At 40.8% G+C, this 58,242-nt stretch overlaps 1 protein-coding gene across 1 annotated transcript; it reads right to left on the reverse strand.

Annotated features, from left to right (window-relative positions):
* Positions 1-868: 868 nt before the first annotated feature.
* On the reverse strand, positions 869-44,202 carry plcb2 (phospholipase C, beta 2). Its single transcript, XM_066654180.1, has 32 exons — positions 44,119-44,202; positions 43,172-43,249; positions 41,582-41,650; positions 39,978-40,118; positions 36,550-36,629; positions 36,246-36,299; positions 36,072-36,147; positions 34,396-34,496; positions 34,077-34,234; positions 33,355-33,501; positions 32,090-32,247; positions 30,663-30,745; positions 30,465-30,549; positions 29,759-29,975; positions 29,541-29,617; positions 29,287-29,383; positions 28,474-28,558; positions 28,114-28,238; positions 26,949-27,100; positions 25,589-25,753; positions 25,095-25,194; positions 23,845-23,949; positions 23,682-23,737; positions 23,150-23,222; positions 22,555-23,046; positions 20,914-21,097; positions 19,724-19,865; positions 13,658-13,722; positions 12,990-13,046; positions 7,092-7,140; positions 2,318-2,410; positions 869-1,449 (listed from the first exon to the last, which is right to left on the reverse strand). Exons 1-32 carry the CDS (start codon positions 44,200-44,202, stop codon positions 1,270-1,272), a joined length of 3,828 nt encoding a protein of 1,275 aa, XP_066510277.1. The 3' UTR covers positions 869-1,269.
* Between the last annotated feature and the right edge of the window lie 14,040 nt (positions 44,203-58,242).

Below are 58,242 nucleotides of genomic sequence, written 5' to 3' on the forward strand. Positions count from 1 at the left end.
GAACGCCATATATTAACTTTGGGCAGAAATACCAGCGAGTTATCCAGTCCTGACATCATCCGAGCTGGACCCAATGGCAGTGTGTGGTCAGACAAGTCCACGTTTCAGCTTGTTTATGAAAACAAAAAACAGCATTGAGGTCTGCATGCCAACGACAGATATAATAGACCATCCAGACTGTTACCATCGACGAGTGCAAAAACCAGCATCTGTGAAGGCACGGGCTCGCATCAGTGCCCACAGCAGGGGTGATCTGCATATACATGAACGTACCATTGATGTGGAGGCTTGAAACGGTATTGCTGTTGTCAGGATGACGTGTTTTCAGCAGAAAAATGCCAGGCCTCATTCATCAGGAATTACAACAGCATGGCTTTATAAACGTAGAGTCTATTATTTAAAATGATATAAAATTCCACTTAGAAAACTGCAACAACTATCAGCTTCAATTTTGAAATGATTACCAAAAGGTAATTAATGAAAAGGTGAGTGGCTGGCATACGTTTTTACATATTTTTGATAAAGTTTGAGTGAATTAAAAATTTGAGATAGATTGCATATTTAGTAGGTGTCCCAACTTTTTGGAAATGGGATTTGTATTAAACTGAAAAGAATAATGAATTATAAAATTTGCCAAAACTTAAGTTCAGGCCACACTTAATATTTCATTTTTATTTCATGCTCCTTTGTGTCTTTCATATTTATTTTGTGAAATTTATAATGTGCCACAGAAAAATATATATATATGTTTTTTTCCCAAATGTCTTACTTTTTATTACATTGGAAAGAAATATGAAAAAACATATTTAAGAAAAATATAAAATGTGGCCTGTACCAAAGTTGTGATTTTATTTTTCATATTTCTTCCAATATAATTTAAAAATTGTGCACTGAAATAAACAGAAACACAATATTTGACTTTGTTCTCTGTAGTAGATAAGGTGGCTTATTTTGTCACTTGACTGGCAGGCTCCAGACTTTTTATACGTCAGCAAGATTACCTGAGATTACTAAACTCATAATTTGCTTTAGAAGAATAAAGGAAGATGCTAAACAGAATGCTAATGCTTCCAATACTTGCTAGCTACAGTCTAAATGCATACAAACGCATGACTGGATTTTGATTAAGGGGTAAAACTGTGTACATTTCTGTCCAGATCATTATTTCAACATAATTATTTCACACCAGGAACAGTTTGAGGTTCTGGAGAATTTCTTTCATTGAGCACCTACTACCTGCACAATCCCATCTAGCAGAGACAGCAGATATCAGCCCAGGAAAACATGTCCATAGTGTCCTCCCTGTCCAGCATGTTCAGGTCTGGCATCTCCGGCCTTGTCCACTTGCTCGGGAAAGTGAGGGCTAATGCAGGCGTTGACAGCCTCCCGGAGATCACAGGGCAGTGACCACATCTTCTTAGCATGATCCGACATGGCTGCCTGATGCAGCTAAAGGAGAAAAGAGGTGACACAGACAGATGTTAAAGACAGTGTCCACTTCCCCTATGTCCTAATGCCCACTTTGGAGTGCACACATTTGTAATGTCATCTTAACGTAAGGCAGTCGTGGCCTAATAGTCAGAGAAGAGGGCTTAGGACTGAAATGTGGTGGTGGGAGTGAAAGAACAGGACAGGGCTACTCCCTCAATCCATGGCTGAATTGCCCTTGAGCAAGCTGCCAAACCCACAACTGTTTCATTCATTCAATCATTCTCTGTAAGCGCTTAACCAATTCAGGGTCGCGGTGGGTCCGGAGCCTACCCTGAATCATTGGGCACAAGGCAGGAATACACCCTGGAGGGGGCACCAGTCCTTCACAGGGCAACACACACATTCACTCACACACTCACACCTACGGACACTTTTGAGTCGCCAATCCACCTACCAACTTGTGTTTTTGGACTGTGGGAGGAAACCGGAGCACCCGGAGGAAACCCACGCAGACACGGGGAGAACACACCACACTACTCACAGATAGTCACCCGGAGTGGGACTCAAATCCACAACCTCCAGGTTCCTGGAGCTGTGTGACTGCGACACTACCTGCTGCACCACCGTACCGCCATTTAAATAATATTGCAGATTAATATTTAACATCTTTATCATACCATAGATTTGCCCACTCTTTTATCTCAATTCAAATACATATATAACCAGTGAGTCAACATGTGCTGTTTCAACCTTATTGTGCTTGTTTTATATGATGCAAGTCTGTTATGTATGGATTTTGAGGCTTTTAAATAAGGTTGTGCTTCTTCAGGCCCCCATAATGTTATAACCCAGCCCAGGCTTTGTGGATGTGCTGTTTAGCGATTACCTGACCACTCAATGCTCTGATATCAGCCAGAGTGGAGACCTGTTTCTTCCTCAGCTTTTGCTCCTGCTCTCTATTCCCACTGCTTCCTGTGGACTGGAGAATGAAGCAGCATCACGTAAAATATTGCCACAAGATTCATACCTGATGCGTGTTTGTCTCATTGGTGTAAATGTAAATTATTCCTCTTCACATACAAGTTGGATTTAATCTGATTTTTGCAGGTTCAGCAGGGAATGTAGCATGTGTGTGTTTCGGGAACATAGGAGAGTGACTTATGCCATGTTTGTGGGTATCATAACTTAGAAAGAGAATATTCTACCTGTGTACAGTGAAAAAAGTCAAAGATTACCCAAGAGATAGCTTTTGCAGTTTTGCAACAAACATAAACTTTAAGGACTGTACACAATCACATAAAAAGGTACTGTACAGGTGCATCACTGATCACTCGAGGTAGAGACTGTGTAATATCCATGTGTGTTCACTAATCTTACATTACATTCTCTTCTCCACAACAATGAATATATGTAAGCTTTCATTACAGAACGGTGTAAAATAATATAATAAAATATACATCCTAATATCGAACAGAATAAAACCAACCCAACTTAAAAATGTACAATTAACATTAAATAATATTGAATATCTGTGAGGAGTTGGGGTGTTCTCCCCGTGTCCGCGTGGGTTTCCTCCGGGTGCTCCGGTTTCCTCCCACGGTCCCAAAACACACGTTGGTAGGTGGATTGGCGACTCAAAAGTGTCCGTAGGTGTGAGTATGTGAGGGAATGTGTGTGTTGCCCTGAGAAGGACTGGCGCCCCCTCCAGGGCTCCAGGGTGTGTTCCCGCCTTGCACCCAGTGATTCCACATAGGCTCTGGACCCACTGCGACCCTGAATTGGATAAGCGCTTACAGATAATGAATGAATTAATGAATAATATTCAATATTTTCCTTAACCAAAATGACTGAATATGTCCCACTTAAGAAGCCACCACAGGTACAGATTCTGAGAGTGTACGGTAATGAGTACAAAGCTCTAACAAAAAAGTTTCATACATTTATAAAAGGTTATAATTACACTAAACTGTTATAAGATAATACTGAACTGAAATACATTTGTCAAGTAAAACTCCCTTTAGAACTAGAAAACCCGAATCCAAGCTAACAAACTGTCGTTTGTATTATGCAAGTGTTTTTCTTCCAGTTAGTCAAGGGAATCTACGAGCTGTGAATTCAATGTCAGTGCATCTCCAATATCTTCAAGCACAAACCCAGAAGCAGCCTCCTCCACATACACACAACTCCACCACACTGCCATTCCCACATGCCTGCAAATAAACACATCAGTGCAAATGCAAGCAAGCAAGCTTGATCTACTGCTGAATTCAGGTACAGCATGGGTACAACACTCATGTGATTAAGTGAATAAGAGAGAGAGAGAGAGAGAGAGAGAGAGAAAGAGAGGAAAAACAGAGTTTGCTATCCAAGTGCTTTAGGGTCGCTTTGGGGCTGGAGCATACCGTAAATCACTGGGCGCAAGGCAGGAACACACCCTGGACAGGGCGCTAGTCCAGCACAGCATCCCACACACACACACACACACACACACAAAGCTATGGACATTTTTGAACAGCCAGTCCACCTACAAACACGTCTTTGGACTGTGGGCAGAAACTGGACCTGTAGGAAACCCATGCCGACGCAGGGAGAACACACTATAAAGTACACGTAAGGGTTGGATTGTAACTGGTTAAAAATGAATCATCCACTGTCACTAGCACTTAATTTTTCATTTAAATATTTGTATTACAGTATTCTTAATGCATTTTACCTCTCATAAGTTCTATATCTTAATGTTAGCCTAGGCTTTATCAACTCTCTGGGCGTTAAGCATTGATATCCCAAGGATTGATTAACAGCTTACAGGATGGTGTTCTTCACTCAGGGTGCAGGAAAACTGCAGACTCGAGTATAATCGATCATTCATTATCTGTAACCGCTTATCCAGTTCAGGGTCGCGGTGGTTCCAGAGCCTACCTGGAATCATTGGGCGCAAGGCGGGAATACACCCTGGAAAGGGCGCCAGTCCTGCACAGGGCAACACACACACTCACTCACACACTCACACCTACGGACACTTTTTGAGTCGCCAATCCACCTACCAACGTGTGTTTTTGGACTGTGGGAGGAAACCGGAGCACCCGGAGGAAACCCACGCAGACACGAGGAGAACACACCAACTCCTCACAGACAGTCACCCGGAGGGGAATCGAACCCACAATTCTGACACTACCTGCTGCACCACCGCGCCGCCCATAATCTTTTAATTGTTTTTTTTTGGTTTATTTTATAACTTTGAATCTTTCTGAATGGTATCTTTTTTATTGCACTAATAATTTTGATTGTTACATTGATGATTTGTTTTATATTTTATAATTTTTTTGTTTTAAGAATCTCTGTAAAGCTGTTTGAGCTGCATTTTTTGTGAAAATACAAATTATCATTCATTCATCCATTCATTGTCTGTAAGTGTTTATCCAATTAAGGGTTAAAATCCCCCTCCAATCATCAATTAAGACTTTCAAACCTCTTCTCTGTTTAGAATTATAGTTGTAGACATCAATTTCAAAATAAAAGTGCCTACATGCCTTGAAGTTGGCTTAGATCCTAACTGTGCATCTACATACTGTCGCTGTCCAAAGACAAACGTTCATTCATTCATTGTCTGTAAGTGCTTATCCAGTTCAGAGTTGTGGTGGGTCAGGAGCCTACCTGCAATCACTGGGGGCAATTCAGGGACACTGGAGGGGGCGCCCATCCTTCACAGGGTGACACACACACCTATGGGACACATTAGAGAAGCCAATCCACCTACCGAATTGTTTTTGTTTTTTTTTTGACTGTGGGAGGAAACTGGAGTAACCTTAAGAAACCCACACAGACACAGGGAGAACACACCAAACTCCTCACAGACAGTCACCCAGAGCGGGGCTCGAACCTACAATGACCAGGATCCTGGAGCTGTGTGACAGCAACACTACCTGCTGTGCCACCGTGCCGCCCCTAATTAATTCTTCTTCTTCTTAATATTATTATTATTACTAGACCTCACAATGCTCTTGTGACTGAATGTTATCAAGTCCTTGCTTAAAATGTTCCAATATATGGTTCAAAGCCTTTCCAGAAGAGCAGAAAATGTTATTGCAGCAAAGATAACAGACAACCTATTGATTTCTATAAGGATCTGATGACATTCAGCCATTACAGAGAATTTTTGAGGTCAGCTACTGATGTAAAATAATTAACACTGAACCACAAATGCCACTCCAACTAGATGGTGTTTCATCGTTCCAAAGAAGTGCATTCATTGACTCTTTTTCACTCTTTTAGACCAGGCTTGGCACTGGCAATAGTAGGAAGCATTCAGGCCATAGAGAGGTTCAAAATACAAAAACTTGCGAGAGGAAATGGAGAAAAAAAAAAAAAAAGAAAAACACGTCACGGAAAACAGGCGAGTGACTTGATCCACAAATGCAGATTCAACACTTTATAAATGAATTTCACATTTGAGATTGTGACTTTACAAATATATGCAATGTAAATGTAAACAAAGGAATTTATTTTCACATAAAATAATTTATCTATGAAAACCAAAAACAAATATTTTGGAAGACACAGATTGGGATGTATTTATTTGTGAATACTGAAACATATTTGTGACTTGTGTTTAATTTATGGATTAATATTTACACATTTGTCAAGTATTTTGAGACCAATGTCTCTCCATATCAGGGTGTCTAATTTTAGTTCTTGCCTTGAACTTATGCAACTCGTACATTATACAACATTTGTGTCCGCAATGGGTGCACCTTCTAGTAACTGACTGGGTATAGAGTGGCCATATGTATGGCCATATGGTTTATACATGGTGTTCCAGAGCAGTATATGTGGAAAAGTATAGGTTCTATTAAAGCTATTAAAAATATTGACCCCCCCCCCCTTAGAAGTCCACTGGGCCTATTTTCACACTCATGAGTGTTTGAAATGCTTTTAAACTTTCTTCAGTGAGAGTGCACAAGCCATATTGCTCCAACCTGCCAGAGTTCCAAGTGATGGGCTGGTGACACAAAAACACTGAATGAATTTTGATGAGCCAATATGTGAAAGAGAATTAGTCACATCCCACATGCTCAGAGTCCACACCAGCTGAAAACAGCATGACTAAGAGAGAAGCACTCTTTAGTCAGGGTGTCCTGATGTCGCTGTTTTTTTGTGTGTGTGTGTGTGTGTGTGTGTGTAATTGCGTTTGAACAGATCTGAGGCTTTTTTGACTATAAGCTCTCTACAGTAGCCATGGTTACTGGCACTTGTTAGCTAGATTGCTTTCTCTCTAGCTCCACTACCCTCTCTCTTTCTTCTGTGAATCATTCCCTCTCTCTTTGTCAGTCACTCACTTGTTCATTTATTCATTCATTCATTGTCTGTAACCACTACCCAGAGCCTACCCAGAATCACTGGGCGCAAGGCAGGAACACACCCTGGAGGGGGCGCCAGTCTTTCGCAGGGTGACTCACACACACATTCACACCTATGGACACTTTTGAGTGGGAGCACCTGGAGGAAACCCACGTGGACACAGGGAGAACACATCAAATATCCTCAGTGACAGTCACCCAAAGTGGGCTTGAACCCACAACCTCCAGGTCCCTGGAGCTGTGTAACTGCGACACTACCTGCTGCTCTACTGTGCCGCTCTCACTTGAATTTGCACGGCTTACCTGTGTGTCGTCCCTGTCAAGCTGATCACAACTCTTACTCTTTTTCAGCCTGAAAGAAAAGAAGGTTCATCATAATCAGAAACACTTTTCTGGCCAAGGACATTTACATACAGGAATAATTCAATTTGTTGGAACTAGTGTTTATTCAGCTATAACTGATATATCAGCAGAAATATCAGATATTGGGATCCCGCTGACATTAAGTCTGAGTCTGTCTCCTCTTTGCTAAAGTAGCCATTTCATAAAGGGCTTTATAATTGATATTTGAACTTTATTGTGAGTTTCAGTGACAAGAGCATTAGTGAAGCCTGTTATTCGGGCTGTATGGTTAGTTTTGAATTTACAAATGACACATAAATAATTATTCATTCGTTCATTTATTTTCCTCATCAGTGTCATGGTGGGCGCATGGCCTACTTTGTGCACCTTGAGTGCAATTAGGAACGTATGCTGGACAGGGCCCCAGATCATCACAGGGCATCGCACACTCACCCAGTCACTCACACACTCAGAACTTTCAAACACTCTCCCAGTCACTTACACCTGTGGACAATTTCACACACTCACTCAGTCACTCACACTAATACCAGTGGATAATTCCACACACTCACCCAGTCACTCACACTCTCACCTGTGGACAATTTCACACATACACCCAGTCACTCACACCTGTGGACAATTTCACACACTCACTCAGTCACTCACACTAATACCAGTGGATAATTCCACACACTCACCCAGTCACTCACACTCTCACCTGTGGACAATTTTAAACACGCACGCAGTCACTCACACACTCACACCTGTGGACAATTTCACACACACCTGTGGACTATTTAAAACACTCACCCAGTCACTCACACCTGTGGACTATTTCACACATTCACCCAGTCACTCACTCACTCACATCTGTGGACAGTTTCACACACTCAGGTGTAAATGTGTGAGTGACTGGGGGAGTGTGTGAACTATTTAAAACACTCACCCAGTCACTCACTCACACCTGTGGACATTTTCACACACTCACACCTGTGGACAATTTCACAGTCACCCAGTCACTCACACTCACACCTGTGGACAATTTCACGCAGTCACTCACACACTCACACCTGTGGACAATTTCACACACACCTGTGGACTATTTAAAACACTCACCCAGTCACTCACACCTGTGGACTATTTCACACATTCACCCAGTCACTCACTCACTCACATCTGTGGACAGTTTCACACACTCAGGTGTAAATGTGTGAGTGACTGGGGGAGTGTGTGAACTATTTAAAACACTCACCCAGTCACTCACTCACACCTGTGGACATTTTCACACACTCACACCTGTGGACAATTTCACAGTCACCCAGTCACTCACACTCACACCTGTGGACAATTTCACACACTCACCCAGTCACTCACACCTGTGGACAATTTCACACACTCACCCAGTCACTCACACATTTACACCTGTGGACAATTTCACACACTCACCCAGTCAATCACACATTTACACCTGTGGACAATTTCACACACTCACCCAGTCACTCACACCTGTGGACAATTTCACACACTCACCCAGTCAATCACACATTTACACCTGTGGACAATTTCACACACTCACCCAGTCACTCACACCTGTGGACAATTTCACACACTCACCCAGTCAATCACACATTTACACCTGTGGACAATTTCACACACTCACCCAGTCACTCACACCTGTGGACAATTTCACACACTCACCCAGTCAATCACACATTTACACCTATGGACAATTTCACACACTCGCCCAGTCACTCACACCTGTGGACAATTTCACACACTCACCCAGTCACTCACACACATTGCCAGTTTACCCACCAATGTATACACTGAGGATCAAACCAGGCACCAGAACACTGGAGGTGTGCACCAGATACATCACTTGTGACACCATGTCATCCCATAAACAAATTCACACTATGTAAACCCAGTGTAAAGCATAATACAATACACCTGCCTTTTTTTTGCACATTCTTTCAATGCAAACAAAACTGTCTGGTATTTGTTGGAAGTGGCTGCTCAAGCCGTGGATAACCAAGCACTCAGAAACTGAGCTATAATGTCTGAGCTTTTCTTGTCCCCTGGCTAATTGGTTGCATTGGCTTTCATGAATAGATGGGTCAACGCCTTGGCCCATGCATATAAGGGACTTCTTAGACTGTCACTGTGTAGTTCAGCTGCAAAATGAAGGGAAGAAATGAGAAGAATAAAAGAAAGGACTGTAGCCTGTATGACCTTGGAGTGGAGTCGACTGTGAAAGGATGAAAAGTGGGAGGAATTTTTATAAAACCTTTCCATTTGTGAGGAACAGAAGCACAAACAGATTACTTGGATTTTTTTCAATGCATGGTTCGAAATATTTTGGTCTTGTAGACTTTACAAACACAAAGGGAAAAATTGGCATATTTTTTACTATTATATTTGTGTCTTACAGTATGTTTGTTTGTTGAGTAAGGGGTTGTATAATGGGAGTGGTGCTGAATTAGGGCAATAAAAAAATACACTTTTGCATTTATTTGTGTAAAAAGTATGGCCAAAAGCTTGTGGACATTTGCTCATCCAAAATTTCTTCTGACATTACAAGAATGAATAAGGACTATGTATCATCGCTGCAGTAGTAAACGACCTCTACTTTTCTGGGATGGCTTTAGAGTAGATGTTAGAACATTGCTGAGATGATTTGATGGCATAACACTAGAACACATTAGTGAGGCAGGTACTGATGTTGGATGATGAGCTGTGTAACACAAGCACCACTCCAGCTCATCCCAGTTGTATTGGATGATCCTTAATCACACTTCAAACACTGCAGCCCAAAGCTGGGGGTGCTTTATACCCCTCTAGATGATGCTTGGCATTTTGCATGATGACCTTAGACTAAAGCAATTATAAAACTGTCAAGATAATATCAACTGATTTGAGTGAGTCTCTGTATTATGATGCATGATACTGGAAGACAACAACTAGACGATAGCATTGCTGATAATGTGTCGATAAATACCACTATGAGGGGCAGCACAGGGCAGCTCCAGTTCATCCCGAACCAGCTGGATGGCTTTAAAGTATGGAGACTGTGCTGGCCAAGCCATGGTTTAAAGCATGCTGTATTGGTCTTCTATTTATGCTTTTCCACATGGTATCTTCTCTACTTGACTCTGCTCTACTTGGCACCTGGAACCGGGATCCTTTGTTAAGCAACTGCTCATCTGTAGTTCCAAGTGAGGCAAGTAGGGACTAAACATGTTGGGTGAACTTTGCAGAGCGCTGATTGGCCAAGGAGATTTGTCAATCACAATGAAACGCAGACATCCAACACAAACTAGTCATTAGTAAAATCTCCAAGCTACTATAGGGATCACGCTTGTTTTTGTCAGACTCACAATGGCAGCTCGTAAAGTTGCACAATTTCTGTCGTCACCTCATGTAGAAATACCACCAGTAATCACTAGATTCATAAAGCTTTCTCTTTATCTACATACTGTACAGTATTTGTGGACAGCTATATCCAGGAGTTCATTATAAAGGTCTTCTTGAATAATGTTTTGCCTCTACAGAGACTGGACTGTGGTCATAAACCAATGAATTGTCATTTGGTCTCCTCTTACAAATATTTAGAAGAGAGAACAGCTTTACCATTACTCATATAACGTTCTATACAATTTTCACTCTTCAGTCTACAGATGACCTTTTATTTTAGGTGCCGGAGAGCCAGAATAAAGAGTATTGTGAAGTTTACAGTAGCCATACTGACTAGATCACTACATTCACTCTCTACACGGCTCTGGCTGCTCCAAGGCCTAATGATTAGAGAAGAGGGGTTTAGGACTGAAAGGTCAGCGGTTCGATTCCCATGACTGGCAGGAAAATTGGGGGTGGTGGGAGTGAAGGTAGGAGTGAAGGAACAATCCATGGCTGAGGGAGCCATTTGGAACACGCCTCACGTTGTGAACGACGAAAGCACATTGGCGCAAGCCCTTCCCAGAACCCATAGAGAATTAACTGAAGGCTCTGCGTCTCGGAAAAAAAAAAAAAAAAAAAAAAAAAAAAAAGGAGCCATAACGTGAGAGTCTGTGAGATGTGTCAGATGCGGTTTTCCACCATCTTAAAATTGTCCAAAAAGAGGCTTGACTGAACGGAACAAAACCTAATACTGATTGGACTGTGGTACTCAGAGGCGGGACAAATCGTCTGGCAGAGCTTGGTTAATACAGAACTGTGAGTTAATACTGTGGTAGAACGAGAGAAAACTTTTCCTCCCTTTCCCTTTTGGTGTCATATCACCAAATCAACCCAATGAACAAACCGCCCAAATTCAGTCCCAAAAAAACAACAATAAGCAAATACATGATGAGTATACAATGCTGAACGTTACCACTGCCGTTGTTATGGTTTTCAAAACTTGCAGAAGAGATGGTGTTTTGCGATGTCACCAGCTACATTTCAGCACAGGGAGATGTGCTAGTGGAAAACAATTGTGATACCACTGACCATAAAGTGAGGGGAGTGAAGTAGAGTCGAGGAGAGTAGGTACCATGCAGTGGAAAAGTGTCCCAAGTTTGTATTGACATATTAGTGCCATAAGGTAATATTCAGAATGAACCCCTGACCAACTGTGTGATGACCGAAAGCCATTGAATAGTGCTGTTAAATGCTATTGTATTCCTTGTAGTTCAGGGAGCCAGTCAAAAAGCACTAGATCATTACGCTTCCTCCACCATGTTTAACAGTTGCTGTCCAACACAAAGGAACCTTCATCTGTCCTTCTCATTGCCACAGAAAAACCCTGCATTATGAACTGAAGCTTTCAAATTTTGTTTCCTAGTTCTATAAGTCTTCCAGTCTTCCGTAGTCCATTGGTAGTGTTGCATGGCACAGGGAAGGCTGTTTCTTACTTTTCCTGATCTTAGCAACGGTTTTCTTACTGCCATTCAACCTGTAGCTCGAAATTTTCTCTTCACAGTTGAACCTGAGACTCGCCTACACTGGCTGGTGTTAAGCTGTGAAGTTGTCATCTTTTGGGCTGCCTAATACGCAAGCTGTTGACACTCCAAAACCTGTCTTCAGATACTGTAGTGGCTGTGGGTTTGCCAGAACTTCACCTGTCAGAATTATCCTCCAGTTTCCTGGTGCCCTTTTGATGGTGTATGACACTCTGGCTGTCTGCAATTTCAAGGCCTATTCGTAATGATGGGTCTTCTGTGGCATTGGAATAGCAATAGATTACACGCTATAGTTGGTAGTAACCAAATACTGCCCTAGAGGGAGTACTAACAAAACCCTGCATTGCTTTTTTATAGACATTGAGTCTGTAAGTAATCACGAAAAGCTGGGATACCTACAGTTGTTTTCATTAGGTTTTATAGATTAATTTACTCCTAGTGTTCCAGTACAGCTCTAAAGTTATTAAAGCTTCACTCCAGTCACCAACTGAAACCCTAAAAACTCACTTCTCTTTACCAAAGTTACTGACTCTTAAGTTATTTTCAAAATCCTCTAATGACTTTAAAGTGTCTGAGATGTAAACCACACCTTCATCTTCATTTTGGGCAGATCTATGAATAATTCATTAATCTCCATCTACATCCACCCATTCCTCTCCAAACAGAAATTCTGTTGTGGGGACTTGTTGTCCTTATGTGGACACAAATCATGTCCATATGATGTAAAATCATTATGATTTAAGGGGTTGGGGTTAGGGTTAGGGTTGGGGATAAGGTTAAGGTTAGGGTAGTAGTAGTAGTTAATATTAGTGTAAGTCTTCATAAAATGAATAGAAGTCTATGTAATGTCTTTTTAAACTAAGGAGTGTGTTGGTGTGTGCATGTGTGTGTGTGGGTCTGTGAGATTGTGTTGTCATCTCACCTGCTCTTCTCTGAACATGAGCGCTTTGATTCTTTCTTCTTTACCTCTTTATTCTCACTGTAAAGAGAAAAACAGCGTGACTGATAGTGGGCTTCATCAGCTGGACCTAATTTACCCTTTCTCTCTTTCGCACAGACACACAAACACATACACACACACACACAAATGGATTCTATTGGTAGCGACTTAGCATTGGCAATCATATTCACTCCCACACAAGGAGAAAAAGCAAAGCCATCAGCAACGCTTAAATGAAAACACACAAAAATAAAAAATGAACACCTCAAACTAACACAGTTCTGTTTCTGACCTCTATCACCACAACCACTGACATTACAGTAAAAACAACTAAAACTAACTGACCAATTACCTGTAGTGTGAATGTGTGTCAAATCACAGAGGAGAGATTCAGAATCAAAATATTTTCAGCACACACACAGAGACAGAGAGAATAAGAGAGAGGGAGAGAGAGAGAGCACTCTGATCCATTAGGAGAATGAGAAAACTAAATAGCCTACAACACAAGGTGACTCATCATTCATTTGTGTTTTCCCTCGCGCGCAAAAGGTCAAGGGCACACACACACACACACACACACACACACACACACACAAACACACACACACACACACACACACACACACACAGAGCCATGCATACATACAAACCTGTTCAGTGCTTTTATTTCACTACAGTGTTTTTCTGTAGCCATCTCCAGGAGCTTGGCTACACGCTGTAAGACAGGAGGCAGAAATCAGAACACAGGAAGTTGCACTCAACTCACACACACACGCAGGACACACACACAGCACACACCAGCTGCCCTGTCTGGGCACTACCTCAATGCCATACAGTAAAGAAAGAGACAATTTAATTTCCTTACAACTCTAATGCAGAGAGTGGCATTTCTACAGACACCCTTTAATATTCACTGGGATGTCCAGGGGAACGGTCAGTTTAGGTCTAATATCAGGTCAAGACATTTCTATAATGGTCAAGACATCTAAAATGTAGACCCTTCAAACTAACAGGTCACTTTAATGCATTTTAGCTTTCTTTACAAACCACTAGATCAGTTGTATTTTGGTATAATGCGAAATGTACAGTATAATGCAATCACTGTGCATTATACAGTGTTCATTAGTCTTAGACTTAATCTTTTAACTAAAATGTACATTAGTTTCAGAAATATTTTAGTTTAGTTAAATATTAGTCTATTAAATAAGAAATAAAAAGAAAAAGCATAATTTTAGTCAAATTTGGCCACAACCTCCTCTGATAATTCAAATTTTTTTACAGAACCCAGTAATGTTTCAGTGTCACTACCATTGAGTTCAGAGGGTATGATTGATTTGTGTTGAAAAACACATTAAACGTAATAAACAATTTTTAAATATAAATAAAAGCAAATTAAGAGATTCTAATATACACACACACATATATATATATATATATATACAGGAATGATTTGGATGTTGGACCATTCTCAGTGCTGCAGTGACACTGACATGGCAGTGATGTGTTAGTGTGAGTTGCACTATTATGAATGGATCAGACACATCAGGGCTGGTAGAGTTCTTATACTCCACTCTACACACCAATATTGTTGGTCCACCTTGTAGATGTAAAGTCAGAGACAATAGCTCATCCATTCACTGCATTGTGTTTGTTCTGGTTGTCCTCTAATCCTTCATCAGTGAGCACAGGACGTTGTCGGTTGGATATTTTGGTTGTGGACTATGGTCAGTCCAGCAGTGACACTGAAGGTTTAAAAAAACTCCAGCAGCACTGCTGCGTCTGAGCCACTCGTACCAGCACAACACACACTATCACACAACCAACACATCAGTGTCACTGCAGTGCTGAGAATCATCCACCAGGTGGGAAGAGGGCAAACAATGTATGCAGAACAATGGCCATCTGTAATTGTAGAACTACAAAGTGCTCCTGTCTGGTCAGTGGAGCTAAGAGAATGGACAGCAAGTGGCAAGGAGGTGGTCATTATGGTTGATTGCTGTTTTTCAGTGTGTTTATTTTTTCCTTGTGACTCAGCAATATCCTACTTCTTTCCTACATACTGTAGCTTTAAACCTTTAAAGTCCCACTAGTTCCTGTTGGGGCCTGTGTGGCAGAGACTGTGTGTGGTCGATATTAGGTTAAGTGAGTGCAATAGGCCGGGGAATTTGTGCAAACAGAAGAAGGGGCCTGCCTGACTCCCTTGATCCATGCAGATCATCTGATTAGAGAGGACAGCACAAAGAAGAACTGCCCTAATGGGGGGATCGATGGTGGGTGAAAATCTTGGCACAAAGCCAGAGAAGCTGAGAAGCAGGAGCATTGCTGTATTTGATGGAAACAATTTGGACCATGATAATACCAAATTCTGATTGATTAGCTGAAATATCTTTAAGATGTGATAACTGAACACTGTCCCTGTCATCAGGGGATCACAGGAGTTCAAGATAGCGCCTTTGGCTTTGGAAATCATAATGAATGCAGCGAGGAATCAATTCTTCTCATTTGCCATTTGCATATTAACGTGGCACGGTGGCGCAGCAGGTAGTGTCGCAGTCACACAGCTCCAGGGACCTGGAGGTTGTGGGTTCAAGTCCCGCTCCGGGTGACCGTCTGTGAGGAGTTTGGTGTGTTGTCCGTGTGGGTTTCCTCTGGGAGCTCCGGTTTCCTCCCACAGATTGGCTACTTAAACGTATTCATAGGTGTGAGTATGCCGCCCCCTCCAGGGTGTGTTCCTGCCTTGTGCTCAGTGATTCTGGGTAGGCTCCGGACCCACTGCGACCCTGAACTGGATAAGTGCTTACAGACAATGAATGAACAAGACAATTTTCATTTTTAATTCCATACAATGACAAGCGACTGAAAAAGGAAACATATCAAGGACCCTGGACTAAAGAATGGGTAGAAATCAGTTAAAAATATTTCAAGATTCCTGCTCCATGTGGAAATTGAGAAGGTGTATATCACACCCTTCAGGAGCATGAAATAAATCTGAGTCAGACTGACTACTCAGCTGAAGTAAATTAGTCATCTCAAAAGTGGTTCTAAACTCACTACCAATGGTTGCTGGATTTCCACACGTGAGACAGAAGCTGGTCTGTAGTTATGTTACATAATGTGAAAGATCTCTTATGTCCCTTGGAATAGGTGATGGACAGTCATTCTGAAGCTGCTCTCTCACGTGGCTGGCCTTCACGTGGATAACAGCTATTTCACAATTTTCCTTGGTAAAAAACTGTAGCACACAATTCTGTGCAAGGATTTATATTTGTACAGAAACATCTTCAGATGTGAAATTTGATCAGAACTCATATCAGCCAGATAACGTAGAGCCATGGTTGTGTTTGCATATTATTTGTCTCAAATGCCCAAGACTAGTGATGTTTGAATTTGGGACCGAGGCACTGAAAATGTGAAAAGTCACATGGTACTTTGTAATATATTCACTTTACTTGCTTTATATAACATGGTAAAATCAGGGTGTTTATTGATTATCACATGAACTATTATTAGTCTGTTAGTTTATGCACAATTTTAGCTTTAATATTAACAGGCTAAACTGCTTTTTCATGTAATGTGCTTAGTTTTGTGTTCTGTTTTGTATTGTTTCTTGTTTGTGCGCCCTGTGTCATGTGACTGTTCCCCCTGTCTTGTGTCTACTTCCTGCTTATTCCCAGGTCATGTGATACCCTTCCCTTATGTTTCTAGTGTCACATGACTTTATTAGTGCCCAAGTGTTTCTTGTTTGTGTTGTCTTGATATAGTCCTTGTCAGTGTTTCCTGGTTGTGGGTCATTGTTGATGTGGTTGTATGTTTGCTCTCTGTGTTCCATGTCTCTGTCTTACCGCGTTATATCTGGTTCTATGTTTAAAGCCTTGTGTTTAGTCTTCTCATTTAGCTTTCTGTGTTTAACCTTGCTCTGTGCTTAGCCCCCTTGTCCTGTATGGTCCTTGTTCAATGTTTAGAATCCTTGTTTAATGTTTAGCATTTAGCCTTGTTTAGTGTTAGCCCCTTCTTTCTGTTTAGTTCTTGTTTAGCCTCCTAGTCCTTGTGTTTCGCTTCCCTCTGTCTAGTTTCCTTTTGGTTATTGTTAATAAAGTCTCCTGCACTTACCTCCTTCCCTCGCTCCTTTACCACTCCTACACACCCCACGTTGTTACATTTCATATTCTAACACACATTATTTAATGGATGAGGGCTTTGGTAATTAACTGATAAGTAGGACCAGGTTCTTGCTCTGTTGTACTAATGAGGTCTCCAAAGTCATTATCCTAATTACTGGGTTCAGGTGTTGGACTATTAAGATGGAAGAAGTAAATGTAGAATAGGATTTCCCAAACCTGGTTTTGTTTTCTTTCTGCTCAGACACATCTGAATCTGCTATCAGCTCATTATACAGGCGGTAGAGATAGAGGTTTGGAAATCCCTGCAGCTGATGTATCTGGCCTCACTGGGTTTTGTATCCATGAATTACACACTGCTGGAGCTGGTGGTGCATGGATCATGTGGCTATGGTAATTACCCCACATGCAAAATGGTTCCTAATTCAGACAAATGTAGATTTAAACTATGTATACTGCTGTATTGTGATGTTAAAAAGGAGTGAGATTTTTAGAGGGAGATGTTTAGTTGGGAACTTCTGTAAAATGCAATAAAAAATAAACAAAAACTGGAATCTGGTTATTTAAGTGACAAAATACAAAGAAAAATTATTTCCAATGTTTTGGAAAAACACAGGTCCGAAATAACAGTAAAACATTCATAGAACATTGATGTTACACTCTTTTGAAACTTTCACCTATAAGCAGGTAAATATTAAATATTCATTTATTTGTCTGTAACCACTTATCCTGTTCAGGGTCGCGATGGCAGCAGGTGAATATAACATAAAAGCATCATCCAAGAAAGAATCAGCCTTTGCAAGTAAATATGGGTCATGGCTCACTAATCTGTGCCAAAAGTAATGAGAGAACTATGAAGCAGTTTGAAAAAGAACATTTCTCTGAACAAGACTGCAAAGAATTTAGACTTTTCACCATCTACCCAACACAATAATGTGAAAATATTCAAGAATTATGATGAAGTCTCAGTCCATGTGGGGCAAGGCCAGACAACAACTTTAAAATGTTGTGAAATTTAAGTCCTCAGATGCCAGCGCATGAGGAACCATAATACTACTATGATAAATACAGTCACAGAGCTCAGGAATACATTAGTAAACCACTGTCAATTAATACACCCTGTCACTGCATCGAGAAATGCCACCTGAAACTGTATTATGCCAAGAGGAAGCCATATATTTATATTTCGAACACATTCAGGAATGAGTTCTCTGGGCCCAAGGTCATCTGAGATGGACTGAAAGACAGAGTAAATAAGTTCTGTGGTCAGACGAGTCCAGCTTTCAGCTTCTTTTTGGGGAAAAAAACAGACATTGGGTGCTCTGGGTGTCAAAGATGAATAAGACAATCCAGACAGTTATTAATGAAAAGTGCAAAAAAAAAAAAACCCAGCATGGGTGATCTGCATATATGTGAGAGGACCACTGACACAGAGGTATGCTTTTGTATTTTGGGGAGACGTATGCTGCCACCAAAATGATGTATTTTCTCAAGAACTTCATGTCTATTTCAGCAGGACAACTCCAGGCCTCCCGCTCCGGGTGACTGTCTGTGAGGAGGTTTATTCTTCTCATGTCTATGTGGGTTTCCTCCGGGTGCTCCGGTTTTCTCCCACAGTCCAAAAACACACGTTGGTAGGTGGACTGAAAACTCAAAATTATCATTGGATTTGAGTGTGTGAGTGTGTGTTGCCCTGTAAATGACTGCTGCACCCTCCACAGTGTGTTCCCGACTTACACCCTGTGATTCCGGGTAAGCTCCGGACCCACGTGACCCTGAACTGGATAAGCGCTTACAGACAATAAATGAATAAATGAACTCCAGGCCTCGTTCTGCATAAGTTACAACGCCGTGGCTTCGTTGACATGTGTCTGCTTGACCTTTCAGCCGTCCAGATTTGTCTCCTATTTAAAATGTATCATAATGAAGAGGAGAATCTGACAACAGCCAAAGACTGCTGAGCAGCTCAAGTCTTGTAGTATACAATAAGAATGGGCAAGATTTTCACTTGTCTTCAATTCCCAAATGATTAAAAAGTGTAATTAAAAGAAAATCTGATGTGACCCAGTGGTAAACCTGCTACTGTACCAGCTTTTTCATCTGTACCATCAATTTCTTATTGCTTATATTTAGCATAGATATTTGTCATTGAAAACGTGCAATATATTTTGTCATTTTGTATGTTGAGTAAAAGCTGAAGTGAATTATATATATATAATGCTTAGACTGTGGCACGGTGGTGCAGCAGGTAGTGTCGCAGTCTCACAGCTCCAGGGATCGATTCCCGCTCCGGGTGACTGTCTGTGAGGAGTTGGTGTGTTCTCCCCGTGTCCGCGCGTGTTTCCTCCGGGTGCTCCGGCTTCCTCCCACAGTCCAAAAACACACGTTGGTAAGTGGACTAGCGACTCAAAAGTGTCTGTAGGTGTGAGTGAATGTGTCTGTGTTGCCCTGTGAAGGACTGGCGCCCCCTCCAGGGTGTATTCCCGCCTTGCGCCCAATGATTTCAGGTAGGCTCTGGACCCACCGCGACCCTGAACTGGATAAGCGGTTACAGATAATGGATGGATGGATGCTGTTTAGCATTAGCTTTAGTGATACCTCAGTGGAATGCTGCTCCTTCTTTTTTCTCAGCTGATCATACTGCTCCACCCACAGCGCTCTAAGTTCAGCCTGCAGCTTCTGTTTCACCTCTGTGACACGCTCAGCTTTATGTCCTGCGTCTGCATCTTCCGCTCCAGCCCTACACATTAAAAAAACATTACCATTAGAGACAGAGGGCTGTTCACCAAATATCATGGCTTAAAAACGTATATCTATAGTCACTAATCCCATCAATTATTTCAACATTGCAGAGACTAAGCTTTTATGCTAAGCATAAGAACAAGTACCAATGCCTAGACATAACTATGAGGTTTATAGATGCTAGCCTGTTAATGTGTTTATATATATATATACACACACACAGAGAGAAACTTCTAGTTTGAAAAATGCTCTTTACAACACTCTCACAATATTTGGTAAAGTCTCCTTTTTAGTCCTTTTGGATCTTGTCCAATGGTCCATGTATTTGCTATTCATACACACTTTAAATATTAACATTTTGTCAATGCAAAACATAAAAAATGGAGATAGGAGATATTTTCTTAGTTACATTGTCACAATTGTCACACTATAAGGTAACATAAAAGTCCTATTGGTGCTTGTAAATTGGTCCATGTGTTTTGATATTTGGACACAAATTAAATACATTATCATTTTTTAAAAGTCAGTCCTGGGTTGAGGATGGACCAACACCTAAACAATTACTGGTCAACAGTGTTTCTGGACTTAATCAGTGATTTGTGATGGATGAGATAATGGGTTCATGACAATGTCAAAGTATCTAATTATATTCAATTCAACAATATCCAAGTGTATTATTCTGCAATTTTGGTACCAAGTAACACATGAAAAAACCTTCACTATTATTGAAATATTATGTAGGAGTTTAAAATAAAGAGTGCAGTGATTTTACGTCTGCACACCTACGTCAGATTGCATGCTTGAAAGTTTTCTTTGTAAATCTGATATACTTTAAGATTGTGGGCATACAGAATGCATAATAACTCAATCACTGTCATCAAGCAACTTTTGAACCAGAGTTTGACGTAAATAACTGAGAGTAATAGAGCTCCTTAAGGCATTATGTTCTAAAGAAATTCATATAAGCCATAGACTGCATGTTCAAAGAAGAGGCTATGCTCAACAGGACTAAAAGAAACAAAAGCAGCAGTAGGTCTCTTGTTTACTCTTTCTTCTTGAGCGGGGTCTTCTTTTTGAGGGACTTGAAGAGGTCGTTGTATTTCTGAATCAGCTCCTCTGCCTTCTTCTGGAACCTCTTCTCCAGCTCTTTCATCTCTCTCTCCTGCCTCTTGGTGACCTTCAAGTAGCTCTTGTGCTGCTGCAGCTCCTCAAAGGTCACAGAGGATGGCTCTGTATGTGTGTGTGGCGGGGGGAGGGAGTGCGTGCAGGTGAGGGGGTGGTCATGTGTATGGCAGAGAAAGAAAAATAGATGAGTCAGAAAGGATGACTTTTAATTCACTGCAGAAAAGATTGGAACAAGGCAGAGGTTGATTTGAAGTTTTCTTGCTGTGATTAAACTTTTGCACTTGTTGTTTTGGACTGCAGTTTTACTTGTTCATTTTAATCAATAAAAAAAAAAAACACTTAAACTGCTTGGAACATCATAAAGCTCAGTTCCAGCAATATCCAGCCACCAGAGAAAAAGCCATTTTAAACAATTTCTCACAGTTGGACATTTGTCAAAGTATATATTACTAAAAGTGGTTCTGTTCTTTGGAAGACTGGTTTAATACAAGGTTATGCCTTATCCATCTTAAGCCAGGTGTCTATGAGTACACAACTGACCTCACTCTCTCTGGGCATCTGTGCTGGAACTTGGAATCCACAATATGGACCACACATACTTCTAATCTTAAAGATGTGCCACAGAAAAACATACCATAGATACCTATCCAACAGTTGGTTTAACCTACAAAAGACTTCCGAAAGGCTAAGGGTAAATACACTTAGTACTGAAAATGGCTTCTCTGATGTGTATTTTTTTTTTAAGAAACTTAAATTGGCAGCATGGTGGGGCAGCAGGTAATGTCATCACACAGCTCCAGGGACCTGGAGGTTGTGGGTTCGATTCCCGCTCCAAGTGACTGTCTGTGAGGAGTTGGTGTGTTCTCCCTGTGTCCGCGTGGGTTTCCTCCGCATGCTCGGGTTTCCTCCCACAGTCCAAAAACACATGTTGGTAGTGGATTGCGACTCAAAAGTGTCCATAGGTGAGTGTGTGAGTGAATGTGTGAGTGTGTGTCACCCTGCAAAGGACTGGCGCCCCCTCCAGGGTGTGTTCCCGCCTTGCACCCAGTGATTCCAGGTAGGCTCCGTACCCACAGCGACCCTGAACTGGATAAGCGGTTACAGACATTGAATGAATGATCTTAGAATTTCCCTAACTCCTCACTAGAGCATCTCCAATCACAGCACTGGATCCAATTTTACGTGAGTGCAAAAAGGCAAGGTTAAACAGAGCAAAATATGCACAATGAGTGCAGAGAAATAAGAGTGCTGACTAAATCTAATCAAAATGAGAACAGGGAATAAAGAGAATCGAGTGAAAATAGCTAAAAACCAGAGCTTCTGCTCCTCGCTCCTGGGTGTGAAGTGGAGTATAAATGAGCCTTTAAACACTTTCTGTGTTGTGTAATCCTTGTACTACTTTGACCAAATTGTGTTCACAGACCATTTATTGGTAAATCTATCATTCTGCTCTGGATGACACCTCAAACAGCATTAAGAAATGCTGTGAGATCATTAGTGCATATTAACTAAAAATGTTAGGAAACCCCAGAGCCCTACTGACTATTAATAGGGAGCCGTACCAGCACTGTTTGAAGTTGTGGCGATGTCGGGAATTTGAGCAGGAATGGGAATTTCCTCGGATTCTGCAGCTGATCCAGACTCCACTCCCGAGTCCTGCTGCTCACTGGGGTTGGCTTCAGAGTTTGAAGACTGTTCAGAAGTCGATTCTGACTCTGGAACTGGATCTGATTGTGGCTCCACTTCCACAACAGACTCAGCACTGGGGCCTTTAGGATCTGTAGTAGTGTCTGTGGGTGGGTCAGGGATCTGAGAGACATCAGCGGACACATCAGAGACCACGGGGTCCTCAGATTTAGGCTGGACCTCAGGAGGCTGGGACTGATGATCAGATGGAGTTGGTTGCTCATTTGATTTGTGGTCTTCCGGGTCAGTGGACTCTTGGACGAGTGAACTGGACTCTGTCTCAGTGCTGCCAGAGTCTGCGGCAAGTGATCCGTTTTGATCCAGAGGATTAGCATCGCCCTCTACTGGAGTGTTTGTGGCATTAGGCTCTGAAAATATATTGGTAATAACATCAAAATTAGGGGAATTGTACAGATCATCTTCCCCAAGATTAATATATAACATATTAAATTATTAACATGTGCATCTTACCTGTGGTAGCTGCAGGTGTAGGAACAGCTTCAACGGCTTTAGGCAGCTCATAAGGACTTACATATGTAGCACACTAAAAGACACAGCAGATTAAATGTATTCAGATATAAACAATCATCTGTTGCTCTGCATGTTTTAACATTTCCTTCAATGGTCAGGAACACAACAGAGCTGTAGTGACGCTGAAATTGTAGTGGTGTGTTAGTGTGTGCTGTGCTGGTACGAGTGGATCAATGCTGCAAATTCCAGCAGATCTGCTGTGCCTGATCCACTTGTACCAGCACAACAAACACTAATACACCACCACCACATCAGCAGCACTGAGAATGATCCACCACTCCAATCATACCTGCGGTGTATCTATGGTGGTCTTTGTGGGTTGAAGAAAAGAGTGATGGGGCAAAAGAGATGGGCTACATTTTGTAATTGTGGAACTACAAAGCACTCCTGTTTGGTCAGAGGAGCTGATAGAATGTTCAGTGAGTGTAGAAAGCACGGTTGTGTTTAATTTTGTCCAGCATTTAATACTTGCCTCCTGTTTCGCCGGCTTTGTGGACTTCACTGGATTAAAGAGAGCATCTGTAAAATCTGAAGAAGTCAAACATTGGCACAGGATTAAAACGTTGCCTTATAAAGCCTTCTTCAAAAAGAAATGTTGTGTGTGTGTATGTATGTGTGTGTGTAGCTGTGAGTACCAGCAAAAGCAGCGGGAATATAGTCCTTCACCTCAATGTAGACAAATAAAGCAGGTAGAGTTAGAGGCATGTTACTCTCACTGCGGAGGCAAATGTGATGGAATCCTGCAGATCACACAAAAACACATCCATGAATCACTGTTGGAGGAATCTGGAGCACCTGGAGGAAACCCATACAGGCAGAGAGGAAACCCAAAGACCCTGGAGTTCTGTGGCAGCAACAGTACCTAAAACAAAGGGTATTTTTTATTCACTTTTCATGCAATAACATCCTCTATTCTCCTAGGAAGTCTTTAGACTAGATGTTAGAGCAGTTTTTACTGATATTGGATGATAAGTAATGCATAATATACAGTCACTGACCTTACAGGGGCACTTTGTAGTTCTACAATAACAGACTGTAGTATCCTGTTGTGCTGTATACTTTGTTTTCACCCTATTCTTCAATGGTCAGGACGCCATCAATTTCACAACAGAGTATGCATAATTTAGCTGGTGTGTTGTGCTGGTAGGATTGGATCAAACACAGCAGTGCAGCTCGAGTTTTTAAATCCCTCAGTATCACTGCTGGACTGAGAACACCGTAAAAGCCCAACCAACAGCATCCTATAATGACTAGAGCATGACAAACACAACAGATGGGCTACTGTCTCTGACTTTACATCTACAACGTGGACCAACAAGGTAGGTGGGTCTTATAGGGTGGACACAGTGTTTAAAAATTCAAGCCTCACTGCTGTGGCTGATCCACTCATACCTGCGCAACACACACTGACACACCACCAATACGTCACTGCAGCATTGAGAATGATCCACCAACCATATCATACCCGCTTTCTGGGGTTTTTTTGGGGGTTCCTGACCATTGAAGAACAGGGAGAAAGAGGACAAACAACGTATGCAGAGCAACAGATGTACTACAATCTATAATTTTAGTACAAGACAGTGCTCCTGTGTGGTCAGTGGAACTGAGAGAATGGAGAGTGAGTGTAGAAACAAGGAGGAATTCATAATGTTCTGATATGACTTTGTAAAATGGTATGAACACAACATACCATAAATTTGTGTTGCTCCACATCCCTGTCAAGGGATACATATAGTTCTTTCATGTAGGAGACGTGTTAAAAATAAAATTCAACAAGACATGTAATTTGAAATACAACCATAGTTACACCCTGCAATTTTCACACACTTAGCTTTAGGAGATACCCATATACTGTTAGGACAAAGCTATAAACTTTTGGATTTACCTGACTGAATGGCGTCTATAGGAATGATTCTGTGACCAATGAATTTTCCACCTTCTTCATAGGCCACTATCCTGAGAGAAGCCATATCCGGGCACAGAATCTGTTCAAAAACCATTAGAACACATGCAGCTTCAAATGTAAATCAGTACCTTAACGTACAGGTAAAGTAGCAACACATTCACACCTATGGACACTTTTGAGTCACCAATCCACCTACCAATGTGTGTTTTTGGACCCTGTGAGGAAACTGGAGCACCTTGAGGAAACCCATGTGGACACAGGGAGAATACACCTATATATATATATCAACTTTTATATATTTATCTCATAAAAGCTGTTAGCTCATTTTTGTTGGTAAAAATGACTGATTGCATTCTTTAAAAATTTAAATAACACATTGTTAATGTACTGTTTTGTCGATTAGCTCTGATAATACTTTTCTCCCCACAGCTATTCATTCCACATTAATCTACATTAAACACTGGATCACCAACCTTCTCAAAAACAAATGGCTCCTCGTTCCACACCGGGTTGATTGCATTGGGCACTGGGGACCACTTTGTGCGGAATTTGCGTTTGGGGTCTCCAGGCAAGCCAATGACCTCCACCTCGACTGCTGTTTTCACATTCTTATCAGCCAGGAACTGACCTGAGTAAACCTAGTGATTAGCAGTGATCAGCAGGAAAGTGCAGAAAATTATTATGATGTATTCAGTACATGTGGATCAACATACACTGCATGAATAAGAGTATGTGGACACTAGCTTATCCAATATTTCTTCTGATATTTAGTGCATTCGCAGGTAGTTATCAGTTAACAGTGGTTAGTACCTGAGCTCAATAATTTTACTGTGGTTAAATATTCCAACATCTAACATACCATCTTTCCAGAAAAGTAGAAGTTGTTTTTGCACCAAAGAGGGACAAATTACCTGGTTAAAATTCCATATACCATCAATTTCATAAGAAATGCTAAAAAAGCAATCTTCATCCAGCAACTACAACAAATTCTATAGATGTTTCCTGATCATAATAAATTCAACTGTTAGGAATCAATGAGTTAAAGCAGTAGTTTTTCCACAGCACCCTTTAAATGTATACAAAATTTAAAAAGTCACACCAATCTAAAATAAAAAAACAAAAAACAGAAAAACCCTCTCTACATCCGTCCGACAGCCAGAACACACATGGCCCTGGCAGCTGTAATCAGCTTCTGTTGAAATTGTGACAACAGCAGATCATTTGGATTTTTACTGAATAATTTGCTCACAACACAAACCCACCGCCGCTCCACCGAAACTGCACAGAAAATCAGATTAAAAATACTGACTAAATCTCTGAGAGATAAGGTCAGGAATTTCTGAGAATTTTTCTCTAAATATTCTCACTTTATTCTCAAAATATTCTTACTTTATTAAATATTCGGACCTTATTCTAGCAATATTCAGACTTTATTCTTGGATGTTTCTGACTGTCCAAGCGTGTGGGACATGTGGTGTGGACACAGGAGTTGGCACATGAGTGAGGGTGCAAGACTACAGCTTTGCTTTTGTGAAGGCCCAGCTTCAGTTTTATTTCTGGCCAGGCCACTGACGTTGTAGCTGCAATTGCATGATAAAGTTTTAAAGTTTAAAGTCGTTTTTTCTTTTATGTCAGTTATTTCGAATATGTTGGACAGCACCGCGGCTGAGAAAGGCTGCTGTAGACTGTAGATTCCTTATTAAACCAAGAGAATGTAATTTTGACGTACAAATTCATATTGATTGGAGACATTAATAAAGAATGATCTTGAAATATGTTTAACCTCTAAAAAAGGACCACAAAATGTTGAGGACAGCAGATTAAGTGACATGCCTTAATTGTTAGTGTGTTGGCCACAATGGTGTCAATCCTGTCAGTATAGGGGTCAAACTTCTTGTCATTCCTCCGCAGCAGGTCATGTTTGAGCAGGTATCCCGTTCTCCCGTTAAACTCGAACAGTGCCATGTTCAACTGCATAGGGAAATCTACACAGGAAAACACATCCAGTGCAGCTGATGTGAATAGTAATGAAATTAATGGCTATCATTTATTTCTTGTTCTGAAAGAAAATTTAGTCAAATATACCACTGAATAATATTTGTTAAATAAAATATTTAAGTCAATAAAAAATAATAAATTTAATAATAAAAAAAATCATTCATTTTCTATAACGTCTTTACCCTGGTCAGAGTTGGATGATCCGGAGCCTACCCCGTGTCTTTTGGCACAAGGCAGAAACACACCTTGGACAAGACATCAGTCTATTGCAGGGCTTCACAACCTCATCCAGTCACTCACAGCAGAGGCCAAGTTCAAATTCTTACCCAGTCTCTCACATCTGTGGAGAATTTCAAACCTACCAGAGAGAACACTCCACACTCCTCAAAGACAGTGACCAAAGATCAAACCCAGAACTGGCGCCCCCTCCAGGGTGTATTCCTGCCTTGAGCCCAGGTAGGCTCTGGACTCACCCTGAACTGGATAAGCGCTTACAGATAATGAATGAATTATTATAATTATAAAACAATGAATATTTCTTTTTAATCCTGTTGTACATTTAGACAATTGCATCCTTCTTTAATGATGACCCAATCACACTTGAGTGTGAGACCCCCTGTGGATACACAATAAAGTACTCAACCTGAAGGAGTGAGTGAAATATAAGCCATGCTTATAAGCTGCCTCATGTGTAAAAATAGGAACTGTATTTGTTTAACATGTTGCTGTTTGTGATAATTAACTATGAAAACTAGAATGTATTCAGGTCCATACAAACTTGTTCCCCTTTTGGATTTTGCATATATAAAAATAAAAAATTGATAGAACAGTAATCGAAGAACAGTAATTTATGTAAATTAATGAATAAGACACTAGATGAGAGTGTAAATTTGTCTGTATGATGCTTTCATGTCTTGTCAGTTACTTAATGTTCTTTAGATTAATGTATGTGGGCGATGAACACATTGACTGACGTTACACCAAACAGAGAGGTTCTTACCCATGGTCTGGTAGTTTAGTGCCACCATCTGGCAGCCTGCATTCCAGAAAGGCTGAGGACTGTAGTTGGAGGAGTCCATGCGGGTTCCTTTTGGGTAAATACGGCTCATCTGCCTCTTGTTATACCTGAATTATTCAGTAAAGGAAGCCATTAACACACTAACTAAAGAACCAGTTTACATCCTCAGTGAGGATTTGATGGCATTCAGCCTCAATCACATTGGTAAGGTCAGGTACTGATGTTGGATGATAAGTACTGGGTCATAAGCACCACTCCTACTCATCCCAAAGGTATTAAATGATGATCCATCACTCCAAAACAACACAAACCTGCTGACTTGAATGCTATGTAAAAGGATACTCCACAAACTCCACAGCACTCTTGCTGATCAGACTCTCGCCTTTGGTTTCCACAAAGGAGGAGATTGCGTAACTCCTGTTCTTTTCTGTGCTCGGAAAGGGTAGGAAAATCAATAATTAGTTCAGATACTTAGCCTCACAAACCCCCAAAAGAAGCTGCAGCACTGCAGATGGGCAAACTGTTGCAATCACAATAAAACATTACATCACCAAGATGGCAGCTTTACAGGAGAAGCGGAGGGAACTTTATTCTTCACTCTGAAAGTAAGTTAATGAAACAAGATATGTTCCAGATTAGGGTGGCAGGTAGAGTCACAGTCACACAGATCCAGGGACCTGGAGATTGTGGGTTCGAGTCCCGCTCCGGGTGACTGTGTGGAGTCATAGGATGCAAGCCAGGACATCACAGGGCATCATACATTCACTCAGCCACTCACACACTACTGTGGACAAATTCACACAGCCAATACCCTACCAACATATGTTTTCATAGACAGCGAACCAAGGCAAGACTTGAACCCAGGACTTCAGGTCCCTAAAGCTGTGTGGCAGTGATGCTACCCCAAGATAAATTCCTGTGAGCAGGTATTCAATGGGGTTGTTTGACTTGCATAAACTTAGAATATATTTTTGTTAAAAACATGGTTTGGTATCAAAGAAATAAAAAATGTTGCTGTATGAATAAAAATGTGTCATTCACAAATAGACAGTTTACTAATTGCCTCCATCTAAACTGCCCCATAGTCTATGGGATTACTGAATTAACTGTTCATTCTTATGAGTCTGCATGTGTTAAAACCCAGCCTGGACTCACTCTTTGAATGCTCAAAGGAAATGAATTTGTTTGGCTGTATATAGTTGACCAGCGCAGACATTTCCTCATAGGCTGTCACTTCCTGTCCAGCAGTACCCTAAATAATGGGAAAAAGCAGAAATAGGAAATAGCCAAATCACATTTAAGCATGACTGAGTTACCGGTACACTAAGAATTATCAGCTGTGGACATGCCAGTGTATAATGGAACAGACAGTATGTATAAACTTGATGTATAAGGGGAGGAGCTATCACCTCATCTGAGTTCTTCATCTTTTCCTCATCCTGCTCCTCCTGCTCTTCTTGCTCTTCTGGTTCCTCGGTCACCTCACCTTTGAGAAGATACTGTACACATTAAAATCTATTTGTGTACTCCCAACAAATATGAGGCCAAAGCTTCTAGAACATCATTGCACTGATAAACAGTACAGAATCAATAACATAGTTGCAGAGATGATTGTTTGAACTGATGCCGTTTGCTTGCTGTGCTGTATGCTCACTTTGGCTGTCCTGTGGGGTCTGTGCAGTTTGATTTGGATCATTGATGGCTCCTTGCTGCTGATCTGGACTAGGTGTTTTTTTCACATTATTCTGCCCTGTTTTAGCCTCAGGAGCACTGTTCTTCTTGTTTTTGATCAGGATTTTTCCTATCAGCTCTGCTGGACTGGGGATCTGCTGTCCTGCTTTCAACTGTAAGACATACCAAATGAATGCCATTACACATATATTTTCACACTGCCAAATCCACAGAAAAGCGCTGTCTCTGATTGCACCCCAAATTCTACATAAATAAAATATTGACCCACTGAGGGCAAAGTTGTCAACATTTTCAACATAATCATTTTATATCAGGCTTATACTCATTATTATATCTCTCATAGTTGTTGGTAATATTTATATTAGCTTGTTTTCCAGAATAAAAGTCTTATTCTTAGTCTTGTGAATGTAAAATCTGTTTGAGGAGATTAAAAATGAATTATATCCTGTACAGGACAGTAATCTGAGTGGTCTGATGGTGAACCTTTTCATGCCAGTGGACCGATATACGCTCGCTGTCTGGGTAAGCTAAGATTGAGTTCCTCTACATTACACAGGATTTATTTACAGTACAGTACAGTACACATATATAACACTGCAACTGATAACCTGACTTCACTGATAACAGTGCACCTCACTTACAGGATACTTCTCCAGGGGATCTGTGAGCAGAGCGTCTCCAAAAATCGTCTTACAGTAGTTAGCCATCTTCTCCTGCTGCTTTACTCTAAGTAGAGAGGACACATATCCCAGGTCATTAAAATGTTCCAGAAACAGCGGAGGAACACCAACATGTGAAAATTATGGCATGAAAAGATGTGTGCAGCAGAAGTGTCTTACGAGTCTACATGGTTCTCGAAGGAGAGAATGAGTGGATATTTGGAAGTTTTGAAAGCGCTCTCTGCAATAGCTTCGATCACATCCTGCCACAGAGAAGTGTTTATTAGTTGTAACAAAAACGTGTTTGTTTCACTGACATTAAAAGGATATTTGTGAGCATGCGTGGCCTAAATTTTAAGTAAGCAGGCTAGGGACTGAAAAGTCATAGGTTTGATACCATGAACTGAGAGGAAAAAGGGAGTAGAGGGAGGTGTTAAGGAAGAGTATTTCTACTCTCCTCTCTATCTCAATATTCATGGCTTGTGTAACCCTTAAATGCTTCCCGAGTGCCAAAGTGGATGCCTGCCATTCTCTCTGTGTGTGTGTGTGTGTGTGTGTGTGTGTGTGTGTGTGTGTGTGTGTGTGACAGAAACCTGACAGACTTAACAGACTGATATTTTGGGGACTTGCCTTCCACCAGCTGGTCCCCAAAATGAAAAGTATTACATTTTAAGGTGAAGACAGATAAGTCAGTTTAAGAGATTACAGTTAGAGTTCGACTAAAAGTACTTATGGAAAAGTGAATGGTAAATCTCCACAACATGCATGGAAGCTTTGTAATGTCCTCACAATTCACAGATACAAGATTGTGCCATGGATGGGTTAAATCCTGCTGCACAATGATGATAAAATTCATACTAAAAAACTTATTTCATTTCAATAAACTTAACATGTTAAAAATAAGATGATGAAGTTAAAAAAGCGATTGGAAAACAATTAAACTACATACAAAAAACAATTAATAATTAAATGTAATGTCTAAAATAGAGCAACAAAATGTAAATTCTTTTCCTTTCAAATATTCATTCATTCATTATCTGTAACCGCTTATCCAATTCAGGGTCGCGGTGGGTCCCCCGCGCAGAGACACTACCTGCTGCGCCACTGTGCCGCCCCCTTTCAAATATGAGAGTCTGGAGTCTGGGCGCAAGGTGGGAACACACCCTGGAAGGGGCAACATTCCTTCACAAGGTGACACACACTCACACATTCACACCTATGGACACTTTTGAGTCGCCAATCCACCTACATGTGTGTTTTTGGACCGTGGGAGGAAACCAGAGCACTTGGACACTGGGAGAACACACCACACTCTTCACAGACAGTCACCCGGAGTGGAGCCCGAACCTCCAACTATAGGATCCTGGAGCTGTGTGACTGCGACACTACCTGCTAAATGTGATCCACCCCTAATCTTTGCTTATATTCACCTACTGTCCATAGTTTTCAGCAGCTCCCATAAAGCTCTCAAACTGCCTTCCCAACTCTTCATGTTTGTCTCTCCCTGACAAGGTTTTCAGACAGAATTCTTCAGCTCTTGATGCTCATGCCTCATCCAGCATATATCCTTCAATTACAGCCACCTCCCTGATGGGAGGAAATCTGACCTTGAACAGGATCTCGGTTGTCATGGTGAAGCCGTGGGTGATGATTGGCTCCTCGTCCGGAGGTTTGCCCTTCCAACAATCCAGCTCCAGACAGCGGCAGCCAGCCAGCAGACACTGCCGGTACATCTCCGGAGACGAGACACCAGAGAACTGACCAGCTTAAGATACACATACATGGACACAAACAAACATACGTGCGGAGTTATGACTTTGCAAGGAGCAGGTGTAAATTGAAGGTTATATGTTGCACCTGAGGAATGGAACAGTTTAGCAAATTTACAAACAACTAAATTAACATACCCACAACCCACAACCTCCAGGACCCTTGAGCTGTGTGACTGCGACACTACCTGCTGCACCACAGTGCCGCTCCGGGTGACTGTCTGTGAGGAGTTCGTGTGTTCTCCCCTTGTCCGCATGGGTTTCCTCCGGGTGCTCCGGTTTTTTCCCACAGTCCAAAAACACACGTTGGCAGGTGGATTGGTGACTCAAAAGTGACCGTAGGTGTGTGTGTGTGTGTGTGTGTGTGTGTGTCTGTCTGTCTGTGTTGCCATGTGAAGGACTGGCGCCCCCTCCAGGGTGTATTCCCGCCTTGCGCCCAATGATTCCAGGTAGGCTCTGGACCCACCGCGACCCTGAATTGGATAAGCGGTTACAGATAATGAATGAATGAATAAATGAATGAATAAATGATCATAACAATGTTGATGTCTACAATATTATTTTAAAATTATTACTAGCATTTATATTCAGTGCAATATGTGTAACTCAGCACTTTATCTTGTTTTCTGTCAATGTTCTCTGTTGTTTATCCATTTCAGGGCCACGGTGGGTCCGGAGCCTACCTGGAATCACACCCTGAAGGGGGCGCCAGTCTTTCACAGGTTGAGACACACACACACACACACCTATGGACACTTTTTGAGTTGCCAATTCACCTACCAACGTATGTTTTTGGACTGTGGGTGGAAACCCCACAGTCCAAAAACCCATGTGGACACACCAAACTCCTTACAGACAGTCACCCGGAGCCTGGACCAGGACCCCGGAGCTGTGTGACTGTGACACTACCTGCTGCGCCACCATGCTGCCCTCCAGTATATAATAATAATAATAATAATAATAATAATAATAATAATGATAATGTTTTCAACTGATAGAAGGGTTTAAAATAAAATAAAATAAAATAGTCCACTTTGGTACTTAAATCTACACAAATGTAAATCAGAATGCACAATAATAAACAAAGACTTGAGTAGCGATACCGGTGAGATATGTGTTGTGTGAGGATTTGATGTAGTAGTGAGGGATCGGCTGGCTCATGTCATGACACTGTGCCAGTTTGTCTAACACCACAGGTGTCGTCTCAGGCCCCATTAAGAAGTAGAGGAGACCCTCGGGAGATATCTGACCTGCAACAGTAAAGTATAAAGGTTTCATCAGTCTTTTATGGAAAACTGTTCACATGCAAAATAATTCAATGTGTTACATTCTGTTCTTAACATAATTAATGGCTGTTTGGTTGCTATAGTTTAGTGAGATACACCCCTGCTGTCTACATGGCATCCTCACTGGGATTCCATTTCCAGCCTGGTCGAAAATGGTGAGGCTATCAAAATAAAAGCCTTTGGTCAAGGTTTACCTACATATCAAACAAACGGCTTTTTCCAAAACCGTCAATGTAAAAATATTTTATTCCCGGTTATTTTGGAGCATTTCTATTGATTCATTCACCATGAAATTTCTACTGGTTCTTTAAACATGAAATTTCATACAGTGTGGGGGACAACTGCTGTGTGGAAATGATGTAGTAAACTAAAAACTGATAAAAATATAGATACATGTTTTTTTTAGACAATGACCATATGTAACATAACTTACCATCCCCCCAAAAACAGACTCTGACTAAACAATATTCAATTGGGTCTGGCAGATGGCCTACTTCATAAATCCCTGAGTGAGGTGTGAGACCCAGTTAGCCACTTACCACGGTTAGCGTTGGAAGATGCTTCGTATTTGTCTATCAGAGCCTTCACCTGCTCAGGCCGCAGAGGAGGGTAAAGCTCTTCATTCAGCCGGGAGTCCCGCTGTTTCTCATACAGGAACTTGGTGAAATTCTCCTTGGTCATGTAGGGCTTGGTGGAGCTGAGGATATCACCATCAATATTTTATTACATTAGGTTATCTACAGACAACAGTAAATGCAGCTGCTGTAATGTGTCACAAAGTAGACTTTAGATTATACAATAAAATAAAGAATAATTTAAGATGAAGTAACATGAGGAAGTGATAGAAGTGGAACTCACTAGGAGGTGAATATTTCATAGATCTCTGGCCTTGGACACAGATTTGCAATAAAGGTCTTGAATGCAGCTTCAGTGAACACATCAGGCTTTATGTTTTCAAACTAAGAGAACACAAGCATTCAGACACTGTTAGAAAATGCAGGTTCAGTGCAGGAACATTACAGTCACTAAAAGTACCAACAATGTAAATGTAGGTTTAAAGATACAAAATGGTGTTAAAGTCCAGTTGTGTTCCCTAAAGGTACATAACATTCTCTTCTCCAGAACCAGAGGTGAATATTTGTAAGCTTTCATTAGAGTAGTGTGTAAAATTAAAGAATATAATATAAATCCTGGAGATGAAATGGGGTGTATGAAACCAACACAACTTTAAAATCTACTATTATTAATATTATAAAATATGGTACAATTATGATTTCTAACTAAAGGAACTGGATTTGTACCACTGAGGGTACACCATAGTGATATTTCTTCTGAAAGTGCACTTAGTACAGCTTAGCACACAGAAAGAACATTATAAAGCAATAAGCCATTTAATTCTGAGCACTACTGTAATTTAAAGGAGAGTGATAAGCCTGCAAGCACATTGCAATGTAGAGTAAAATCCCCTTACTGACCCTGTCCAACTGCTTCAGATGAAATCTGGTACACCAGATCTCCAGTAGCAGCACGCTTGTTTCCTTACTGCTGTTCAGTACACTAAGTATTGGGCACCATTTTATGCATTACATGCATGGAACCTGTTGTGCGCTACTTGGGACATGTTTAGCTGTTGGCTATTGCTGCTGCTGCTAGGGAGCTCCTGAAACAAGGTGATCCCACCAGATGGAACTGTACATATTGTCTCTATTCCTGGTTCTTCATGGGTACGAGAATACTGTATGACCCTAACCCCCATGTATGCTGCTGTGCACCATTTGACATAGCCGTAGGCCAATCATCTCTGCTATTTGTGGGTCTTCCGGTTTACCCTTGCAGCTCGATTTGACTGGGCACTACTGTACACCCCTGGGACTGTACAACTTGCTCATTGGGACAGCCTGCTGTTTCTGGATGCTCGTATCCGTGCCTTTTGGAGCATTTCTATTGTTTCATTCATAATGAAATATTCAAATATGTGTGTCTGCAGCCCAGAAAACAAATGGTCGTCGTGAGTAGACAGAGATACTGCCAATCGTTTCTTGCATCGGCCAGTCAAAAGTCTGAAGTACCTGTCTGATATTTTTTGGCATCAGCCAGTGGTTTTAAGGTAATTTTGATATTGAAGGGGCTTTAACAACATCTGAATAGATTGACTGATGCAAATAATGATAGACAGTTCGTTCTAATCTGTGATTGGCCAATACAAAACGCAATTGACGGCCAATAGCAGTTTCTAAGTGGATAATGCCCAAAAACGAAGAAGCTTTTATATGAGTAGTGGATCACTTGGAGTCACAAAAAGGGCCAGGTTGATGAGGAAGTCCAGTTTTCATACACCAATTTTTTTCACACTGCATCATATGAGTGACTGTGTTGGTATACACACTCTTGGAATTGCTCTGGCACAGCAGGGGAACATCCCATTTTAGCACTGCCCTGGCAGTCATCCACTGTTTTTAAACCACCACAATATATATAAATAATGCTAAACCTCTGTGTAGTTTATTCGTTAGAATAACTGCAATAAACCTCACCTTGGACTTGGGGAGGTGTGCAGCTGCCAGTGCACTCTCCACCCTTTTCTTATCAGCTGGAAACATCTTATAGATACTGTTGAAAGATAGAAAAATAATATTAATAATCTACAAAATATAAAACCTAGTGCAACTTGCATTTCAACAAGGCAAATATCATTGTGGTTTCCTTACTGTTTAACAGGAATCTTCCCATCTTTGCTGGTGTGCAATGAGAGACGAACATACCTACCACACAGAGAAATATATCTGTATAAGAGTTCACGTACAAAATGATTTATTTACAATAGTGTTTTTTAAGTATGTGTAACTAAACCTGAGCTGTTATGACAAAAAATATATAATAACCATACATAAAAATGAATACTAGTATTATGTTTTCCAAAACTGAAAGTGTTCCCAGTGTTGTCATTTTAAAACACAGCCACATTTTTTCAAAATCATTAGCATTCAAAACCACATCATGTTGTTATCTCACAGTTTATCCAGGAAGACCTGTCTACAGGCATTGGCTCTCTGAGGATTGTAGACTATAGCCAGAATGTCATCAGCCCAGTTCTACACCAAACAGACAGAAAAGCACAAATTAGTTTATGGACCTAGGCCTGCTGCGTTTCCATTATTCACTTCAGAACCACTGCTATGTATATTATTTGCAAGGTCACCTATGGATTCACAGCTGGTTATTGCTGGATAAGCATTGTGTTCTTCCACCTTAAACCCAGGAAACACAAGCTGTACATTTACCAAGAAGGAAAGCTTGGACCTAATTGTGAAAGGTGAGTGGAATGGCATTGTTCTATAGAGACATTTCATCACTGTTATCCTTTGTTCACAGTTTCAGCCACCAAAGAGCATACAACAACCTTCTGCTTTGAAAGGGACATTTCTTTTGTGTTTTCACTGTATTTTCTAAACCATGTATAGTCTTATGTACAAATAACATCTATTTTTACCTGGAAAGTATGCAACCACCATTTATAACTTTTCATTTTTATTACAGTATGACCTATGGTTTGATTGGACTCTTTAAATTTATATTATTAAAATGCCTGAACTGATATGTAAAGAAAAATAAAACCTTTTGCAGGGACATTAAAAAATAGCCATATCTTTCTTTAGTAACAGTGTAACATTACATCGACAATTTGAGTACACAAAATTATGATTCATTTACTCATTCATTCATTGTCTGTAAGCACTAATTCAGGGTCGCGGTGGGTTCAAAGCCAACCCAGAATCGCTGGGCGTAAGGTGGGAACACCTGCTGGAGGGGGCAGCAGCAGGGCGACACACACTCACACATTCATTCACACACTCACACATATGGACACTTTTGAGTCGCCAATCCACCTACCAACGTGTTTTTGGACCGTGGGAGGAAACCAGAAGACCTGGAGGAAACCCAAGCGGATACGGAGAGAACACACCAAACTTCTCACAGTCACTCGAGGCAGGGCTTAACCACAACCCCAGGACCCTAAATTTGTTTGACATGACACTAACTGTTGCCCCACACTGACTGCACGAGAAGGCAGAGAAAACAAGTCTCTGCTGAACTGCTAAAAAAAATAATAGCATCCTCTAGCTGATGTAGACATTCCCAGAAACAGTTAAAACACACATTTTCACTGAGGGGAACATCAGCTGAAAGACAATGAGCCCTCAATAGTGCTCATTAGCTTTGTTTGCTAATTAGCTCATATTCTCTGCTATGTTCGATAACAAAACACACACATTTCTTTCTCTGCTACTGCTAATGGTGCAAGTGCTTTCCTATTAAAACATAAGCCCACATATCATCGCTGTCTAATAAAAAAAAACATGTATCTCCAAAATAGCAGCTTTACAGAGGTAGGTAAAAACCTTATCCCAGACAGCGAGGATATATCGGTCAACTGCCATAAAAAGGCTGGCACACCACTGACTGTAGACCACTGCTGGACCACCATCGGATTATTGATTACTGTCCTGTACAGGGTATGACTCATTTTAATCTCTTCAAACAGATTTTAAATTCACAGAGACTTTTATTCTGGAAAACAAGCTAATATAAATATTACCAACAACTATGAGAGATCCAATAATGAGTAAAAGCCTGATATAAAATGATTATGTTGAAAATGTTGACACTGTGCTGGATTAAAAATGTTTATTAGTCTTATTTATAAAGGATAACAAAAATAACCTAATGAAGGGAAAAAATGTAAAATGGACTATGAATTTAAAAGTGCTAAAATGTGGCATTTTGTCTAAAATTTTGTTTAATCACCAGCGGTCTTCCCAGAAAACACTGTGCAAAACACTAGTGGACCTCCAACTTTACCCTCAGTCACTAACAGTGGTCCGCTGTCTCCTTGCTATCAAGGATATTGTAACAGAATATAATAATTTCATTCCAAATAATATTATAAACATTTCATTTTATTCCAAATAATTTCTGAGCAATTCTATTGGCCCTTTCATCATGACATTTTCACACAATTTGAAGGATGGCAGCTGCGTTCAAATGATGCAGTAAAATAAAAATCCATAAAAATGCAGATACATGTTTTCGATTGAACAGAATCAATATTCATTCAATTCAAGCTTCCCCCTGGTGTCTAGTCTGTTTTATGTTGATCTGGTACTGGTTTAACTGGTCATCTGATTGACTAGCACTTACAGAACATAATAACTGCCGATTTTACTAGTGGCTTGTCTACGCTAATATTCTAGAAATTTGTCTGGTGATTTTGTTGCCTAGATTAACCTTTGAACTTGACTGAAGAGACGAAGATCTAATGCAAAGAGTTAATGAAGCTAGTACCACAGAAAGGGGGAAAATTTCTCTATTCATAGACAATATTTGAGAAGACATGGTGGCCAAGGAGGTGTTTGGCACCTTTTGCTGTATAATAATTTATCCCAATTTTAATACTGAAATCAAAATGACGACCTTTAAAAAAGCATATACAGCCTTCTAAAATTAAATGTTAATATTTTCAGACATACAATAATATGGCTAGGGCCTTCTGGATTCAGGCTAGTCAGCACTACCAGTGTTTATACACTGTTAGCACTGTAAGCATTGTGGGCTGGACTATTCCTTTAACGCCATGTGGAAACATATTGACAAAGTGCCGTTGATCTGCACCAATGAGCAGGATATTAGAGTCATAAACTGCATTTGCCTAGCCTCAGCAACCACAACTGCTTTGTATAGAGAACTTACCCTCATAAATTAGTGATTGTCTTTGAGCGTATGAAAATGAATTTAGGAGCTAAGTATGGCTTTGCAAAGAGCTAATAAAACTGCTATGATTTACAAAAGCCTGAACACTGTTGTGATGAGAGTCAAGGGGTTTATGTTGCAGAAATTATATAGATGCATTATTTTTCTTTTTCTTGTGCGGCAACTGCTCCATAAGGGTGCTATTATACAGTGTTTGTAGCCACCCTTAACAAATAAGGACGTTAGCATCTTTAATGTGCTCCAGTAATGATCCAACAAGACACTTCTGAGTAGTTGAATGTGAACTTAAGGTCACCACAACCATTGGAAAGCACGAGCTCGAGGGTATAAACTGGAACTATGCTCTCTGGGGAGATGGGACTAACTCTGGAATAAGTTGGAGTGGCTTTTATGATTCAAAACAAATAATTCAGAACCAGTATCTGACCTCACTAAAGTTTTCATGGATGGATGCCATTAAATCCTCACAGAAATGTTTTAAAATCTAGTTAAAAGCCTTCTCAAAACAGCAGAAGCTGTTACTGCGACAAAGGGTTCACAAACACTCAAAAGATACCCTTTATTTCAAATAAATGCTGGATGAGCTGTTATCGGAAACATTTGGCTACATTGTGTATTGTATGAGTTATTCAGACTGATGAACTGCTGATTCAAATAATTTAAATTCTTACCTGAACTACTTTGTCTTTGGCTGCGAAGAAGTTGTGGTAGGTGAGATTGACCATGTCAGGCCCGGACACAATGGTCAAAGCTTTGGTCAAATGATTACTGTCTGGGAAATCCATGTTGAACACATTACGAACTTTTGGTTGCTGTTGAAAGAGCACGAAACATTAAAAGAAAGTAGAATGAGGGCTAAGTGCAATGGGCCTGTTATTTGGATATGGATAAGCTTACACTGTACTGAACCAATAGACAATTAAGAGCGGCAGCCATGATCTTCCAAGACCTAATGTGCAGCCTTATTCGAAGATTTGAAGCTAGTACTACAGAACGGGGGGAAACTTTGAAATTCAAAGTCAACATTTGAAAAGATATGTTGGTTGAGGAGGTGTTTCACACTTTTTTGGCGGCATAGTGTACATTGCTTGGGTTAGGGGTACTATTTATTACTGAAATCAAAATGAGTATTTTTATATGAATATAAAGCTTCTTCATATAAACAGTGCCTACATTATACAGGAATATATACAGACACTGTATTCAGATTCATATTCACTTATATTTCAAGGTTTTACAGGATGTGATATTATTTAATTTTGTTGCATATGCAAATGTGACCATAACACATTCTCTCAAAAAGCCTGCTGTCTCGCTCTCCAGCTGGATCCTGAAATCACTATCACACACACGGTTCAGTGGGCTTAAACTCTAAATGCCCTCGCCTCTGCTTTCCATAAAAAGGACATCTTTGAGTACAGGCCAAGCCCAGCAAGCAAATCTGGCTTAATGCAAATTTTAAGCTACATGAGAATGCCAGCTGTTTGTGCATGTGTTTGTTAAAGTGTGTGTGTGTGTGTGTATGTGTGTGTGTGTGTGTGTGTGAGAGAGAGAGAGAGAGAGAGAGAGAGAGAGAGAGAGAGAGAGAGAGAGGGAACCAGACAGAGAGAGGTGTATTAAAGTATGTAGCCATGTTGATGTCTGCATGTGAAAGGTTTTAGACTAATTCAGGTTACACTTATTATCCACAAGGGGATGCTATAAACACTCCAGTAGTGCACAAAGATGCTACTTAAGTGCTACTACTGCCCCTTGTAGCAAATTTGTATTCTTGTGCAGAAAAAAAATTCTGAATAATTTGTGTGTAAATTTTGTTTAAATTACTTTGTGATTTTTTTTACTGCCATAATATTTAAATTTGTTCGACAACACTTACAGCCCTGTAGTTTATTCTCTGTATAAATTAAATACTTCAGTTTTGTTTGATGCCTCTTGTCTTTCCTTAGTTCCTGTAAACAATGATTCCCCACAGCAGAGGTCTCAGGAGAGAACTCACATTGTCAATTACACAATTAGTAGTTGTTGTCTAATGGATGACCAAATCAATAGAGCTCTCTCTCTCTCTCTCTCTCTCTCTCTCTCTCTCTCTCTCTCTCTCCATCTCAGTAATGTGATCACAGCATGAGATCATGTTATAGCTCTTCTGAACTTCATGGTTTGCCAGGCAAATTTATCCAAATGCAAACAATTACAAGTTACTAAATATTGTAAACAGCGAGCATATGTAAAAAAAAAAAAAAAACATTTGTACACTTCTTAATCAAATGATATTTACTTTGGGCAGTTTGGCATATTTCCCTGTCCTCGTGTCCCTAATGGTCGCCATGTCCAGGAATTCCATTTCCTGTAATGAAGAGAGGCGTAATCAGACTTTCAGCATAACACCATGATCTGAGAGAAATCGAGACTGAAGTAGCAGCAAATCAAATTCAGAAATGGAAAAGATAATCAAGTCTAAAATCTGATGTAAGTGACCTCACTCCATTCTGAATCCAAATATCGCATGGTTGTGGGCAGATGATAATTTGATTAACTGATCATTCATTGTCCATTTTATCAGCGGCACTCACCATATAGGTGCAGTTTGTAGGTCTACAATTGCAGACTGTAGTCCATCTGTTGCTCTGCATACTTTAATACAACATTTTGCTCAGTGGTCCAAAGTGCTGCTGGAGTGTTTAAACACTGTGTCCAATCACTGCCCACTCTATTAGACACATCTACCTCATTGGCTATTCTTTGAGAATGATCCAGGACCCAAAAAAACAACTGCTCTGTGGTGGTCCTGTCCAGTTCCTGACCATTGAAGGACAGGGTCAAATTTAGCTAAGAAAGTGTGTAGAGCAAAAGATGGACTATAATCTGTAATTATAGAACTACAAAGTGTAGCTATACAGTCAGAGGGGCTGAGAGGATGTACAGTGACTAAGGAAAAAAGGAGGCTATTTTAATGTTTTGGCTGCTCAATGTATGTGTGTCTTAAAGTGCTCACTAACATGTTCCATTCAAGAGACTGGGGCACCCCCTGCTGGACCCAGGGCACTAGGTGTCAGTATAATCGTATTATGAAAAAGAAAAAAGGAAAAATCCCTGGGGAAAACTGCTGATTGCTGCCTTTAAAAAAGTTCAGAATTGAAACTATAATTATTTTCAGAACTATAGTTTATGATATTTTCACTTTTAGATTAAAACTATGCCCTTTAAAGCAACACTTGGTAGTATTTTTACATTAAAATCACAGCTTCAAAATCATTGTGAGGCTTCACTGTGCTGTAATTAGGAAAACAGAGCCTCTGTTGTTGCTTCTCTTGGCTCAGCACAACAGAAGCTGTTCTATGTGAATTTTGCAGGATGGTAGGTATCCACCCACCAACCCTCACCACACTTTATCGCCCTCATGTTGACCCCCTCCTCATTGATTTCAGAACAGTGCTGTAAAGGTGAATTATATTCCGCCACTGTAGGAGGAGCCAAACAGTTACATAGTGTTTGTTTATAATTTAGTGTTTCTGCAGTGCTGAGGGTTTACAGTGAGTAACAGATGTTCCAGGTGTTCCATAATGTACAGTTTGTTTAGAAATATATAATGCTAATGTCATTGTGAATCATGAGCATGCAGTCAGCTGAGAGGGAGTCTATGCCAAACAGCTCCGCAATCTACAGGGACACTTGATGATCACTGAGCAACAATCATTTCAATACAGCTCCACAAAATCATGCATCACTAACTAGGGGAGAGAGAGAGAGAGAGAGAGAGAGAGAGAGAGAGAGAGAGAGAGAGAGCAATCAGACAAGGCAATCAAACAGAGGAGAGTCATGTAGGAAAGTAGCTGAGTACATCTTACGCATAAATATCCTTGTTTACCTTGCTCTGGTTGATCCAGTAGAGGTAGAATCCTTTTGGATCCACCTTCATTGTGACGTGTGAAGTGCGTGACGAGTCCTGAAAAAAAAATGTAGATGAAAGACCATATTTCTCAAAACATCGGGGTAGGGGGAAGAATATTGACCATAGAGTCCAGACCTCAACATCACTGAACATGTCTGATTATTTGGAGTGTAAGGTGCAGAAGATCCAACCACATTATATAACTGATCTTTAAGATGTGGAAAAATGAAAAATAAATAAATAATAGTAGTAGTAATAATATTAACAGTAATAATAATAATAATAATAATAATAATAAGTGGCATACCGTGTAGTTTAAAAAGTGCAGGGTGTATATACACATATGTGTGTGTGTGTGTGTGTTTAAAAAAATAATAATGAGAGAGAGAGATGGTTTAATAGGGTGAGATCCATGCCGTTTATAGAAGGGTAATAATATACTGTACATACATATAGAGACTCTAAAATATACTTTACAATATTTGTATGGGTTTTGTTTAAAAAATTGTGAGTGGTACATAAGATGTATACCTGTATGTTTTCAATAAGGAATTGATCACAAACAAAAATAATTATAAATAAATAAATGAATAATAATAATAATAATAATAATAATAATAATAATAATGGTAAAAAAACAACAAAAATAATATATACATAAAACACCCCAAAAAACAACCACAACTACAAAAAAGCCTTAATTCTGTAATTAAGATGGTCTCTAATGTCAGATTTCATTTTCTTATTCATTCAATGTACTATAATAAGGTCAATTTGTTTCTGTTCCTGCAGAAGTTGGCAGCTGGATATATCGTTGTGTGACAACACTGACCTCAGGCAACTGCCCGGTGTCTTCTCTGGAATCTGGAAGCTCATATCTGATTCTGATTATGAAAATGACAGCTAGAATATAGAATACTCACCTCCTTCCATTTTGTGAACCTCTCTCCTTTGACCAAATAGTCTTTGACCTCCGGCTCTTTGAGAGTGTAGCGCTTCCTGATCATCATGGCCTGGTCTACTCAGTGCGAGATGATGCGAGGGCATCCAAGCGGTCGTTCACACACTGACGACAGTGGAGGCTCGGGTGAAGCCACCCTGCCTTCGATATGCATTGCAAATAAGGGCTCTGAGGGAGGACCCAACTGTGATTGGAGACAAGAAGAAACTTTCAAGAGAGTTCTGAGTTCCTGTGTTGAACCTCTAACACTGCAGGCGCATTATTCAGTAGCTCTTAGAAAAGATAGTATAAAACTAATATGCAAGTTATATGCAAGTTATGTCTGATTCTCCTCCTCGTGGTGTGCTAGAGAGGACAGATATGGACTGCAAGCAGGACAGTCAAGTACACACACAGGCACACACTGTGTCTATAAAGCCACACTGTTGTAGCACATGCAGAATGAGGCCTGGCATTGTCTTGCTGAAATAACCATGGACTCTCTAGAGAACGTTTTAAGGTGTGGGTGGCATGGTGGTGCAACACGTAGTTTCTCTGCCAAACAGGATCCTGGGATAGTGGGTTCAGTGCATGGCTTGGGTCACTGTTTGTGACGTGTTTGGGGTGCTTTCCAAGTGTCTGCATGGGTTTCGTCCCACAGTCAAAAAAAAGTTGGTAGGTAAATCAGCTATGTAAAATGTGTCCATAAGTGTGTGTGTGTGTGTGTGTGTGTGAGTGTATGATGCCCATAAGTGGACTAGCACCCTGTCTGGGTGTGCTCCTGCCTTGTACCCAATTCTGCATACACAAGTGACCCTGAACAGGATGAAGCAATTACAGTAAATGAATGAATGAAATCGAGGCGTTCATTGTTTATAGAGTCCAGACACTGCCACTAGGCTCACTACATCACCAAGCCTTTCAGTGCAAGATTAAGATTAAATGTGGAGCAAAAGAACTAGCATAAATAAAATTAACCTAATGTCCTAAACAATTCAATGTAAATAATGGTTTAATCGTTGTTTGCAAGATGATTTTAAGTAAAAATTAAAAAAACTAAAAGGTCTCATCACAGAGCGCTCCTACTATGTGCTTTGGGTAATAGTCAAATGTTAGCTAGCCCAACAATAACACATGTAAATCCTTGAGGCCAACTCCAGGCCTCACAGCCAGGCTACACTGCTCACATTCATTGCCATAAGTTGCTATCATTACTTTGAAAGCAATATTCAAAAAGACTGCACATACACTGTGTCCAACATTTGTGGACACCTTTTATGCAGAGTGTTTTCAGCTACGTTAAGTCTTGCCAATAACATGGAACACTCATTAGCAGCTGACCATGACACTAAGGTCACCTTGCCTGATTCCAAGAATGAAACAGGGAGGTACAAAGCCCACAAACAGAAAGAAAGGACATAAACTGAAATGAAAAGCCAATAAATGATTAATTAAATGAGTGTTATATCAGTGGCATAAAATGGCCTCAAGATGACAATAATATCATATATCACTACTATTTCTGGGGCAACACATCGACCAAAAAATAATTGCTATCATGACAGGTCTAGACCAATACAAACTGTGCAACACTACAGGGTGTTCCAACAAGGTAAGTTTGTGGACAGTGAATGGCACAGTGTTTAAAACTCCAGGCAGTACTGCTGTGTCTGATCCACTTGTAGGAATGCAACACACACTAACTCATCACCACCACCTCAGTATCACTGCAGTGCTGAGAATGATCCATCACACATATCATACCTGCTCTGTGGCAGCTCTGTCGAGGTGGTAAGCATTGAAAGATCTCCCTAGATGCCTCCAGATAAGCCTGCGCCAGTTCAGACTGAGAAACCTTTTTTCCCCCCATTTACAGAGCCAGGGATGGGTATAAACAATGGACATTTTCCAGTATGCAAATTGTGAGGATGTATTCTCTGAATTTTATAAAAAGTGCATCCAGATTTGTCAGGGGTCTTTGAGGTGAAGGATCCGTAGGTGCGAGTAGCTCTGTCTTGCTAGCATTGAGATGCAGGCTTCCACTCCTGCACTCTTCCTAGACTCGATGTAGCTGTCCTTGGGCTTGCCCCACAGTGTCATTCAGCAACCAAACGTCATCTGCAAAGTCGAGGTCCATAGAGGCAGTAGCAAAATGTCTTCTTGATCTCCCTGGGGTGATGGTGAGACTCAGATCTACCAACCGATGGATGAGATTGGGAATTTACTCTAAGATGTCTCATTGTTCACCTGCATCACTATATACTTTATTAACACAGCTCTAAACACACTCATAACATGGTGTTAGACTGTAGACATTTGCTCACTGTAACTCCATCCTTTGTTTTGCTCTGATGTCACCCTGAGCCAGAGGGGTTCCTCTTAAGGTTTCTTCCTCAAGTTTTTCTTGGTATTGTTGCCATGGTGACTGCTCACTAGGGACTAGGACCAGTTGTGACAACACCAGTTGTAAAAAGTGCTGCAAAAATAAAGCCAAATTAAGTAGAATTCTTATTTTCTCAGAACTGAACTGAAGCACGTATAAGCTCTTCAGGTGAGATCACTCTGCCACCATCTGCCCAAAGTGAGACATGCACCGGTTTTCATGTTCATTCCTGGTTCCTCTGCTTCAGTCTCCCCCAGCCACTGTGTCATCACTTCATTCATCCTCCTCCAAGACCCTGCCTTATGTCATTGTTATACATGTTGTTAGGAGTGTATTTTTTGTACAACACTTCATTCATTTAGTCTTCTTTGTTGCTTCTACACCTTCCCTCCATTTAATAAGTTCCACTGATCAACACGACTGTGTCTTGTAGTTCCACAATTACAGAAAGTAGTCCATCTGTTACTCTGCATACTTTGTAGCCCACTTTCAACCTGTTCTTCAAGGGCCCCAACCTTAATACTGGAGTTTTACACGCCTCTGTGTCACTGCTAGAATGAGAATAGTCCACTCACCATGGGCAGTGTCCACTGAAGGACTAGAGGACGACCAACACAAACTGACTGTGCAGCATCAGATGAGCTACTGTCTCTGACTTCACAACCACAAGGTGGACCAATGAGGCAGGAGTGTCCATTACAATGGCCGGTGAGGGGACACTATTTTAAAACTGTCTGATCCACTTATACAAGCACAACACACACTAACACAGCAGCAGAAGGTCAATATCACTGCAGCACTGAGAATGGGCCACCACCCAAATCCTCCTTTCTCTGTGGTGGTCCTTTGGGGGTCTGACCACTGAAAAACGAGGTGAAAAGGGACATGCAGAGTAACAGATGGACCACAATCTGCAATTGTAGAACTATAAAATGCATATATGGTGTGAGTGGAGCTGATAAAATGAAAACTAGTGTATATATATTCAATCAAACTTTATTGTCACACATAATGGCTTGAATAGAAGTGGGATCATTTCAATTAAGACATAGTAAGTTTCCTTTTGTATGAATTTTACAAAAAAAAAACTCTGGTCTGTAAGTATATTATGCAAGCTAAGTACACCATTGTGCTGCATCTTATTAAATATACATTATTGACAATTCAGACTCATCTTGCACATTGTGGTTACAGTTGAATACAACATTTATTAAATATTCATGACTTTTTAAGAGTGATACATTAGCAGAAGATTTCAGGAATACAGAGGTTTGTTTGCTCTGGGAGATACAGGGCAATGTTACTGATATTAAACTGATGGATCTTACAGCAAATACAGTAATTATAATGGTTGACATTTTGCAAAGAGTGTCAGGAAAGTGGGCACTGGTTTTCATAGCTAGTTTTTTTTATCCTCTTTAGCAGTGGGGACTTAGCTTTCCACGATTCCTTGCGTTTCCAGGCAGCCTGTGGACAATTTCACTCACTCACCCACATCTGTGGACAATTTCAGATAGTCAGTCATAGTAACATGGTTTTGACTGTAGGAGGACATGGGGAAGACACACCATGCTCCTCACACAGAGTGTCCTGAGGTAGAGATGAACCCTGGACTCTTGGGTCACACCGCCTGTTATTTTGAGAGATATTTAAGAACAATACCTCTCTTGTTCCAGGTTTGGCTGTCCAAGATCCTGAGGTGACAAGCTGTTGATCTTATCATTTGCAAATTCTTTTTGAGGACAATCACAGTTCCCTCTGGTTGTGCACATTCTGAAGCTATGCATCTTTCAAGGTGGAACAGTGTGTTTGAGGGGAAAACACGACTATTGTTTATATGCGGCTGAAGTTTAACTTGTCTGTAAGTTTTTATTCACAGTTTGAATTACCTCAAAGGTAATTCGTAGAGCTGTTTAATTTTGTAGCACTTTTGGTAATGCATGTAGCTGTCCCCCAATTTTGGAGACTCAAAAATTAGTCCATATTATGCACATATGGAGCAGTCATAATCAATATTCACATCTCAGTTCATGCTTTTCAACATCTGGAATACTCTCCGTTGTCAAAAATGACTCCCGATGCCTCCGCCATGAGCAGAGAAAGAGACTAGCATACCGAACTGAGCCAGTCTTTCTTTTCACTCAGCAACAGTCTCTCGCGTTACATAAACACATCAGACCAGCGTGCAAACAGACTGGGGATCTTACAAATAGCAAGGAAACATCTTGTGGATTTTACAAAAAGTGTTTTTTGATTACCAACACTATTACATTAACAATGTGAGGGTAAAAATATAACACTCATCAACACTCAGTGTTAATCTAACACTAATATTGTTGATGTATTATTGGTGATTTTACTGTGTTTTATCTTATATGTGGGAAGCCATTATCTTATTTTAAAGAAGCAAGATTCAGACTAGAGGGTCACTGGTCCAATTCCCAAGCTCCAGTTGTGTGTTCTCACTGCCCCAAGTGTGTGGAAAAAATTGCTCATTAATGTGTGTGTGTGTTCTGCGTGTGTGTGTGTGTTCTGCGTGTGTGTGTGTGTGTTCACTATCACAGATTAATAAGTACCACTTATCTTCTTCTAATCTTCTCCATTTGACTTACCACCTTAAACCTGATGTATTTCTTTACACAGACCTTGTGTGGATTTCCACTTCAAACCACCATCTAACGAGGCTTATTTAGTGACCAAACTCATGCCTTTCAGGCACCTGAGCATCCTTTGTGTGCATGTCCCTGTATCCTCTCCATCCCTCGTCACTGATTGGCCAAAGCTCTGCCGGCCCTTTAAGATACTCTCCCGCCCCCTCTGCTGTATTTTTAGCTGAGCAAAGTCTCTCCAGCTGGTGAGCACCAACAGCAGTACTGTGACTGTGTGTGTGTGTGTGTGTGTCTGTGTATGTATCTGAGCGTTTTATAAACGTGCTTCAATCTGTGTTGTGTCGTCGCTGTGCTGCCCCTCGGCTGGAGCTAAACGAGCAGAGACCGACCACTGAGGTGAGAGATGGACGAAGAAAGACGAACGTAAAGAGAACAGGAAGAGGCCCTGAAGACTGGGGGTTTAACCAAATTAATAATATTAATATACTTTTAAAGAATTAATAGTATCAATATTACAGTATAAGTGTCCAAGATACGGGATCTGGACTGTTCTCTGAGGCGCGAGATGGATGGACAACGAGTGTAGAGCGGAGAAAAAAGACGAGGCCCTAAATACTGGATTTAAGATTTAAATATAAAGAAAACGGGAGGAAAAGAAAGTAAAAACAACAACAATACAAAATAAGAGTCACACCAAAAGCGGCCAAGACGGACGGGGTGACGGAGCTCCGCGGTAAGAAGCGGGTAAACATGCGCGAGCGGGACTCGGCTCCGGGCGCAGACCGCGGGAAACCGGCCACTTACACCGGGGACAAGAAAGCCAAGATGGCCGCGAAGACCAACAAGAAATGGGTGAGGTTGGCCACGGTGTTCGCCTACGTGCTCTCCGTCTCTCTGGCCGCCATCATCCTCGCCGTGTACTACAGCCTCATATGGAAACCCGCCGCCTCTTCGCCGTCCACCAACAGACTCCCGAGCCCCACCCCGACAAACGCCACCGCCGACTCCGGAAACAGCACGAGCGCCAACGACATCGGGAAAGGGAACTTCACGAGTCCGTGGCCGCCCGCGGGGAACAGTGGATACCTGAACGGCACGAGCGTGGACGGGGCGCAGGCAGTGCGCGAGCGTTGGGTCGCGCTCTCGGCGCCCGTACACAACAGTAGCAGCGATAACGGCGGCGGTTCTGAGGACGGAACAGAGCTGGAGAACAGAGGACACCAGTAACAGAGAGGGAGAGAGACAAGTATGTGGCGCTAGAGCGAGACTGTGGTACGTTTGGTGCCAATGGGCTCAAGTGGACATCATTTGATATCAATCTGGCAACAGTTGGACACCATCGGGACTTCTGGACCTTAGTGGACACCACTGACATACAGTGAGCACCAACTGGACACTAACAAGCTCCATTCGATCTCTGTACTTACTATTGGACACCACTGTCCACCTCAGGATCATGATGGCTACTACTGGATACAGAATGGACACCATTTGATTCAAATGGACAGCCTTGGACACCACTGAACATCTTGGACACCAACAGGGACAACTTCTGTCCCCCGGTTGGCACTACAGCAATTTATTAACACTATAAAACACATGAGAATGTAACCTCTCATTTATTGGGTTTGCCTTAACACAGAGACCTGCACTGGGACATTGAAAGTCTGTAAGGGCACTGGGGCCTTTCGGAAGCGTTAAACTCACATCAGGGGTCTTGCACATGTAAGGCCACTGCACAGGGACATATCTAACATCAGCTGACCGTAATGAACTACTATTGTTCTTTCCTTTAGGACGCGGATGGCACGGATTTGGAGGTTGGTAAAGTATGAAAGGATGAGGGTTGGTGTCCCTATAGCTGTACTAATTAATCAGGAGGCCTATGTCAGAGGAGTCTGTGTTCAGTTTCGCTCAGGTATGTGCAGATATTCATGCCAATGTAAATGCAGATATGTATTTGCTAATGTACATATACATATATAGGGCACATGCTCTGAATAGATATGAGTTTTTACAAAAATATTGTATTATGAGCATCATATCACCACGAAGGCTAATAAATGACCTTGTAAGAAATAAAATCAGGACCTCCATTTTGTGACAAAGGATCTTCTATACTTTTAATACTATTAATATTATACCATCAGTATATTATTTTTCCAAGGTCTTGGTGTCACATTAGGCACAAGCCGAAGTTGTTTAGACTACTGCGAGGCAATCTAGCAGCTGCAGCTGTGGATGAGTGAAACAGCCCTCTATATGAAAACACAGTGGGCAGATGCTGAGGAGACAAAGTGAGCGTTTTTATGGATTATGTAATGTTATATAATCAGTGCAGGCCCTGCGTTTGAACTTCACTTTAAGTTATGAGGGTGAGAGTGGTGTAAAGTTAAGACACACACTCTGGGTATTATCACTAGAGGCAACAGGAATGGTTGTTCTACATCATTAGCAAGCGGAGCTGATGAATGGACCGATAGAAAATGTCCAGTGTTAAAGGGCTCATATCACAGATCATATGGTTAGTATATGGAAAGTTGTTTGTTCTACAGTCCCACCCATTTTCACTGATGTTATAAAGAGTGTTTCACCTTGGCCTGTTTTGTGGCTTGTGGAAGAATATAGGACAGCCAATCCTGACAGAGCTTATTTGCATATATTAATCTAGTCTTTTAAGACACACTGACAAATACAGCATTGGACAGGTATTATTAGGGGTCATTAAAGGAACAATATATAGGGCTATTTCCCATCCTGGGGATCCCCTGATTAAAATTAATTTTTAGAAGCACTATACGACTACAGTGATCCCTCGTTTTTCACGGGGGATGCGTTCCAAGACCACCCGCGAAAAACGAATTTCCGCAAAGTAGAGGAAAGATATTTTTTAATGTATTTAACGAGTATTTGGACTTTTAAAACCCTCCCTGTTACTGTTCACAACCCACCCTTTGCATTAAACAGTCATTCTATAATGTTTTTCAGGTGGAACTACATGTGATATCCTACCAGTTTCTTTAATAGAGTAATTCCTAAGCTGCGATTTAGCGTAAGTAAATTTCACTCGGATGTGGACATGAACAATACATGTACTGTACGTAAGAAGTACTTGTAAATGATATATTGTGTCACCTACAGGCCTAGTCTAATACATCCATCCATCCATCCATTATCTGTAACCGCTTATCCAATTCAGGGTCGCGGTGGGTCGTGGGAGCCTACCTGGAATCATTGGGCGCAAGGCAGGAATACACCCTGGAGGGGACGCCAGTCCTTCACAGGGCAACACAGACACACACACACATTCACTCACACCTACGGACACTTTCGAGTCCCCAATCCACCTGCAACGTGTGTTTTTGGACTGTGGGAGGAAACCGGAGCACCCGGAGGAAACCCACGCAGACACGGGGAGAACACACCAACTCCTCACAGACAGTCACCCGGAGCGGGAATCGAACCCACAACCTCCAGGCCCCTGGAGCTGTGTGACTGCGACACTACCTGCTGCGCCACCGTGCCACCCTAGTCTAATACAAGTATATAATAATACAAAAATTTTTTAGGCGATATAGCGGCCATAAGCCCCCTTGAAAAAACCCGCGAAGTAGCGAATCCGCGAAAGATGAACTACGAAGTAGCAAGGGATTACTGTATACTGAAATCAGCGAGGAGGGGGGATGGTTTCCTACCCTCCAAAAGTCACATAGTGCAGATTCTGCAGTGCTGAGCCCAGAGTAGCAATGACAGACGCTCTCTTCTCCCGATTACAGGTCAGTGGAGCATCACAAAGATTTTGAAGTTGTAATTTTAAAGTAAAATATTGCATAGTGCTCCTTTAAAGACTAAAACTAGTCTTGCCTTCTCCTGGATATTTACCATGTTGAAGTTTCTTGGGTTTTTCATAGGGCAACAAGAGCTATGTTTGAGGTCCCCAAGACCCCAAGTGTCCTCTAGGTCTGTCCACTCTCATACACACTTTAAATACTGAGGCATTTGCCTGAGACGTTAATCCACAGGAACGACACAGATGGTGTAAATTCTGAAGATGATGATTGATTTCTTTTCGAAGGAAGTGTTTTATTGCTGGACCTTTCTTGGCCGTCCCCCTCAGATCTGTGGGCCTGTACCTCCCTGAGTGCGTGGTAATGGAACACAGTGTTTATGGGCCTCTATCAGGATGTAGTGCTGAGGGCTCGTTCATCTTCTGAGTCATTTCTGGCCATCTCTCTCTCTCTCTCTCTCTCTCTCTCTCTCTCTCTCGCTCTCTCTCACTCTCTGTCTCTCTCTCTCTCGCTCTCTCTCTCTCTCTCTCTCTCTCTCTCTCTCTCCCGCACCCTCTCTCCAGTGCTTGGAGGGTTATCGATTTTTGGCTGTGAAGTTAAAACACAGGAACAGAGAAGTGCATTACACAATCCAGCTACTGCTCTATTTCCAGCTCGCTTCATCACACACTGCTCTGATATGTACACAGACAGAAAGGTCAAGAGAGACACAGAGAAAAGAAGCAAACACTGGTAGACCAAAGTGTCTGTAGACCTGCATTGTTTACTCTGCCCTTATGTATGGTAAACAGTAACCGTGGAGACGACTGCATTTTTGTAAACTAGGTGTCATAGTGGGCTTCCTTCCTCCAATCATTCAGGCTGCTCTCCCATGAAGATAGAAGTGATTAGTGCAAATCAATGTGTGATTTCTGGACAGAGTAAGCTCTAGAACTGGATGCAACCATGTAGGCCCAGGATGGATACTGCTGAGACAACACAGGGACACAGGAGACTGATGACACACTTCTCTGAAGTGACGTACTGTATTTGAGAGAGAGACATCTCGGGGATTGTGTTGTTGTGGACAAAGGGAGGTTTAATCAGCCTTTCTCCTCTCATTACTCCTCTGTTCACATTTGGCTAATGATAATGACATCTTGATGATTCTGTGGGCCATGGGTTCCAAGCCTGGGCTCTAGAGTCACACTCAGCTGTACATTTTAGTAGGCAAACAAAATCCCTTGACCTTTTGGATGGGATAAAATTGACATCCTATGATAATTCGTCTTATTCAAGTGCTCCTCATTAATTTTACTGCTGAATTGGACATTGTTGCTTTTTTAATCTCTTTACTGAGGAAATTATGTGCTCAATTGCATCATGTTGTCCAACTGTTTCCACTCAGTGGTGCTCTGGTGATTTTAGTCCTGTCCTGAAGCACACTTCCTATGCGTATGCATGTGTTTGTGTTGTAACTGTATTTATACACAGGATGGGATGTAAAAAAATCCAGTGGCAGTCCACATATGGCCCAGTTCACCCTCATCCTACTGAGAATCATCCACATTCCTGCTAACTTTTATTATTCAACATTTAAATATCCTACACCTCACCACTAAGATTGTTTTGGTGGTTTATGATCTGATCAGCTACCACTAACAACTAAGGTTACTCATTGGGCCCATCCCAAGAACCCACTACACCCACTACATCACTAGGTCTTCACAGAGATCATTAGTTATACACATCCTATGGTAATGCATGCTCAGTGCCACCAGTTCAATGTGAGCTTTATGTGATGCATCACCAACCAACACCAGAAAACACAATAACATGACAACACTGCCCTGTCCTCCATGTACCTAAATACATACCTCAGCCATTTCACATTTACAGTGCATTTCTCCAACTAGTCTGTGCTCTCTGTAGTATATACCCTACTAGAGAATCAACCCAGTCTCACACCTACCCATGATATAGTCACATATATAGGAGACTGCAATTTGTGACATAGTCGCATATTTTCGACATTTTATGCGACAGTATCACAATCATAAATTGTATGATAAATACCATACAAACACTCGTATCAGTGCCCCGTGTTATGCGACAGTAACATGAAAACTCTTCCTCATTAAGGCGTCATTACCATCCGTTAATACCACTGTCTTATTTTTCTTTACAGAAAATATAAAGTTACTAATTCATTATTTGCTAAAATATCGAAGCAAATAATGGCTAGAGAAATGTCCTTTTCAGTATTAATCTTTTGAAAATTAGTCAAAATAACGTTAAGTGAAAGAAATGTTCTCGTTAGAGTTAAAGCTAAAGTAGGACATCAATAATAAGCACTGCTTAGGAGAAATATTATAATAAAATACTTTATGCCTTTGTTGGAATAAGAACCTATGATATGTTATTCACATTATGCCTTTTTCAATGTTATGAGTAATGACGCCTGTAACGAGGAAGAGTTTTTGTGTTACTGTCATATAGTGTTTCTATGGTAATTACCAATTCACTTATGATTGTGATATTGTCGCATAAAATATCGAAAATATGTGACTATGTCAAGAATTGCAGTCTCCTACATATGTGACTATATCATGAGTATGTGTGAGACCGGGTTGACAGTACACGATAAAAACACAGATATAAACACACACACATACACAGAACCTAAAGTTCTCAAACCCGATTCTCATTTAAACATTCATTCATTCATTCATTATCTATAACCGCTTATCCAGTTCAGGGTTGCGGTTCTCATTTAAACATCTAGCAGAAATTACATGAGGCTCTCTGAAGTACTGTAGCTGCTCTCTCTCTGTGTGTGTGTGTGTGTGTGTTTCTGAGTTCATGGTGCCGGAGCAGGACCCAGGTGCAGTTGGTACAATGTGCTATGCGTCTAGAGACTTACTTTTTTATATAATACATCCTGTAGCACAAGGATCCAGGACACATTTAGAAGTGCTTAGTGATGTGAGACAGAAAAGCCTTGCTCCACTGTCCATTGCAGTGCATTATTAGGAGTGAACAGAAGAATAAAGCTGGGAACCTGGGGCTATTAAACACAGATGGAATCCCATTGCTGAAATAAGTGCTAATAGGTGCTAAAAGGTGCTAATGTGAGCAACAACACCCTCTGTAACAACCCCCCATCTGCTCCTCGTACACTGAAAGAGTGATTTCTTATGTAGACTTTCTGCATGTGGGTTTTATTTTAGTACCAATATCAATATTATAACAATACATTCACCATCCACATTATCACACACACACTACTTCATGAGCTCCACCTGTCTTGTCCACTTTGTAAGTTACAGCTACAGGCTGTAGGTAATTTTCTGTCATTTATTAATTTATGTTATTTATTTTGTCCATAGCACTGCTTCTGACCAGATTAGACTACAGTCCAAAAGCTGACATAGATAAATAGTGTGTATTTCATATTTTATATTACAAATTACAAATATTTTAAAGAAAATTATTAAATTACAATTAGAAATTGGTCTTAAAATCAGCAAGGTTGATTTGTGAATGCTAGCTTCCTAAATATTTCAGCTTATCAAACTTTATACACGTTAATCATTGAAAACATCTTGACACACTAACATACCATTACAGTTTATATTCTGGTGCTTATATTTGGCTTTTTATTGTAGTGTTTGGTTTAGCTAATTTAGGGTGAACAGATCTGAGATGGTGAAAAATAGGACATGTCTCCGGGGAGGGGGGGGGGGGGGGGGGGTTGAAGGTGATGAGCTCTCGCCCCTCGCTGCTGTTGTATGCTAAACCCTAAACCTATGTGTGCTTTTAGGTCCTTTACACCTTTATTTGCTACACATGGGAAAACATGGGAATTTCTTTTTTAATTAATCCGAGAACTTACATTTATTTCGGCATAGCTGCTCCAGATGAGGGTAAGTACATGAGCTTTGCCTGACGTAAACAAGGACTACTGACATACAGACTGACCAATTAAATGTTTACAGAGAAGGTTAACGGCCAATAACGGTAGCTCTACAGTCAGACCGTCCAATCAGAAGATTTTAGGCTACTTCACCACGCCCCCTTCTCACTCAACGAAACGCTTCTTGAAATTCTATGTAAGCTCTAGAAAAACAAAATTGTTTGGGCATTGTTTTTAAGTCTAAAAAAGAGGACATGACCGGGTAAAAGAGGATGTCTGGTCACCCTAGCTAATTATCAATCATAGTAGCATCCGGTCCTGTTAGCACTTTAAACACCACTGAACTAGAATTTTCTTGTTCTGCACAAAAAATGACTGTACAAAGCACAGTTCCATCTTTCTAATGCCAAACATTTTTGGGTTGTACTGTGGGAAAATACCCATATAGTCCACACAACATTTACATTTACATTTATGGCATTTAGCAGATGCTATTTTTTAGAGTGACTTAGAAAAGTGTTTGTGTTTGTTCAGAGATTATTATTCTAGCTGTACAGATAGTTTAAAATGTAAAATAACCTTGACCTCAGCCACTGCCAGAATAGGGCCAGTGCTGACATGGAGAAAGAAAATAGGGGATTAAACACAGCATAAGCACCTAGAAAGAAGATAAATAGATAGGTACAGAATAAGTGCAAATAAAATGCATAAAAAAACAGGCCTACTTAGTGCTCACTTATGTAGTTTAAAGCCTAGGGCTCAAAAGATTTCAACATAGGCTACAAAGAACAAATCAAACCTACCCTCTCCTTACAGTACGAAGCAGTGAGGGTTATGTTAACCTTAGTCGGGTTATGGAACAGGATATTGATACAGCATTGCTTACAGAGGAACATCCTGTCAGTCAATACACAGCTTTTAATTCAGGTGCTTAAATAAACTCCTGCTTCTCCTGAGAGGCTGAGAGCTCACCCTGACATCTGATAATGAGAATGGGTGTAATGCAAACATAGTCACAGTTCCTGAAGGTCAATTACTTATGCCGCATCCCTGTAGAGAAAACCAGCATAACCAGCAATTCTTCACTGTAGGAAAAAACTGATATTTTCAGATATTTCCAAAAATAATTGTAACTTTTCAAGAGAAGTATATAACATTAACATATTAATGTACGAATATAAGATAAGAAATATATTTATCATATGTTCATCATAACATTTTGACACAATTTTAAAAGTAGTTGCTGGTTTTGCAAATGCCAATACAGATACCGATATTTAAAATAATTTTAAAAATCTGATTCAGAAATATATATAGAAAAAAAATTGTATAAGGGTTGTATTTAATTCGTAAATTATATTTATTTAAGAAAATATTTATTGATAACTATTTTAATTAACAATGCATCATGTTGTTTAAATACTTACAGCGA

This window comes from Hoplias malabaricus, chromosome 1, assembly GCF_029633855.1.
Source record: "Hoplias malabaricus isolate fHopMal1 chromosome 1, fHopMal1.hap1, whole genome shotgun sequence".
Classification (NCBI taxonomy): domain Eukaryota; kingdom Metazoa; phylum Chordata; class Actinopteri; order Characiformes; family Erythrinidae; genus Hoplias; species Hoplias malabaricus.

What these genes read in the sequence shown, in the direction of transcription:
- plcb2 (XM_066654180.1), bottom strand. Translation starts at nt 44,202, where the DNA reads ATGATCAGGAAGCGCTACACTCTCAAAGAGCCGGAGGTCAAAGACTAT. An exon ending in AGATGAAGAACTCAGATGAG is followed by an intron (nt 29,384 to 29,540) that starts GTGATAGCTCCT and finishes CCCATTATTTAG; the next exon opens with GGTACTGCTGGACAGGAAGT. An exon ending in GAAATAAAAGCACTGAACAG is followed by an intron (nt 13,047 to 13,657) that starts GTTTGTATGTAT and finishes TTCTCTTTACAG; the next exon opens with TGAGAATAAAGAGGTAAAGA.